Source organism: Hoplias malabaricus, chromosome 3 (assembly GCF_029633855.1).
Source record: "Hoplias malabaricus isolate fHopMal1 chromosome 3, fHopMal1.hap1, whole genome shotgun sequence".
Classification (NCBI taxonomy): domain Eukaryota; kingdom Metazoa; phylum Chordata; class Actinopteri; order Characiformes; family Erythrinidae; genus Hoplias; species Hoplias malabaricus.
Genome location: NC_089802.1, coordinates 11335229 through 11396176, shown reverse-complemented (window position 1 = coordinate 11396176; position 60948 = coordinate 11335229). Strand labels below are relative to the sequence as shown.

At 39.1% G+C, this 60948-nt stretch overlaps 2 protein-coding genes across 4 annotated transcripts in view; both read right to left on the bottom strand.

The window, feature by feature from the left end:
* Positions 1-701: 701 nt before the first annotated feature.
* epc1a (enhancer of polycomb homolog 1 (Drosophila) a) lies at positions 702-29089 on the bottom strand. Of its 3 annotated transcripts, XM_066664607.1 has the most exons (15): positions 28815-29088; positions 22102-22186; positions 11758-11917; positions 8041-8186; positions 7693-7899; positions 6942-7090; positions 6582-6729; positions 6170-6328; positions 5822-5911; positions 5387-5535; positions 4885-5222; positions 3177-3286; positions 2947-3088; positions 2483-2828; positions 702-2319 (listed from the first exon to the last, which is right to left on the bottom strand). In XM_066664607.1, exons 3-15 carry the CDS (start codon positions 11855-11857, stop codon positions 2250-2252), a joined length of 2154 nt encoding a protein of 717 aa, XP_066520704.1. In that variant the 5' UTR covers positions 11858-11917; positions 22102-22186; positions 28815-29088; the 3' UTR covers positions 702-2249. The 3 variants fall into 3 exon arrangements, with proteins under 3 accessions (XP_066520704.1, XP_066520703.1, XP_066520702.1); XM_066664606.1 differs by lacking the exon at positions 22102-22186 and having other exon boundaries at positions 28815-29089; XM_066664605.1 differs by lacking the exons at positions 22102-22186; positions 28815-29088 and adding an exon at positions 20067-20642.
* Positions 29090-49434: 20345 nt separating this feature from the next.
* Positions 49435-60948, bottom strand: part of si:ch211-27e6.1 (serine/threonine-protein kinase H1) — a 14362-nt gene continuing 2848 nt past the window's right edge. The window contains exons 4-5 of the mRNA XM_066663090.1: positions 60805-60948; positions 49435-49755 (exon numbers count right to left, since the gene is read on the bottom strand). The exon at positions 60805-60948 is cut by the window's right edge and continues 62 nt beyond it. Of these exons, the coding sequence (XP_066519187.1) occupies positions 49435-49755; positions 60805-60948 (465 nt within the window). The remainder of the gene's footprint in view (positions 49756-60804) is intronic.

The following is a 60948-nucleotide window of genomic DNA, read 5'->3' as shown; positions in this document are numbered from 1 at the left end:
AATCAGCTGTGGCGTAACAGGTAAAGAAGGGCGCTTGGAATGGGGAAGTCACCAATTTGATCCCCACAATGAGCAGGGAGTTGGGGTTTGGGGACTAAACTTATAGTGGTCTCCTCCCTCGGCATCCACGGCTGTTTGTTTGCACGTTACTGTGGATTTGCACATCACACATTGTCCATTGTGGAGTTCTTTTGTTCTGACTGGATGAATCAACTGCTTTAGATTCTTGTTAGTACACAACTGTGTTGACTTGAGGAAACATACATTTCTATCCAGGTTACTTTCAAAACACATTAAGAGGGAAGCCAACATTTACACTGATGTCAAACTTCGTCTCAGTGCAGATACACTGCCGGAATCAAAAGGTATAAGAATTTGTCACAGTAGAAGGCCATGAAGGGGTCAAAGGCTTATCAGCTAAAAACTGGAACGTAAACAACATAATTAGTTACCTTTAAAACTTCCATTACATTTTCTGGGGGAAAGAAAAAACAAAAAGTTAAAGCAGTTTGACTCTTTGGGGCAGACCTCTAAAGCGTTCTTTAAAATGATTTCCAATACTTCGGAAATTATTTTTTTCCCCTTTTACCCTCAGAGCAATCCTTGAATCTTAGTAAAATAAATAATTCGTTCTCACATTGGCCCAGCCATACATCCCCCTTCACAAAATACAATACTTCATGTGATTTAATAACCTGGGCTTTATTGTCAGATTTCTGTGGGAACAGTCACATTTTCCCCCTCTCATATTCAATAATATTTTCAATTTTTTTTCTTTGTTTTTTTTTTTATATCTCCAATATTTCTTTTTTTTCTGCCACCAGGTTGGACCGGAGCCCTGGAGGGTGTTAAGTTCAGCCAGTGGACTGGGCATTGAGACCTGAGCTCCGGACAAGCCAGGACCGCACTACTGCAGCCTTGCCCGAGAGCCATCCTCTTCATAGAAGAGACGAAGCAGTATATTCCCAAAGGAAGGCACACCTTTTCGCTTGTGGTTTTAGGCCTTGAAATAGTCTGAAGTCTGTCAGATGATGTGGTTAAAGATGGAGATTAAGGAGACTGGAGCTGTGTGGGGACTCCCGCTCCTCCTCTCTTGCGTGTCTTTTATAGCTGAAGTTACGACACGTCACAGCAATAATGGAGTCATCAGCTTTCACTCATCAGTGATCCTCACACTGACAAGCAACCAAAAACCAAGTCTTCCATTACACGAAGCGCAAAGTCGCTTCACCACAAGAACTGAAAAAAAATCTAACAAAAACAAGATACAAAAATAATTGTCTTTTTGTTGTACAAAAACTACAATGGAGGCAAAACATTTCATAGTATGAAAAGGAACTGAAATTATACAAAAGCAGCGATAAACATTACTGAAGTCAACAAAATAAAACAAAAAACAGTTCTTAGTTGAGATGGAAGCCACATGCTTCCGAGTGAAGACTTCATGACTTGTCTGTCACTTATTTTGGGATGATTAGTTAAATGGAAGATTCCTACACACTCCACATTCACCGCTCCCAATGCCTTTGAGTGACCAATAACCACATTTATATAAAAAACAAAAAAAAACCAAAAACACCCCTATCCACACTAAAGAACAAATGATGGTACAGTGTTCATGGGGACAGAACCAAAAGAAAGAAAGAAAAAAAACAACAACATGTAAACACAGCACAATAAATAGGTAAAACAGCAGGTTTCCTCACCATGCACAACGCAATGATTTTTAAACCTTTTCTTCTGCTACATGGCTCATACTCAATCTCTCTGCATTCTTTTTTTCTGCTCTTCTCCTTTTGCTTTTTTTTTTAGTAATTCCCAAGTGCAAAACATCACAAATGAACAAATCTGTTTTCAAGTAACATACATTTTATATATATATATATATATATATATATATATATATATATATATATGTATTACACACACATACATACATACATACATTTCAGAGTGAGTGGGGCAGGGAGGTTTACAAATGGGCAGTTACTGTACACTGAATATTTGCCATATTTATAATTTACATAGGAATTATTTTCTTATTAACAGTAACAAATATATATTAAAAAACAAGGGAGAAAAAGAAAAAAAATATATAATTAAGAGATGAGATGAGCTGTCGAGGCTTGACAGCTGCTGTGGAAACCCGCTGTGTCCCTTTGCATTCCCAAAAGCAATTGATGCACAGCACCAAAACCTGCACTGGGTCGTAGGGGGGGTGGGGGGGGTGGTTGCCCAGGTAAGGGTTACTACGTCACCTCCATAGCTACTGTATTTTCCGCTATACTGAGGGACTGCTTTTCCTGTTCATGATTCTCCCTGCAAAAAAACAGACAGTGAGCCTATTCATCTCGACACAAACAATTATATATATTTTTTCTTTTTCTCATGTCACTGCTGTTTGCTTTGTATGGGAGATATCCTCATGTCTAAAATAATAAATAAACCAATCAACACAAATTAAGAGGATGCATTTACTCACCCAGTGCTAACTTTGGGAAGCTGACAGTTGGAAGCAGCGGCTGCAAGTTTTAAGGCAGCGGGTGGCACGCCGCCGAGACTTCTGGGAAGGTGGCGGGCATTGAGGCTGGCAATTTGGGGCGTCGCCACACTCAGACGCAGATTGTTCCCAATCAGAACCTGAGGGGCCGCGTTGGCAGTATTGTTTCCATGGTTGCTGAGTGGGTTGTGTGCATTGTGGACAGATACTGTGGTAAAGTTACTATTAGAAGTGGGTAAGTTAGGTGAGGCAGAGGTTGTCATTGGGGAGGAGCTTGGGAGGACTGAAGCAGATGGTGCAGCTGAGAGTTGTAAGCCCTTGTAAACTCCTGGAAGAAATAAAAATAAACAAAACCAAGTTGAAAGAACAGGAAATTTTCCATAAATTCTAGTTCACATTTCATACAACAGGGGAGCATTACATAAACAGGTATTCTGACTACTAACCTGAGGCCTGAAGGATTCCATTGACTCCACTTCCTATAACACCATCCTCTTTGACTTTCAGAGTCAATAGCTGGTCAGACGTAACAAGAGCAGAGGCAGCAAACTGAGCACTAGCTGAGTCCAGCGTCTTTGAAACAACAGGCTAAAAATGGGGGAAAATAAAAGTCAGCCTCAAACATATGCACAAAATAACCTTTCAAAATGCATTACAACAGTATTTCTTTCTCTACCTGCATGTTGTTTGAAGCATCACCGGCCTGCTGCTGGATTTGCTCCAATTGATGCTTTTGCATGAGAACCAGCTGTTCCTGATGCTCCTGGTACTGTTCTGCTGTGAAAACTGAAACAAGCACAATATGAAAAAATGATATACAGCAGCATACACCCCTCTCCACTGAAACAAATGCAGTCATTGTATCTGAGGTCTGTTAATCAGGTCACCTGTTACAACTGTCCATCTGTATATGCCAAATCCAATCCAAAAACAAATATTTCATAGCACAAGTTGCAAGTCTGAAAAAACAATGTTTTTGCAAAGAAATATATTTTAATTTGTGCTTATACTTAGTAGTTAGGTTCCTAGTGTCCAGACCAAACAAGAAAATTATACAGCGTTATATTTTAGACAGTTTCCTTAGGGTTCACAATGACAACTTTCTAAAAATTGACATGTATATTTTGCAAGCAGGTAGCCCAAACTGCACACCAAGCTTGGTTGTGTATACCGGGTGGCATTTATACAAAGTGCTAAAAGCACTGCAGAATTTCAGCGAAAGACAGATCCCCACATGCTCAGGTGGTCTTAGTCTGCTTTGTTGGTTAACGTCATAATTAGAAAAAAAGCATTCAAACTTTAAAACAAATCTGATGAGTGTAAACACACACATACTCTACCGAGAAAATGTCTCAGTTTGTCAATATATGGACAGTTGTGCTAGATTAATACAGTTGTGTTAGCTTTATCCTTAAATCACTGAGTTGTGCGCCATCATGCCTGGTTGTCCAAAGATGCCAAACTGGCCTTGAATATGGCTGTTCAACTCCTCTGTTCACCCTGATGCCAACTAACGTCAGCATATATCAGCTGATGTAAAACACTCAGATTTAACTCTCACTTTTGGCATTGCAACAGCAGTATAAGATGAGCATTACAAGTCATTCATGGGGCAGCAGGAGCAGGCCCCATTATCTGAGGCAGCTAACTGATCAAGGTAGTACCACATGTGGTCTGAGTGGAAACAGAAGTAAAGGTCATCCACAATACTCTTGTCAGAGCAGCTGTAACAATGGAACAGCTAAAAAGTGGGCTGCACACAGCAGGTTATATTGTGCTTTCCAGCAGAAGGAGAGGGACAGCTCTGTATATATTCTACGTTATTTCACTAAACAGAATAATCAGTGCCTTATTTTGCCCATAACTAGACTATTACTACACTCTGCACTTGCAAATACTGCAAAGATTGGACATAAAATCTAACTTTGAAATAACCAAAAAAGAAAAGCATTAGCAGAAGTGTACATTCTTGTACAAAGAGAAATCATTTGCAAAACAAAAGGCTTCATATCTATCTATATATGTACATACACACACAGTATCTCTTCGCATGTGTGCAAAGCAAACAAGCCAGCTACAGAGGGGAGTGGGGGGGAGACCACAAATATGACAAAACCAAAACAAGTAGTAGAAAATTAATTTCCACCACCGACACACTTATGAGCATGCTCCAACATTAAATCAGAGGTTGACAATTCCATAAATGCTGAAACAAAGAGTAAGACACTTAAATAAACTTAAAACCAAGTCAAATTTCTGACAAAACAACTGAGCTCTTTCTTGATTTTCTCATTAATACTATAGAAAACGTTTCACATGCTTTGCTGCAATAAATGTGAATGCCTTTTGTGTGTGCATTCACAGTAAAACACTTTTTCACTCACCAGATACAGCCGTTGCAGTAGTAGATCCTGCAGCTGCTGTATTTGAGCATGATCCTGCCATAAATGTGGTGGCCGGGCAGAGGCTCCTGCTGGTTAGTGTCCGTGGTTTAAAGTGTCGCCAGCGGCAGGCCTTTATGTTGTGTAGGATTTCCCTTAGATGCAGGGAAGTGGAGGAACAGGGCAAAGAAGCTGGCAATGAGGTGGCTGGCTTGGGGGAACTGCTGTAAGAGGTGCATTCTGGGCGAAGTGGAGAAGCAGCATATGACAACTCTTCTGCAGTGGAGTCAAGACTATGGAAAACACTGTCTAGATTCGAATGGGCACGGTCCAAGAGAGATCTACACAGGGAAAAACCATTTACAACACAAAGAAACAGTTCACAATTAGCTCCAATGCTGCTTTTTCAGGGGTCAGATATTTCTGGGTGACATACACTCTTACCCACAACACGTTTATAGAAATAAATAATGTATTATTATTATTATAATATGTTTTTAATCACCTGCCCCCACGTCCCATTCGTCGCCGCGCCAACCCTAGGCAGCAGTGTGGTACTGAAAGGCTGGTGAGTGAGTAACGAAACCGTGGGTCACATGATCCACCTTCCGACTTGCTACACCATGGCCAACTACCCCTCTGATCTAAACGGGCCTAAAAGAGAAGGAAAATTAATGACTGATAGAGACAGAAAGAACAAAGATTCTGAACATGAGAATGCAACATTATAAGAAGAGTGTTTGACTGATACTCCCATGTTTTTCATAACAAAACAAGTACTCACTTAACATGTTTATTAAAACACTAACAGGCTTGATTACTAGATCAGAAATGCCTTATTTGCTCTGTACTGCAATCAAGATACTATGGAAAAAAAACTTGAGAATAGAGGAAGCAAGGAGGGTGCAGAGAGCTCAAATGTAGCAGAGACAATACGTACAGCATGGTAAACACAGCCTGCTTTCCTCCTGAAAGCAAATGGCCCATCAGGGTCATTCTCCTCCTCAGCCTCAGATGACCCAGAATGCATCTGGGAATGCAGAATGCATATTACATTAAAAACAAATCAAATAACTAATTTATATTCTCAATAATATTAAAAAGGGGCATATAAATAAATAAATAACGTAAACAAAAATATATTTAGAAATTATTTGATGGACTGTGCTGCAGAAAAGTCGACAGATGTTGGTTTCAAGGAGCAGGTATTCTAGATTGTGGGGTTATCATTCTAATTAATCACCTACATAAATTTTCACTGGCATACCAACTGTAAAAATGCTCATACTTGCGAGAAAGGATCCTCATCAGAGCTGGGAAAGTCATATTGGTTGAGGTCTTTGGGATTGAAGAGGGAGGGGCCAGAATGCTGGGGTGTGGAAAAGGGCTGGATTTTCAGCTTTTTCTCATATTTCCTTTTTGTGCGGACCACCTCTGTTTTCTCCGGCTGAAGGAGAGCAAAAAGAGACAACATAAGCATCAGGACTGTTCAGCAAAGCATTCCCATCACTCTATATTTTTATCTGGGAACATGTATCTAATATATGCAAGGCATCTAAATTTGACATCCTAGCTTACACTGCAAAGAGTATGTACCAACAACCACAACAACAAAAAAGTGATTTATATTTAATAAACCATTTAATGCAGCTTTGGATGGAAACACTGCTACAGAAATTTAGGCTAGTCAAGATGCTCACCTTAATCTTATAGTCTTTGAGCTCAACATGTTCCGTGTGGCGATACTGGTTGCTGCTGGGCATGGGAATGATGGGTATCTTGTAAATGGGCTTGGCCATGGCCAGTGCCTCAGTCATGACATCAACGCCAAAGTCAGGTAGAACATTCCTAAGGACAGAACAGAGGTTTAGCCTAAATTCCTTGTGCAGGTGAAGTTTTTGCATGGGTCATGAGATTGTGTGCTCAGAGCGAGATCGTACAAATCATACCCATTACCACAAAGATTAAATTGTGCATGATTTAATGTAGGTTCAGTCAATTAAAAACACAGGCATCTTGTGGGGGAAATCCAGATTGAGCATGAGCTTTCGTTTTTGTACCTTTTCTCAACTATTTCCAGTGTCAAGTGTAGCAGTTCTCTTTTGCTCTTCTCACGTTTCTTTATCATTTCCAGAATTGTGACAGCCCTGCTCAGATCTCTCCTCAGCTTCAGCATCTTCTCATATGATGCTTCGTCATTCTTGCGGTTCTTTTAAAGAAAATAAACAGGTAATTAATCAATCGTTTCAAGCGGCTCTTTTGGACTGAGAACTAGGAAGACCACAATTTGGTCAATACCTACACACACAAAAACAAGTGCCAGAATTCATAAAGACATTCTTAAAAGTGTTAAGAACCTCAAGATATTTATATATCCTTGATGCATTTCATTTGGGGGATAGGGGCATAACTGTTAAAGTAATGTATTGGCCATTTGTACCGCAATATACACCTTTAACTATGCAATTTGTGTTTCTCAGAAGCATTTGTGGATTTTTCCATCATATTAAAAAACCCAAAAAACTGATTAAAATATATTCACATCATTTGCTATTCTTTTCCATATACAGAAAACTAAATGGCATTTATAAATATTTTCCTGTTTGAATTTACTATAATTAAACTATTAGTGTTCAGAAAGTCAGCCTCTAAGTTTAACGTGAAGCTGTCATTGTCCAAAAATAAATAAATAAAATAAAAAATATATATAAAATGCTGTAGGCTACTAAAGCATCTAATTTGATACAAATATGACACACTAACATTTTGGGCTACTAAATAAAAGCTCGCATTAGTGGCATAGCCGTTTACCTTCCTGGTTTGCATTTTCTCCGTCCTGCGCCTAAAAGCCACGTAGGGGTCATTGGTGCTGGAGCCATCACGCTTCTCCTGCTTGACTACTGGAGAGAGGGAACCACTTTTACATGACTTCCTCTTCCTGCTCCAATACTCAAACACTTCCCTGATCAGCTCATCATCTTCCTTCAGCAAGAGCTTTGCTTCTTGCAGGGTCACGAGCTGAAGAACAGAAATTAAATTATATTTATATCTTAAAGATCTAATCTGTAATGCACAACATGGAATGTTGACAATTAGCCTTGCTCAAATGTCTCCATAATAAGTATTTTTCTCACTGTGAGAGATTATGAACACTGATACCTGCTGGCCGCTGCCTTTCTCCAGCCGGTCAATCATCAGCTCAAACTGTAGCGCCCCCACCTCGATTTTCTTTCTCAGCCTGTTCACAAACGCCTCATCTTCAGAGTCCAGGTCATAGTCTGGCTGCTCTGTATCCAGACTGAAAGCTGTGGAACATGGGTAAATAAATAAAATATTCACCCATTCACATTAAAGCAGACAGGTTTCCATTTTTACTTATTCAATTTCTCTCAACACTGCTAACATTTTTGGCAATTTCACTTTTTCTTTAAATAAAGTTGTGTAGTTTACATTTAATATGTTTTGCATTTCTTCTGGCATTAACCATAGTCACATTAGACAAGACTCATAAGAAAACTAGGCTACTTCAGCACAAGTAGCCCAATTAAAGCAATATTGTTGGAGCTGCCAAGCAAAAAGATTTTTGGGATAACTACAGAAAGTTATAAAATATTTTTACCATTAGGTAAAAATAGAATTTATAAAAACACAGCATTTATACAAATATCTAAAGTTGTAAGTACAACTTACAAAATTATATACAAGGGCATGAGTACACAAGTTAACCAGAGCTTTGTGGAGGTGATCTGGTCTATTTCGAGGTAAAAAGCTGACAAAATGAACTGTAGATTCGCCATGATTCGTTATAAGTAGATTGTTGTAGAGGGTTAGGTATCCCCTTGTAAATCACCAACATTTTGAATTCTCTAAATGTAACTGTAATCACATAACAGTCACATGAAAGCAGTTACTCCCCAACTCTGTATACAGTTTTCAGATGAGTTTGTTAAAACAATATTAAAGGAGATACCCAGGTGACATAACTTTATCCAGGGAGGGGACAGGTGTGTGAGAGGGTGGATAGGGTTGGCGCCCAAAATAAAATTAAAAAAATCAAGAACACACACTGGGATGGATCATTCTCAGGACTACAATTACAGTGGTGGGGGTGCATGTGTTGCACTGGTATGAGTAGATCAGACAGTACTTTTATTTAAACTTCAGTATCACTGCTGGACTGAATAATCCTTCAAAAGCATCATGTGATCACTAAAGGACTACTAATACAAACAGTGTTGTAACAAATCACAAAAATGTAGTCTGCTAATATGCAAGGTGTACCTACAAATTACAGGTGTCTGAGAGTGAAAATTGAGTGTGCAGTGTTTAAAAGCTCCAGCAGGATTACAGTGTGTGATCCACTCCTATCGGTGGAACACACAGTAACAAACCATCACATCTCTGTAATTGTAATGCTGAGAAACGTTCTACCGCCCAAATAACATCTGCCCAGCGGTGGTCCTAAAAGGATGCAAGCTCACAATGTATGCAGAGCAACACATGGATTACAGTCTAACTGTAGAACTACAAAATGCAATTATATGTAAAGATAAGCTCATAGAATGGACAATGACTTTCGGCCAAGCAGGGTATGAAGCTTCAGCCTTTTCACACAGAGTACGATTTTTCAAACATAAAAACTTATGCGATTTTTAAACGCAGTGGAACCTGTGCACCGCGTCAGATGGGCTTTTTGCTTCGGCATTCTGAAATCATTGAAAGATGAAGGAGGGAAGAAGAAAAAAAAAAAAAAAAAAATTTAAAAACACGGATTTAGAGTAGGCATGATGAAGAATTTATCATTTTACTTTAAACAATGCAACTAAATGCCACAGTCAATCCACCCCATTCTCCAGAACACCACAGGGGGTTCAGCAGTGTTTTAGAAGCTCACTGAGGGAGTTTGAGTCCCTGCTTCTGCCTTTGTGTGAAAACCACAGCTAATATACGTGCGTTTGTTTTCAAAACTTCACATACGTAAAAACCAGACGTGGTGTGAAAAGGCCTTTACAGGGGGTCCTCAACTTACGATGTTGATCCGTTCCTACGTCGCGTCGTAAACCGATTTTTGGTGTAAGTCGGAACATACTGTAAATAACATACTGTAAGCACTTATCCTATCCTAACACCTACCTTCCTCGGTCCCGAGCCGCGCAACCGTGTTTTCTACCGCCGCGCACACCAAACACGAAGTTCACATTACAAGGTTTACGACGCAAAACCACTTGAGTCGAAACAAGGCTTTATAAAGTAAATGTGAAATGTGTAGTAACCACGAAACATTATAACTCGGGACTGACGTAACCCGAGGAACTCCTGTATTTATAAGACTTACACACTAAATGGGTTTTCCATCATATATCCTAGGGTGTTTGTGGAGACACTAGATTGATATGATATATTGACAATATATATTGACAACATGTACTTCCATATTTGGTTGGGGAACAAACAAACAAAAACAAACAACAACACGCATTTCTACTGGCAAAATATTGTACCAAGTCACTGGAACAGGGTAATATTAGTCCCAGCTCACTGTGGGTTCCAACCGTGCCAAGTAGGTACTACATGGTGACGTGCAAACCCTCCAGATTGGCCAGAGAGACATATCCATCACCACAAAATGCAGAGCTCGTTCAAATCCAGCACAAAGCGCCTTGTTAAATCTCTTAAAGTTACCGCAGTGTTCATATTTATTTATTTATTTTTACAAATATGACTCACAATTGCAGCTCAAGGTGTTTTGAAGAGGTTTATATGCTCTTTGGGCCGATGGCTGATTAAAATTTCCAGTGAAAGCCAAAAAAGCAACAAGTGAAACTGATCTGTGAGAACTGGGGCATGGAGCTGTGCTCAGTCCAAAATACAAAAACAACACATTAACACACAATGAGTAAAGTGATTCCTGTTTTTCTGATTTCAGAATTTTTGCGACGTCACCTGCCAGTGGAAAAGTGACAAGCTTTAAGGCGTGCCGGGCCAAACCAAGTCATGTAGAGCCGGACCCATGCGGTGGAAAAGCACCACAAGGTAGACCATATCACCATCATTAGAATGCCTACATGCTAGACAACGCAACTGACTTGAGTGGTAGACAAAGATGCATGCAGCGCTGTTCATGTTCATACTTTTCAGTTAGACAGCATTTCTAAAAATCCTTTTTTTGTATTGGCCTTAAATAATATTCTAGTATTCTGAGATACTGAATTTGGGGTTTTCATTAGTTGTCAGATATAATCATCAAATTAAAAGAAGTTAACACTTGAAATATATCAGTCTGTGTGTAATGAATGTGAATAATATACAAGTTTCACTTTTTGAATGAACTACTGAATTAAACTTTGTCATGATATTCTAATTTTATGACCATCACCTGTACATAGCAGGGGCAGAGTTTGTATAGCTTAAAATCCAGCGGGAAACAAGACATATTACAACTGGATCATCATGGAAAAAAAGAGAAGAAGCCTGATAAACTAGAATACACAGACACTGTGCTTGGTAGCCGCACAACAAAGTGAACCTTTATATTCTATCATTCATAAATCTGTCACCACCCACGTCTACCTTATAGAAAACTAAATGACATATGTAGATTAAATCACACATTACAAAAACAGCTTATAACCTTTACAAAGTAGAATATAAAAGCAAGAGGCAAATGACATCCAATCAATACCTGATGTGCGTTTGCAAAACATGAATAGACCACACAGAAACACACAATCCTCTATAAACCCTAGGTCGTCCTTCTATATCTACATTAATGGGCAGTCCTGCTATAGTTGCACTCACTAATGACTGTCCTTCTTAATTAACATCTATGCAAATGCCAGGCGGCCAGACATAATCACACTTGCACTGAAGACTCACGCTGTATGTGAATGAGCTGCTTTGGCATCCTGAAATCCCCTGCGTAGAGGGAGTCATAGTAGGAGATGTTGCTTTCTGCTTCAGGCACGGGAATCACCATGTTATCCCTCTTCTCCCCGTACACCTGCTGTGCTGAGATAGCCCGCTGGAGATGGTGTTCCTATAGAAAACACAGAGATTCAAATTTTATACCTACTCCGAGGCAGAGGAGAGAGAGGTAAAACTGATAAGCATCCCACTGATGTTATTCTTAATACTAACCAAAGGAACCCAGACAGTAGTTTTTCTCCTTAAACATACATTTGTACCTTAAAAGAGGCAACACATCTGAATCTAAACAAACCAGAGAGAACTGCAGTGACCCACAATTGTAGATGTTGCCTTTAAGCCAGCCTATTTGACATTTAAGTGACCAGAGAAACTTATTTGTAACTTGAGAGGATTAGTTTTGCAGCACTTTTGGCATGCACTAATTTTCACTGAAAACTAGTGGTCAGAGATGGTTACTTTCCATCTAAAGTAACATCTGCAACAGTAGATTCAAATCAATATTACTCCTCTATGGAGCAGTAATAGAACATCCCCTTTTCATGCTTTTCAATGTTTAGAGATCTCTCCACTGTCCAAACTTTTCCATGTGTTGCTGGTCAGCCATGTCTAAGCCAGCAACACAGTAAGAATATGCCCGGGCCATTTCGTAAAGAGACGGTTTCTTGCCCTTTTACACAGCGTGGGTTACGTATAAACGCAGAATCTATTTCCAGCTTGCAAACAGACCAGAGAACTAGCAAAATGATGAAGAAACCTTCTCTGGGTTTTATAAAAAATGTACTGGATCAAAATCAACATTGTCATACTCATTAATGAATAGTGTAGAGGTACAACTGAGCTTGGAGCTATATTAATTGAAAGAACAAGCTAAGTTTGGCAAAAATCACCTACAGTCATTTAAAATCGTTCTCCCACTTGCAAAAGCAACATGAAGAGGATTTTTAAAAAGATAAATATAAGTAATCACGTTCAGTACATGTTATTCATTTTATCAAGTGCAAAAATGGTAAAATCAGAAAATGAAGACAACCATTAAACTGGTACAAAAGAAAGAAAAGGCTGGAAAGTGTTGTGCTGCTGAGGCTGGCTATCTGACATTTCCATTCCACCTTGAAACGAGCAACTTCAAAAGCCAGAAATGTGGTTTTATATTTGACTTATCTATTCCTTCTTAAAAAAGGAAAAAAAAAAAAAAAAAAAAAAAAAAAAAAAAAACGGTACAGCAAGCTTTGTGTAAGCTGCATTTTGTCAGACCTTAAATGTTGGTTCTCAGGCCCCAGAGCATATCATCGCTGTCTGATTAAAAACATCATTCTCCAAAAAGCTAACTTTTCAGGAACAGGAAAAGACCATTTCTCTGAGGGTCACAGTAAAAATAAACCACAGATATTTATGATTTATACCCATTACAGCTCAGAAATGTAAAAATAGCCTTACTTGGATGCATGTACAAAAGTTTAATTTGTAAAATGCACTTGCATGTAGACAGCAAATATTACCAAAAGTGGAATCCACTAAAAGAAATCCAATTAGCCACATCCAGCTCCACATAAGCACAGCCTGCAACATATTGTCCTAAAACACTGCCGCTATGAATTCATGTTCTAGCAAAAGCAGAGTCTATCATTACTATACTTGATCATAATCAGATATTTAATACTTATTGTGATTAATTATAGCCACGCTGGTATATTTCATGTTAAGTAAACGTGCTATCAGTTGTAAACTTTAGCATGGCCACTCAAACAGTACGAGGAGAATGGGGGAGGGGGAGATACGTAATTTTGATGGATAGGTCTAGCAGCCAATGGTTTTCAGCTTTTCATTGGTCATTTTGATATTAGGTGCTATGACAGACAGATTAATGCCACATTTAAACATGTGTATTTATATAAACCACACCTACATTTTTTTTATATATAAATCGGACAGCAACAATATCATGGCATGTTTAGAACCTATGTCACAATTCAGGTTTTGGTCTTTTTCCCCCCCAGTTTCAAAATGTTTTTTCATAATTAGATACTTGAATTTTTTTTAGGAATAACCCAGATGACATTTCCACCCAAAATATATTGTGGGTTTGTGATTCACTAGTTCCTGCTTGTGACCCGGGGGTGGTGGACAACAGGGCAATAACCTTGTAACCACCCCCATGCACGCTCCCGTTACTGAAGAAACGAACCAAGTCATCGTTCGGTGATATTTCGTGAATTATGTGCTGTGTGGTGTTTGGACGCTTTGAGGAACTTGCACAACGGATTGAGTGTAGAGTCAACTCATTGAGTATATAGGTTCACAAATTGAAAATTCAAATCACGAATGGCTGCCCATGCTCTGACCTCGTGTACACACAGCCGCAGGAAAACTCAGACAACACAGCTCAGCTTAAACACTGAATTATGCTTCAGAATGCGTGTTTGTGGCTGAAAACTGAGGAAAACACATTAAACGAGTCACAGAAAGTATTTTGGAACTTTGAAGGATCTCATTATTATTGAGTGTTTTCTACAATGGATCGATTCATCACAGATCGCTGGACATAGCAGAAAGCCATGTGCAACACATCGGAAGCCTTGATAAGAAACTGAATTAATTGCACAAAACCAATTGTGGGGGCAGGGGAAGGGGAGTGGACAACATTGTCAAGGTGGCCCCCTTAACTCAAGCACTGCGGGAAACCCTGGTTTCCATATTAGACTTGTGAACTGGAACCAAACTCCATGTTGGTGGGTAAGGCCTATCAGTGTTCTATCGCAGACCTATGACACTTGCCCGAATACCCTAAAAAAAAAAGTACATACGAATGTCATGACAACAGTGTGTAATTCATGAATAAGGGGATCCCACTACTTGGATTAGAGAAGAATATTGTTGACAAATTGATTTTTAAATAATTATTTGTTAAACATAACCTTAATGCTCAAACTTGAGCCCCACATGCACATAATATTAAATCAAAAGTTTAAACAATTTGCCTGCATGGTGGTTCTAACAAGTAAACAAACACATAATTCATGACCGAGATCTGAACACTTTGAAGATCCCCCTTACATAAGGAAGCAATTAACAGGGACCTTGAACAGATATCTTTTGGCATCCTCCTCTGAATAAAACTAAATATATCCAAAACAACTTTGTTCCAAACACTGTCTACTACAACCCTTTTCTGAGCCACTCAACTTCATAATTATGTGTGTGCATTTTTATTTTTTTGGTGGGGGTGGGGTTCAAATCACTTGCACCCTAATGATGCACGCAATACCATGAGCAGCTATGGACTGATTAAATAATTTAATTACACACCGCCATGTTAAATATGTTTAAAATAACTATCATGTCTATTGAATGTATCAGCGGTTAATGTGACTTATCAGCATTGCATTTTATGTTAAGCGCAACAATGCATTGTCATTTTAGATGCTCCAAGTACCCCTTATCTTTGCAGCTTTACCTTCTTCTGTGTGACCTTCACCTGCTCAACTGGCAATAAATGCTGACTAAACCTGCCAAAAATTTAGACTGTCTCTGCATTTTAGCTGGGAACCAGGAGAAAGCAGGTCAAACAAAACTGGATCAACATGTGTCAAACACATATTAATGGCGGCTTTCACACAGACTCAGAAAATAAAGGACTGCGATGCTGTGTCAAATTTTCTATTAGAACCTGTTCTATTTTCTGAGATGAAATCAGCCCAACCAGAGTGCCGCTGTCATGGATGCAGACAAGTGAGTGGCAATAACCACAGAAGAACAGCTTGTTTAGTTTGTAGCAAAGCTCAAAAACCCTGAATGAAACACTGGAACTACCAGTTTTGTTCTGTAAAACAGAAAAAAAAAAAAGCCACACTTGGACTTGGTGTGCAGGTTGCACTGCGTTAAAAATCACATCCCTTTTTCGTGCCGTCGACTGTTTATCCTAGGCTCATCACAGTCACATCAATCGACCAAACATACAATATATGGACAATCAATATCGAACATTGTTTATACTGGCATGTTTGTTTATTGATGGGTGTATTAATTTATAGCATTTGATAGAATTTTTTTGCTAAAAAGGTTTACTACCATTTAAAACGAGTCCAAAAAAGGTTGAAAACCCCTGGTCTATGATTTTATAGCAAAACTGCAAGTATACCTCTAGCATTAGACTGCAGAATACTACAAAACCTTGAAAACTGCTAAATGAAAATGTAGAAATATGATTTACCTACATTGTTACAAAAAGGCAAGTTTTCTAAAGTAGATAATGGTACAATCAAGTTAATTTTGAACTTGAAATTAAGCAACAACAGCCTGAAGGGTAAACTTTCAACCATGTCATGAAAATTCTAGTCAATCCCAATCAACCACTGTTTCAATTCTAGCATTTTCTGGACCAATGACCATATCCTTATAATTAATATGTCAAAAACAATCACATTTACCGAAAGGTTTCTTGACTAATATGTTAATGTTTTGTTGATATCTGCTGGGAACAATTTTAAAAAGGAAAATTAGGTTCACCAGAAGATAATTCACAAATATACATCATAAATCACTTTGTCATTAATTCCTACAATATGTCATTATCTTCAGGAATGTGTGCAGCCATTTACAAGCTAATCACATCAGGTATATGAGCTATTTAGGTGATTTTGCGGTTAATGTATACCACCATCATACATTTATCAAACTAACAAACCTGTCCTATGCTACCTTGCTCATCTTAGAATTAACTTTCCAACAAGCTATGCTATCTTTTGTGTCAAAACTTCCAACGATAGTTGTGTGGAAATGACGAAAATACATTTCACTGGCTGCTCAATTTTCTTCTCATATACCACTGTACTGTAGCACACTAAACTAAATTTACTACACCTAATAAAGGTGTAAAATAAATGTACTACACCTCAAATATATTTTATAAAATATAACAGAAATTATGGAAACTCAGCTTTAAAGACAAATCTATCAGTTTAAAGTTAATTAAAGTTGACTATTTAGTTTTTACATGATTAATTAACCAACATAAATTAGCATGGTTCTGAACATATCACTTTACAACCTATAATGCAGGATTGTGGAGACATTGTTAATGCAATAATCTAAGATAACTTATCATTAGCTTAATCATGAACAGCCTATTAACTGAATGACAGGACCAGCCTCCTGCTAAGTTGTTAATCAGGTATGACTGTGGCTCTTGTAAACAACTTGCATGCATTAATATCAGGTGAAGTGTCAAAATGGAAGGATTTTCCAAGTGATATTCTAATATCTGAAAGAGAACCAAAACTGAAGGGTCTCTAATAACTTCCTGTTTATGAACAGATTACATTAAAATGTTACACAAGTTCGTATTGTAACTTAACGGTCAACTTCCTCATTGCCATTCAAAAAAGTAGCATGCATTTCCCAGGTCAGTGCCAATACACTGGTCCCAACTATTAAGTGCATCCATGTGCTAAAGCATTGTAATATACATGTACATACACTTTGTTCTGCAACTGTAATGCAGAGATTTCCGTTTAAGCAGCAAATGTCATAAATATTCTTTCCATTAACCAGAGTTACTATTATTCAAATGTTGCCAAAATATTTAATCAATATTGGTTGAAAACAAATTTATACTGAGGTTGTTGCGAGCCTTTGGATAATTTATTATTGCATAATACCATAAGATTTTTAGAAAGTGGCAATACTGCATATGTTTTTATTCATGATACATTACATTCCACTTCTATTTGTGTATTTGAGAATGAATCTGACAATCTCCAGCTGTACACTACAACTCAAAGCAGTACTTCAGAACATTTAAGCTTACAGGCAATAAATGGATGAAAGTGCAAAACTGAAAACGTTCTAGCTTTCCCACTGATAGAAGTACTGTTCTAAGCCTTCTAATGGGTTAAGTGCAATACATTTAAAGTTCAGAACTTGGGAGCGTTTTATTTATTTATTTATTTTTAAAATCTTACTCTTTCTGCTTCATAAAAGCTTCAGGTGGCAATGAATGCTTTGATGACATGACATAGATAACACTAATTTTTATGATGAGATGTTACTGTTCCAGTGAAATATTTCCTTGTTGGGGGACAGGGGACCACCACACATTCCACATATGTAGGAATATGCTGGGATAAAAGTATTATAGTTTAGTTGGCTTGCTTCAGTACTACTAGAGGAGTAGGATTTTAGGTTGACTTCAAACCTTTGATCCTGAATGTCCAGCCATGCAGAATTATGCAGCTACACCAAAAGTGTGTTCATTAACCAAGAATTTTACTTTTTGATACAATTCGTCTGGCAAACCCAAGTCATTCTCCAAAAAAAAGGGCTGTGCTTTAAAAGAGACAGTACCACCTTTAAAATAGAACACTTAGGAAAACTATTTAAAAGCAGAGGACCGTGTTAAATACAGAAGTGTGTACTTCAGGCCTGGTTTACAGATTAGCTGCTGTTAAAGACTAGACTGATGACATATGACCATGTCAAATCAGTGCAGCTGATGTCTAGGAAATGTGTAGGAAAATGAAAGACACCACAGATAAGGTGACAGCTTGTAAATGCAATTTGTGAGAGTATCAGCAAAAATGAATTCCTACAACATTCATGAATTGCCACCGTGTGTGCTGTTGGATGAAGGTAACCTATAAGTTTAACTAACTGGGTACTCCTGATCTAGAGCTTTACCTCAAGAAATTTACTATTATTGATATTCAGATGAGATGTGTCAGTGTAAAAATACTAACTACATAATCATTGTGAATTCCAAACTACACCGCATGTAAACATGTGTGCTTTCTGTATATTAAGATGCTTACTGACTGCCAATTCATTCATGCTTGACTTGAATGTGAGATGTAGCAAGAAAACCCAAACATGCAAGGAACATGCCAAACAACCCAGAGACTTCTAAGGCATAAGGTGACATCAGCTTAATCTACATGGTCAAATACAAAACAGAACAATCTAGCTTGCCTAAAGTACCATAAACAAGGTGCAAACCATTATTTTCTGCAACTATTAAATGATTCTGCATCTAGAAAGATAGACTGTACAAAGACGGTCCAAAGAATGCCCAAATACATTGAGAACAAATTACTCCGCTACATGTATAACACCACAACAATTCTAAGTTCACTTCACTTACAATCTGAACTTAGGAGCAAGGCTAGGATTGCTTCAATGTAAAGACTGTGAAATCAATGTTTTTAACCAGTCCTCTGTGCCAAAAATGCTATATGCTGCATTGGGTTAGAAATAACAGTAAAACCGATGTACTGAACACTGCAGAAAAAACAATGAATAACTCACTTTTGGAATAACTAACAGCAAACGTTAAAGTCAACTGAAAACGGCTCAATTAGTAACCACACACATATTAAAACAAGCAATCTGACTAATGTAAGGGTGTGTTTCTGCCTTGTGCAGAGTGACCCCAGGCCCCACTGCGACCCTGTACTGGATAAGCAGTAAAAGAAAAAAATGCATATTGTAAAGCAGGTCAAACTGAAACCTGGTTATTAAACTTAACAGAATAAATACTGCAGTTTTAAAATTTACAGACATATCCAGCCACCCTGCCAACAGACAATAAATGAGCTTGGTGTTGTGTCAAAAAAGGGTTTTAGTTAACAAGAACAGCCCCAAGTTGAGGGCTGCCTAGTAGGTAATTTCCTCAGGGACAGAAAAAATATCCATCTTAGTTTATCCAGTTGACTTGAGCTTAATTTGAGGATTGAGGGGACTGTGCAGCAGAAAGTCCCTCAACTTATCACTGGATTGATGTGACTGGGTTTCAGTTATTGCACAAAATAGAAATCCTGCCCCATAAGGTATCTCTCGTGGATGACAGGACTGAGATGTTTTGACTTCTGTCTGCAAGCGTGTGCGCGCGCGTCCATGTGTTGAGTTGCGCTCCTAGTGTTGTTTCCACAGCGCCCCCCGCAGCCGCTGAGCGCCACTGCAGCGCCGCAGCACGACGAGGAGTGTGAAAACAAAATGTCGGTTCGGCCACAGTCACGTGACCTCCTTTGTGTTTAGCAAAGCTTTTTGCAGCCAAACGGCCGTGTACAACACGGATATTTCACCCAAAATCGCCACACATCACCTTCGCGGCCACGTACGGGTCACGAATTTCGACGCAGCGCGCACAATCTGTGCGTTTGACCGCGGCGAAAAAACCGACTCGGTCGCCATTTTGTGCGGCGCTGCTCACACTAAAAACAATCTTTACAACGCCAGTAAATAGCGTCCCGCGCCTCGAAACGTACCGATTCCTCCTCTTTTTCCATCCCTGTTGGCATCTGCGGCACGGCCCGGTTGATGGACGCATATTCGTGCAGGTCCGGTAAATCCTCGCAGCGGAAGACGGGAAGGGGCTTGGCGGCGTCCAGCGCCCGCGCCCGAAACGACAACTTACTCATTCTGTTTTTATACTGACAGACGAAACATAAATGCACAGGGTCCTTTTAGAGTGACTAATGAAGCTGTTAGAGTTCTCATTGATGGGTCTGTGGCGGAGTGCAGTGTTGCTGGGCGGGTTTGTTTCTCAGTGAGTCGTTCGAGTTCGGCTCCTGCTCTGTCTTTTTCTGTCTCTCCTTCGGTTCCACTCTTTCTCCTGCTCTCTGTCGGTCGCTCTGTGTCCGTGGAGCCGCTCTGGATCTTCTGCTTCAGAACGCCATGGACAACATGGCGGACATTAAAAACTCTTTAAGTGTGGGTTTTCTCGCTGCGGCCCGACCCCCCTCCTCCCCCCGCTCTGTTAACACAACAGCCATTCGCACTAGGGGTAGCGCGCTTGCGCGTCCGCAGGGGCGGAGGAGGTGGGGGATGGTACGCTGCACGGGTTATTTCTCAAATCACGCAGTACTCCCTACTTAGTGCACTACATGGGTCACGAAACCATCCCTTTTGAACACACACACTAAAGGTTAAGGTTGTATATCTTAAAGCACCACCCACCAAAGAAAACTAAGCAACCAAAACCCCTTTATGGATGTCTGTGCCCATGTCCAAACTCATGTATCTTAAAGTGTCTTTGTCCAGATGTGTCCATTTTGCTTGTTTTGTTCAATTATTGCTAACATTTACATACTACAAAGGTAGCAGTGTTCTATTTAAAAAGCTAATCTACTATACTAAAATATAATAAATTGTAGAGAGCTATTTGGGTTGCAGCCACACAGTATTTTTCTGTTTCTCTTGATGAGTGGTCACTCACCTGACCATCTTCTGCCACAGCTGTTAACCTCTGCAAACAAAGTATCCTTATAACACACCACATCCACTGGAAGGAAGTTGTTACCTGGGATGGAACTAAATATGACGCTGTTCTACCAGTTTTATGTGATATTTAATCCAGTATGTTCTCTTAATATCGACCTGATCGCAATACAAATCAACCTACTCCCTCCAGAAGTCACTACAATGTTATTCACCCAGTCTGCACTGTTAAAACCTGTGTTACAAAACTGATCAATTTGAGTGTGTAAAATGGGAGGGGAAAAAGCCTCAACATTAATCATAAACTTGCAGTATTTAGAACAGCATCAAACTATAGAAATGTACATGTGTGTTACGTATATCACTATAAATTCTAACACCAGAAAAATAAATATCGTGAAACATACGATGTACTGAAGGGAAAAAAATTCTTGAAGCATCGTGATGTTTTTTCCCCCCAGTTTATCACCCCCTGCCTGCAATGCATTTAGTAAGGCTATGCCTCGCTAAAGACAGTTCGGTTGTGTTGGGAAACGTCGCCCTCTGTTGTTAACACAAGGAAACAACAATCATAGTAACCAACATAATATAACATTTTTTTAACCCCATGGTGTGGTTTGGAAACTTCACTCCAGAACCTTCAGATCTTGTTGATGAAATTATTTCCTGGAATAATGCATATACCCAGTTTCAATTAATAATGCTATATGTTACACAATCATATTTAAAAAAATATAGAAGCAAATTGCCACCTATTTCCAGTTCTGTGGCTGTATTTGGGGGCATCTATTGAAAACAGTACACACATTATAGCCTGTATCTCATTACTGATACAATACCACATCTTTTGGTTGTCTTCACATAATTCCAGTAGAAAAAGATGTTGCATAAATTATGCTCTTGGTTTACTTTTATATCCCACCCAAAATTAATTACTAGCTCTGAAATCAGTTCACATGTGTAATTTCCTTTGGAGATGCACACAATTTATAAAAAACTTAAGAAGCTGACAGAATCAAGCACTGGGATATCTCAAGGTCAATGAAATTTCCAAGCAAATCCAACAAGGAATGTATAACTCACCTTTGAGCATCTGTGCTATTCTGTGTCCAGATTTGAGTCCATGTAAAATACTATCCAAATAATCCATGACTAGATGATCCAAGACCTACAAATGTGAATGAAATTTTGGAATGAGTGCAGGAATCAAAGAGTAGACTGAAGTCCTGAACAAACCTATCCATGACTGAAATTATTTGCTTTATTCTAGGTCGCTACATGTAAAAGGAACACTAGGTAGTATTTGTAGTTAATTTAAACTTAATGACAGCTTCCAGATCACTGTAATGTCTCACCGAGGCGTAATAAGGAAAGAAAAAACCATCTGTTGTTGATATTATGGGCTCAGCACTGCAGAAACTGCATTATGTAACGTTTGGAGGATGATACCAACAACCAACCCCTCTTCCCTTCATTTCAGGACAGTGCTGTAAAGTGAATTATCCTCTGAAAATAAAAGGCAGCCTAGGAGCAAAAATATTAAAAACTTACCAAGTGCTTTAACAAGGGATGCATAAATACCATTTTTCTTTCCAACCAAGTAAAAGTATGTGTATTTTTGTACTTGCAGATATGAATACATACATAGAATTAAGCAATCAGCAGCATTTTGTACTAGTGTAGTTATTAATTAAAACGTTTAATTAAACTTTATTGTTCATGTCTGAAACGGTCCATTTTTTATTTAGTATTTTCCCACATTATACCAACAAAAACTTGAATTGCCCTCTGGGATCAATAAAGTATCTTTGTCTTTGCTTATACAATAACAGCTGGAAATTTGGTCCTTGGGCTCTAACACATCAAGAAATCCCCGTTTCCTGATAATCGAAAACATGGCCAAAAATGTTATCACTATATACGTTTTTTACGCTACATAGGTTTTTCTATATTTATTGATCTTAATATTTATCACAACATAAACATTTTGGACAATTATACAACATTACATTTTTATTATCCTGACATAACCTATATGTGTACATAGTATGCACTAAAATGCACAAGAAATGATTACATGATTAATGGTAACATTAATGATATCTATATCTTGTGTCCTGAAAACATTTTTGGGGCATTATCACCTCAAGTGTTTAATGAAGCAGACAGAGTACAAAGATGGATTAAGAAGATTTTTTAAAATAAATACTGTGCTGAACTTTGCACTTAACCCATTAGAACAGTGGAAGGCTTGTAACCGTGGGAAAAAACGCTTTCAGTTCCGCACGTCCATTCATTCATTGATTGTCTGTAACCATTATCCAGTTCAGGGTCGCATTTGGGTCCTGAGCCTACCCTGAGTTACTGGGTAGGTGGGAGTTCCGCACTTGGGAGTGTTTATTTATTAAGAGCAGCAGCCTACAGCGTCGGATCCAAATCAAAATTCGAGTGGAGAAATTTATTTTGTTTGAGGAAATTCCACATCAGGCAACAAACAGCGGTCTCGTAAACAGGAAAACAAAAACCCCACCTATTTCGGGGACAGTCCCTGAAAAGAGAAACTAAGCCTAGTTTAGCCGGACTGCCATTAGCCATATAGCCATTTCACTGAGGTTTTTCTGGTATTTTAAAAACAGGAAAGCCTAAAATACATACCCTTGTCACTGAAAGGTCTGGGGATGCTTTGGTACTTCATATCAATTTCTTCATTTATAAGGAACAGGGCATCACTGGGAACTAGATATTTATTACTGACTTACATTTCAATAAGGGTCTGACTGATAAAACAGTGCTTTAACTAATCCACAGCCTCGTATATAATGAGTAACACCTTGCTCTGGTGTTCTGGGTTTAATAATCCGGTGAATTTGTCTATTTTCATGTAAAGTTATACAAAAACCTGTGCAGATGTAATTTACTCGTCAGAAACTCAGTAACGTTGAGATTGTCCTTGTATTCGTGCCGTTAGGGACAAACAATATGTTTTTGTTTGTTAAATATATAGAAGAAAACAAAAGGCCGGGTCACAGAAACATTCTCCAAACAAAGAAGAGACTATAATAAATATTACATCAACAATGTTTAACACATTTCTGTTCGAGGCTCCAGTAAAACACTGAGCTGATCTCTGTGAAATATTGCTGAAAGGTGGTCCAGCAAAAATACACCCACACACTATATAATTCATTACATTTACCATAATAGCATAAGTAGCATGATAGCATTGCTGTGTTAACCAGGAATAGAAACAAAGATTTATTCTTCTTCACACATCGCCACAGCTGATCAACCATGATCCACACCATCGATCTGGCACAGTTTTTATGCTGGATCCCCTTCCTGACGCAACCCTCCCTATTCATCCGGGCTTTGGGACCAGCACTGCAACGCAATGCATTCCAGTGGCTAGATACACAAACTCACATCTATGGACCATCTTCCGAGTCGCCAATCCACCTACGAACAGGTGTTTTTTGGACTGTGGGAGGAAACCCAAACTCCTGACAGACAGTCACCTGGAACGGGGCTCAAACCCACAATTCCAGGTCCCTGGAGCTGTGTGACAGTGACACTACCTGCTGCGCCACCATGCACCAAATGAAGGTTTATTGATCTTACATTTTGAGTTGTCTGCTCATTAGCCCAGCAACGTGCATTAAGCACAAGGTATCGGATGTTGGTATCTTGTTAAGCTTGTTTGCTATTACGAGTAAATGAACATACTCAAAACCAGTATTGGTATTCATGCATCTCTAGTCTTAATTACCATCAGATTTTGTGCTATATTCTCTGCTCACACAAAATGGAGGGCAACATGTTGAGTATTAGTAGTTATAACATTCATTGGCTAAACGTCAATTTCAACAACAATAATGAGACCACAGAAGGGAGAAAAAGTTCTAGAAAAACAGGAATAAGGCAGATTAATAGTTAATTACAGTGAAACAGAAACACATGTTGGAGCTGTGAAGATTTCTACACTAGGGCTGGGCCCTTAGCAAGTTACTAATTAAAGCAATGAGCTGTAAAGCCAGAATAATGTGATGCCAAGAACAGACCATATCATGCGTTAGTCTGCTTAAAATGTTTACTGAAAATAAATATAGGCCTTAATATCTTAATATCTTTAGGTGTGGGGTTATAGGCCTACTGTGATTCACCATGTTACAAAAACTAGTAATTGGCTTTATGTTTAGTTGTAGACTAAACTACTTCCAATTGTCAAATTGTGTTTTTTCCTTCATATTTAAAGTGAACAATTTTAAGCTCATGCAAGTTATATTATATAGTAATATCTCTTTAAATTTCATGTGGTCTTTGTATATGAATTGGTTATATGCTGAATGAGTTACTTCATTATCTTAAACCAGTAAGTTGTAACCTTTTATGCCGGGATGAGACTACAAGAATTTAGTCCAATTTTGTTGTATCTGACAAATTTCCAGTGTTGGAACCGAATATGAGTGTCGGGGGCAAGTAAACGTTGTGTTGATCAGCACTGAGATGACTGCGACTCTCCACGACAAGAAGTCTAACATTTTAGAATTATTTGGATCTTTTCCTAGTCTGGCATAAGCTTCATGTTCCTTGACAATGACCAATAGCAGGACATGGTGCCGTCTCTCCTCAAAAATGTCCAGTACTGCTCTCCTCTCAATGTAGAATGGGCAGTCCTAAAAATAGGTAATGCTTATGTCACTATTAACCTGATCAATCACAAGGCTACCATAGCCACGCCTCCTCTCTGAGTTGAAGAGACTGGTGAGCTTACGAGCCATCTTAGCATGCAAACTAGCTATCCAACTTTTCACCACCTATGGAGAGGGAGTGTTCTTCTTAACAGCTTAGAAATAGAAGAATGTGAATTGAGTTTATAAAAAAAACACAGACTCTCAGCAGTCCAGCCAGGAAGACATCAAGACTGGAACACTATGACTACCACAATCATAAGATCAGCTATCAATGAGCTATGTGTGTATTTAAGTGTATAATTTTTTATTCTGCTGAAGACCCAAGAAGAAGACCTACCAGTCTGTTGCAAACCGTGAGTGCAAGTCATTTGCTCCTGGAACTTCTGAATCATATTATTATTATTATTATATTTATATAGCACTTTTCAACAACTCCAAGACACTGGACCACACCCACACCATTCTCAGAAAGCTCTGAGGAGCATATTTTGGTCATTTTTGATGAGAGATTTATCAAATTTCTGAGATGCATGAAGTATGTCACTGGCAATAATTCCACTGTAAATTTGATGTGATTTATTTTTTGTTAATCAAGAATTTGCAATTTTCTATTAATTTCTGTGTTTTAAATAAATTACAACTGTGTCTGGAAGCAAAAGATGTTTGTTGGAGCAGGGGGCTCAAAATTACTCTCATCTATAAAAGGGGGTCGCCAAAGGAAAGTGTTCTGGAAACCCGGTTCTAATAAACTTACAACAGATTATTACTGAGTTTCAATAATGTTTAAGATGCAATGACCACAGCCATTTTAAACTTGAGCAGATAACATTTTTTTGCTGTTCTAAGGCAAAACCAGCATATTGGTAATCATTTACATTTTTAACATTGAAAAATTAAATAATGTCTAAAACTAAATATACTAAAGTATCTATAAATAAATAACTGAATGTCTGGTCTGCAATCAAATCATAGTACAAAATAGTTTGTACAAATCAAAAAGTAGTGACTCAAAAATTACGATTCAGGAAGTGTTTACTGCGCTAACGATCCTCTAATGTTCCCCTCATAGATGAAGTAATCTGCACGGACTAGTATTCCTTTGAGGCCTGCTAACTGGTCTATAATCGATTATTAAGTGGATATTAATCTATTGTGGATATTTAGTCTATTAAATAACTGAAATAATTAAAAAGCCAGGTCCAGATATAGTTTTGACAACCTTTTAATCCAGGCATACTGGATTACATTTGCTTCACTTTTTACTTGAGGAGCAGCAGTGATTTAACTTCTCCAAGTTAACTGTGCTTACTTCTAGGGTCATCCAACAGGAAAAATAATAATTTGGCTGCTTCACGTGCACTGGATCTCTTTCCCACTTAAACATTTAGGCTCTTTAAAACTACACCCTCCCTCCTGTACATAATGGGGAAAGATGTTACCAAAACTGGCCATTCTATTACTATTTCTTAGAAAAATCCACCCCAAGGGTTTGGAGGCATACATACAACTAAACCTTTGATCTATAACCCCCCCCCCCCCCAAAAAAAAAAACAAAACAAAAAAAAAAAACACTTTTCTCAGCTCATTTTCAACGTGCTAGACTGTTTCACTCCAAGTACAAAAGCGACCCCCACCCACCTTCGCACACTGCGTCGGGGCAAATTAAAAAAAAAGAGCGAAAGAGAAATGCCATTGTCAATACTTCGAGGGCATTTCTCCGTTATTGGAAGTGACGAACAATTGTGATTTATATATATATATATACGCTGACGTAGCGGTGAAAGAGGACACTAGCTGTGAATTAGGTCATCTGGAAGAGCACGAAGTGATCCGGGATTCGCTCAAAGCTACAGCTCAGAGACAAAAACGTCGAACTGATTAACTACATGAAAGACTAGCAACTAGTCCCGCCTCTATGAGCCAACCAGCTACTGTACCAGCTGCAGAGGCACCCACTAACATTTACACAACAGGAAAAGTTTGATTCGTATTTGTCAGTTTCTTAGTGGAATTTTCCGTTCCACCTTAAACAATGCAGCCGTTGCATTTTGACGCCTGTAGAATTGTATGTGAAGCGCCTCGCGCTGCACCGTTAAGGTAGAACTGAAAAGCCTATCAAGCCAAGTTGGCTTCGCACAGGTAGTCACTTTTCGGGTGCTTTTGTCCACAAATAACGAACAAATGTTTATTATTTCTATACAGTCTGCTGCATCTGGCCGTCTGGTTGAAACAAACATTCATGGCGCCCCCGCCTAGTCACGGTTTGATAGCGAGTAGATAATAACCACCGTCGACACGGATTTTCCGCAACGGTTAAAAACGTTTACAAAAGGGCAAATCCAGCTGGGAGGCCCCCCCCCCCCTCCCACAATAGCCAGCTGGACAAATTCGGAATAAAACGAATATAGTGTGTATTTTACATCTTCCGCTGATACTGAGCACCGAGGAAGTTTGATCTGTTAGAAATATACATTACACTACCGGAAACGTAAAAGCAAAGCAAAAGAGATCGAAAACAAAAGAGAGCTCTAACTTTCCAGTGGCACATTTTGGCCTTATAAGGTCTGCGGGTGTCCCGAAATAACTGTCACATAGAGGAAACCACCCCCATCTTAAAAAATAAAATATAACGATCTAGGCGACAATAACGTTCACCTTATCAGCTGCTTATCTATATATCTCGTTTAAACTTAAGCGTGGCTAATGAGTGGTATCAGCGGGGGATTATAAATGTATGTGGATACACGTCTAGAACATACATTAGCTACATTTCCCGTACTAAACCGTAAATCAGTTGATATTAATTTTGTTAGATTTCGTGACACATTTCCAGCTAAATGGTTAGACACTTTTCGCTAGGTCAAATATTTATGAAAAAACCCGAAGGTTAGAGCGACTCTAATTTTACGGCCCGTGCCAACAAATTCCTCTCGGCTTTGGCTTCCTAACATTGAGCTTACGTTTGAAAAAAGGGTAAACGTTGACCTCATTTTCAAACAAAAGAAGAAGATAAACTAAACTGCAAAGCATTACGGCGAGTAAGAGGACTGCAATCATTTAAACAAGGAGTTATTTGTCGTTTTGTTTGTGAAAAGAGCAACTTACCAGTGTAACCACTAGGGTGGACGGGGTGGCGATTGTGTTGAACATGACAGGCTAGCGCTACCTAACCGAGACAAGCCTGCAGAGTTGGAGCTGAAACACAACAAAACCCTTCGCCGAGTGTTTCCTACCGCCCCCATGATCGGTGCTCGACCGTGATCGCCTGTCTGCAAAGACATAAGTCACACCCAGAGTAGATTTCGCCAACTAAACTGTCGACAAAAGTAGCTAGAGGGTTTTTTCTGATCACTACAGCTGACCGACTCATCGTCCGAGATGAGGGTCACGCTCTAATACGCACGTCTGTGTTCTATCTAGTGTTCAGAATCCCAGTGTGCGGCTCGAGTTCTGTGCACTACACAGGCGTCCTACTTAGGAGACGAGTGCGCATACTGGGATGAGACTCAGGGGGTTAACAACTTTGCGCTGGCGATCAGACGCCTCCTGATTGGTGGACGAGTGGCACCAATCACCTGTGGAGAGGGAGCAACAACACACAAGCAGACAAGAGCAAGAAGCCTGTCATACACAGAAAAAGATCACCGTGTTCAACCGCAAAACAGTCTGTAAACAAGGGGGTTCGTTTCGCAGGCGAATAAAACAACAACAGGAAGTAAAACTAATGGAAAATTAAATATTCACCTTTTACGGGCTCCTTCCATCTGCCTAACAGACGTTAAAATAATACATTATATTTATGCCAATATATTTGCAGGCTGTCATATGTCTGTACACACTTCTTACAATAACAGAGGAAATAAAATTAACCCTAAACATTTAGCATATACATATGCCCCAAAGTGTAACTACTAACTCTTAACTGAATTTTCAGTACAATTCACAAGAAAATGAACTAAATGCTAAAATTAAAATTCCTCTCAGTTAGCAGTAGCCTTGATTTGTTTTTTTTTCTTTATTCATTTATTTATTTCTCAGTAGCAAGTCTGTGAAAAATGTCCTATAAAAGGACAGTCTTGAGAAGTCACATTGCACATTGTTGCTAAAGTGAATGAAGTGATGTTCCACATTTTCTTGCTAGAATATCACAATCTGATGCATACTTGGGCAGTTAAAGATAGTGTCAAGCAAGAACACAAGGATGTAAGAATACACAAGAACGCATGTTGAGAAACAGCCTTTGTGTAGGAGTTTTTCAGTATCAGTCTCAGTCCTGTTTCACAAGGTAAAATAGTCAAAAAGTTAGGCATTCCATCTAATTTTAACAAGGTATTCAGTGTATTGGTCTAGGGACCAGACAAAGTTTAGTTCAAGATAAACATATCCACTCTTCTGCAGATTTTATATTAAACAAATACCTAATTTCTTCACTGAAATCCAGTGTAGAATCTGACAAGGGGCTTTTGGTGTCAAGGGTCATTGATGAATGTCCTTTAGCATTGTAATTTCTTATGATGATAACACAGAACTCACTGAATGCACGGACATATGCTACTTATGTGTTGAATTTAACATATTATTATTATTATGTGTATCAATATCACAAAAATAAGAGTGTGTAGAAATGCACTGACAGGCTACATATTAGTAAAGCCTCTGAATAGGGTCTTGATGTGCATTCTGATGCAATGCACAACTGTGTTGTCTGTGCTGTCTACTGTAAGGGATGGTTGCTGTGTTATGCAATGCTCTCTCTGGGGAGACTAGTGCTCTAGCTAGCTTCCTGCTCTCCCCTCCCCCTCTCTTTCTCTATGCTTATCCCTCCCTTATTTGCCACCTCCCTGTCTCTATGATTCAGATTCATATTCTCATAGCTTTATTGGCATGACTCTTATGAGAACATTATTGCTAAAATATTACAAGAAACAATAATAAAAAAATACAAAGAAAAAATAAAAGCAGAAGTAATTACAAAATAAGAGACAACAGTCGTGAATAAAGAGAATAATTAAAATAGACTTTTTGGCAAATCTCCTTCATTTCTTTGCTCTTGCTGGTCTCTCACTTCAATTTATATCACCTCCTCCTCCTATTTCTCCTCCCCAGACGCATCTGTATCTACTCTTACTCACAAAGTGGGCCACATCGAGGCATTTTTAGTTCAATTACACAACACATGAGAGAGAGAGAGAGAGAGAGAGAGAGAGAGAGATGTGACATATGGTCTGTGAGACCTATCAACTTCCTACACTGACTTTAAGTTGACCTATACAGCACCTATACATACATATTGAATACATCTTAAAGTCGTTTTTTTAGAGATCTTATCCTTTAGATAATGAACCAGTTTGTAACTCCATTAATATTAAGCTAAGTAACCAAAAATAGGTCTATTTCCTGCAGCAAAAGAAGATAGTACTGAGTTGTTTAGTCATATGACTGCAGTGCACTATTATCCTTTGTGCACCCCCTAGTGATCGGCAGAGGAAGTGCACGGCTGCAAGTGAAGTATCCATTACTCTATCAAAAGCCAGGCTGCAAACAGGATAGTGATTAGATCTGCATAAGGACAATATAAAATCCACAAGCAAATAACCATAAAGGGATAGAAAACATCCATACACAATGTCTCTAGATATCTAAAGTGATGAGAAATGATACCACAAAACAGAGGCAGCTGCTCAGATGCTGTGGGACCTGTAGGTGGCGGTGCTGCATTCTACTGCATTTGGAAGAGATTCGATATACGTCCACTATTTAAAAAACAAGCTGGGGATACCTCTAATCAGTGAGTTCAGATACTTATATACCCTTTAGCCATTCACTTCAGAAGAAATATTTCAGAAGAAAGATGGCCTTATTTTACAGTATTCTACCATGCAATTTGGATTGACAGTAATTGCTGTAAGATGTTTTTTTCTAAAGGCTTAAGTCCATTGTTCTAGAAGACCAGCAGCTTTTTGAGCTTTTATTGTTCCATTTCCAATTCTCTGGAACTCAAAAAAATAAATAAATAAAAAAAATTGCTGCTTATAGCAGAATAAGAGTTGAGCAGTTGACCCACATGAAAGCATCTCATTGCAGTCTGCAGATGGGGGCTGTCTGGAAAACAGTCAGATTGGCACAGACGGTAACACTGCAGAGGAATTAACACTATACTTTCAATGCTTTATCTTCCACTGAAGGAGTTCTGCAGCACAAGCCTGAGGATATCATCTGAAAATCACCTGTGATCACACATGCAGAGTAACACATTAAAAAAACATCCATGTATAAATAAGTCTATTTGCATTGTGACAAACACATTCAGGTTGCACATTGTCACTTACCATATGTTTGTGGGAGTGAAATATGTTAATGTGTGTGACTTTAAACGACTGTGAATAGGTGATTTAAGATCTAATTACATATACGAGCTGCTCCTCATGTGTTTGAGTGAACACATCTGATTATTCCACCAGTGTCTTTAGTGGCTGTTGGGACCTTTACGGCTTAATAAAAGGTCAGTGCATATCAGGTCATATACTGGAGGAGATGCTGACAGACAGGACAGAGTGATTTACAGAGAGAAAGTTTGAGTTCATACTGATAACCGCTTATCCAGTTCAGGGTCGCAGTGGGTCCAGAGCCTCCTGGAATCATTGGGGGCAAGGCGGGAATACACCCTGGAGGGGGCGCCAGTCCTTCACAGGGCAACACACACTCAGACATTCGGACACCTTTGAGTCGCCAATCCACCTACCAACGTGTGTTTTTGGACTGTGGGAGGAAACCGGAGCACCTGGAGGAAACCCACGCGGACACGGGGAGAACACACTAACTCCTCACAGACCTGGAGCAGGAATCGAACCCACAACCTCCAGGTCCCTGGAGCTGTGTGACTGCAGAAATTTAAAGTGTGGCTGTTTGGGTTTAAAGTGATAATACAGCAATAACAGGTTTAAAGTGGAAGGTGAAAATATGGAGAACATTATCCAGGGAAGAGCTGAGTAAAATCAGGAAGAGAAGAGTCAGACGTGTATAGTCTGGTGGATGTAAAAGCAGCCAACTGAACTGGATAGAATGATAAAAAAGGTGATAAAGTTACAGGAGGGAATGAAACACAAAACATGCCATGGTAACATAACCGAGAAAAAGAGGAACAAAAGCTAAGAAGGAAAGGGGCAGCAATATTTTATGTCCTTACACTGTTAATAATAAAGGTGCTACAAAGGGTACTTTGAGCGATGCCATAGAAGAACCACATTTGGTTCTATAAAGAACCTCGCTTGTTTAAGACATGTATGTGACTGTGAAGAAAATTTTAAAGGTTTAAAAATCCATCACACATTTCTTGGTTCCATCACTAGGGTTCTTGGTTCTTGAACCAAAAAAGATTCTTCTATTGCATCGCTCAAAAAACCCTTTATGAGTGTACACACAGAAACAATAACTGATGGATTTGGAGAGAGAGAGAGTGAGAGAGAGAGAGAGAGAGAGAGAGAGAGAGAGAGAGAGAGAGAGAGAGAGAGAGAGAGACCAGTTTAGAAGATTACTCCTCTAATAAGGTGCATCTATAAGCGTTTAGAAAAAAACTCCTTAGCTGAACTTAGTTCCCAGTCCAGCAAGAATGTAGATAACTATATTTTCGCTTATACAGATGTATGTAATTTTTAGAAATCCCTGAATGAGAAGGTACATTCCTGAACAGCATAAATGGCACAGAAAAATGAATGAACTAGGGAAAAAAAATCTGTAAAGGTTTAAAACCTCAGACTTCATCACACAAGCCCTAATTTGGAAACATTATTGCAAAGTTGAGACTGAACCCAAAGGCACTTTTTGTGTCCAAAAGTGAACCACTTGGTGAACCACGTGTGGCATGTTTTAACAATTACTCTTTGCCATATTCAGAAATGGAGCGTGTCTAACTCATGCAGGTGTAGAACATCTTGAGTTACAGCAAATATGATTTGAATGGTTTTCTAGTGTTCTGCCAGCTGTAACACAGACGGATAGCCTGAGGAACTAAACAAATGATTCACTGTAGGTCTACATTACACCCATGTTTTCTGGCTGTTACCACAGGTTTAATAATGCTCTGAAATTGTGTGACAGATATTTTAGGGGTCAGGTGGAGTGCAGCTGGAGTGATGGCGCTGGTGTGTTAGGAAGGAAAAACGATTAGAAACAACAGAGAGAAAGAGAGAGAGAGTGATTGAAGAGAATGAGAATGATTTCACAGCGTTACTGGGTTATCATGGTGGACCATCTTGAAGGGAATCCAATCATCAGGAGCAGTGTTTCTCCATTTCTCTTCAAACACCGATCCCAAAGCACTGACACCATTACTGAGAAAATACACACCTGCTGTGTGATGGTGACAAACACCAGTCTGTCAGAGTCTATGACCATAATGTCCAGCTGCAAAACGACATGATTTTGAGAAATATTAATAGTATAAATAATAACTTTCAGAAATATTAGTGTGCAAAATCAAGATATTTTAAGATAAGATTTTGCAGGGAAATAGAGTGTTGTAGTGTTTCCAAAGCCAATGGATGACATACAATCAGACGTTGTATTATGAATTTCAGTTAAATAAATGCATAGACAAATAGTTAAATGTAAAATTAATTTGTGAGCATTGAACTCATATGTGACCAAAGGCACATTTAGTTCTGTTTGGGAGCACCTTGTCCTAAAGCCTTAAGAAATGGAAGGAAGGAGCAGTACTTTCTCCTCATGTCTGAATTGCACCTAACCCCCAACTCCAGCTCCATTTGTCTGTATGTTCACTGCCCCTCATCACTAGTGTGTGGGTGTGTGTTTACTGTCAATTTTTAATTGTACTCATACACAATGAAAATTAAAGCACATATCATTTTAATGGAGCTACATACACAGTGCAATACAGACAGACATTTGAGAGATGTAGTGAGGGAAGGTTTATAAAAACCACAAAACAAAACAATATATTAATAGCAATAAATTAAAGTTATTTGCATTATATTAATGTAACGACTATTTTCTCCAGAGGAACATCTGCCCTTCAGATTGAGGAGGAGTGTGAAACAAACAAACAAACAAACAGACAGATAAATAAATAACCCGTAACGTCCCTGCAGCCTAAGTTATCTTGAGAGACAGAGAAAGAGAAACAACAGAGCACAACGCCACGCTTCGTTTGAGCCAAGTGAAAACTGCTCAAAACAATCTGGCAAATATGAAGTAAGGCCAGCTCTGTCTCTTGTTTTCCTTCTCCCTCAACCACTTTTCTCCCCTCCTTCTGCACTTGTCGGGCCCTGTTTCTTCACTGTAGCGTGTTTTATGGCATGTAGCCCTCCCTCAGACAGAGCATCAGGCCTCACTTCATGCAAGTCCCCACCAACTGCCTGAAGAAGCTGTCATTGCTTGTCAGACCCAAAGTGCTGTGCAAGAAATAGGGCAGAGCAGAGGGTGAAAACATCTCCTCACTTGTGCTGATGTAAGAGGTGACTCTCTTCAAAACACCTGCCCCAAACCCTGCCAGACAACAAGGCAGCCCTCTTTTTCATCTGTAGTTTAGGGGAATGGAGGTGCGGCACAGACTGAACACATCCACACACCCCCAAATCGAAGCGAATTATGTCCCCTTGCGTTTGTTCTTTTGATCTTTACCTTCCTTATAAAACAGGAGTCTGGCCACCAGTAATAGCACCTTCTACTCCATGAAGTGTGTGAGTGTAGGATGCATGTTGTCATTATTGTTCTTAAAATAAGAGTTCCTTAAAAAATCTTGAACTCATTAAAAAAAGAGAAAACAGAAATCTGCCCCTACACTTCACATAATATTTAAAAAACATGAAGATGCAACGATTATATCAAGGTAACACAGTTTTGTTAATAATTCATTAATTCATTCATTGGCTGTAACCGCTAATCCAGTTCAGGTTCCTGATTGGTCCGGTGCCTACACAGAATCACTGGGCACAGGAAGACACCCTGGAGGGGGCGACAGAGCGACACACACACATTCACACAAACACTCACACCTACAAACACTTTTGATTAGCCAATCCACCTACAAAAGTGTGTTTTCGGACCCTGCACCTGGAGGAAACCCTCGTGGACAAGGGTAGAACTCACCAAACTCCTCACATACAGGGCTCTAACCCCCAACCTACCTGCTGCGCCACCGTGCTGCCCTTTATTTAATTTCTATAATAGATACCACTAGATACATTGTTGTTTTATCATTTCTTTGATTATTTTTTATTGTGAAGCACTTTGGTTGACACTTGCGTTCTTTTATATAAATAAAGCTGTCTTGCAGGACACCAGTCCATGGCTGGGAATTACACATTCTTCTGGTCACTCACACATATTTCATACAGTCACTTCACATACAAACATGCAGGAAATCCATGCAGACAAAGGGGGAACACACCAAACTCCTTACATTTAGTGACCTGAAGTGAAGATCAAACCCAGGACTCTGGAGCTCTGTGGTACCTATACCCCACGTGTGGTGGCACACCGTTGCCCAGTAATGAAACATTTGATGTCATATCTGTTAAGTACATGGTGTTTCTACTAAAGCAGCTGTTATGGCAGACATCTTAATCCCTACTTTGACATACTTTTGATGAAGTATTCAAAAGATCCTGCAGATCTTCATTATGTAAATCAAGTCTATTTCAGCAAGCTTGGCGCTCTGCTCTGCAGGAGGTTTCTCTCCAGAAATGTGTTAGAATTGCCTTACAGTAACTATTTGTACTGTTGCTCCTCAGTAATGCTTACTTCCACTTTGTTAACTTACTGATGATTACCAAAATTTGTAGAAGAAAACATCATCTCCCACATTAAAATTGAACTGCAGTGCTGTTATAATGTGTCAAATCGTGTTCAAAATTAATATAAAGCAATTACAAACATTGCTAACCAATTGTGCACAGACATCTTGACTATAATGTCCTGATCCTGATTTATTTTCTCCATTACTGTAGTTGCCTTGAGAGCTGATCTAGCAGCACAGCAATACAACAAGAGGAAGCATCAAGGTCATCTGAAAGGAAAAGGGAGAAAAAAATGTGGCCTATCATATAATAGCATGCAAAGTCTCTACCAGATATCTATAATGGACACTGAGCTCAAAAACGATTCATTAAACTCTGATAAGACACGCTGCTTAAACCTCTTTATTAGAAATACATGTGTAAATCCATTATCTCCCTCACAGCTCAGAAACATATGGGCAATTTGAGATATCGTTAGTAACTAAACTAATACGCTTCGTCTTCTGTCTTGTACTGTTTTGAAGCACTGTGGAAATTAAGTGTAATTGTAATTTAACATAGTAAAGGAATCTGGCGTGTGAGTGGAGTAAAACCCTCATTCAGGTCAACAGAGCAAAAGAAAACCTCAAGTACATATTAGAAAGAGAGAAATCAAACTCTGTTTACTGAATGTGCATTTTTTTGCTCTCCTTTAGTTATGATGAACAGTACAGTAACACTGAGTTAGTGGCACTTTGAATAGAAGTGGTGACTGGCATCACATGCCTTAAAGGATGTGCTGTAGCCTTCAAATCCCCAGCATGTAAGCACTGTGTCACTGCAAGAGTTCTAGCTAATGAGTAGAGGTGGCAGTGACTTAAAACTTGGCAAAAAAGAAGATAAAAAGTAAACTGAATTAATGACTCAAGTAGAAGTAGCAGCTTAACAAAACAACCAGGTTACAAGAATCAAACCGTTCACATAATCTGAGTTTTAAACCTCCTTATGGTGTGCTTATACTTGTAGTTTGTTTCCCTTGGTCCAGAGAAATCAAGGAAGTGATACGTTGTTATTTTTCAGTCATGTTTACAAATCTAGCCAAAATAAGTAAAAAATAAAAATAAAAACAGTAAGAAATAGTAAGTATGAGGTATATTTTGGGAGACAGTCATCAGAACAATGCAAGCTTAGCTTAATGTACAGGGTAGGCCATTTATATGGATACACCTTAATTAAACGGGAATGGTTGGTGATATTAACTTCCTGTTTGTGGCACATTAGTATATGGGAGGGGGGAAACTTTCCAAGATGGGTGGTGACCATGGCGGCCATTTTTGAAGTTGGCCATTTTGGATCCAACTTTTGTTTTTTCAATGGGAAGAGGGTCATGTGACATATCAAACTTATTGGGAATTTCACAAGAAAAACAATGGTGTGCTTGGTTTTAACATAACTTTTCTTTCATGAAAAGTTTACAAGTTTCTGAGCACTTATAAAATGTGTTCAAAGTGCTGCCCATTGTGTTGGATTGTCAATGCAACCCTCTTCTCCCACTCTTCACACACTGATAGCAACACAGCAGGAGAAGTGCTAGCACAGGCTTCCAGTAGCCGTAGTTTGGTTACATGTTAACAATACATGTAACAACAGTTGGATCAAAAATGGCAGACTTCAAAATGGCCACCATGGTCACCACCCATCTTGAATGTTTGCCATCACCAAACATTCCCATTTTATTAACGTGTATCCATATAAATGGCCCACCCTGTAGTTATCTGGGTGGTGAATACTTGGTTGTATTTTTACCAATGGGACACACAACAATTAATAATAGTCAAAACAGTGCCAGAAATTTCTATGCTACTCTTTTCAAGGCACAGGCATTCTATCGCAGTGTATCACAAACTGTAACTTCATGTCTTGCATTTAGTTTATTTAGAAGCCTTTGGTTTGTATTGGGTGGCACGGTGGCGCAGCAGGTAGTGTCGCAGTCACACAGCTCCAGGGGCCTGGAGGTTGTGGGTTCGATTCCCGCTCCGGGTGACTGTCTGTGAGGAGTTGATGTGTTCTCCCCGTGTCGGCATGGGTTTCCTCCGGGTGCTCCGGTTTCCTCCCACAGTCCAAAAACACACGTTGCAGGTGGATTGGCGACTCGAAAGTGTCCGTAGGTGTGAGTGAATGTGTGTGTGTCTGTGTTGCCCTGTGAAGGACTGGCGTCCCCTCCAGGGTGTATTCCCACCTTTCGCCCGATGATTCCAGGTAGGCTCTGGACCCCCCGCGACCCTAAATTGGATAAGTGGTTACAGATAATGGATGGATGGATGGTTTGTATTGTTTTCATACTTGAAACAAACCGCACCAGAATTAGTTTAGAAACAAACCGAGTCCCACTTGCTCAGGTGGTCTCTGTCTGCTTGTTTGGTGTGCACTAGTGTTTCAAAGGAAGCATTCAGATTTAGTCTAAAGAACCAGACTAACAGAGTAATCGCAGCATAGTTAGTTTTAATGGAACCAAAGCGGACAGGTTTGAACACACCTTTAGAGCTGCTGTAGGAACAGTCCCTGTTAGTTAACTTCTTTGCAGAGAAGCATGATGAGTAAAGACTCAGGTAAAAAACTACATAAGTACTGAAAAATGTATAGAACGCTTCCTATAATTATCAGCAAACGTATTTAAATTTGATACTGAGTGAAGGACCACATACAATGTATATTCACATGAGCTGAAATACCACTCTCTAAAAGTAAATACATCACCAGTAATTTTACTGTTGTCACATGTATTGTTAACATGTAACCACACAGTTATTAGATTTAATTAATATAAAGTGGGACTTCAATCTCAGCTGCTAAAAATGTGTTTTCTGTTCCTGAATTGTGGGCTCTCGCCCTTCTTTTATAAAGAAAAGAGCAGACTCTGTAGGAGGTCTGTGGTCAATTCCAGCATTTGACGACCCCTGGCCTGACACACAACAAACGTCTTAGATCACTGTTCCCAGGCCTTTATAGCTGTGTATAGAAGGATATATAAGAAAATAGCTGAGCCAAGATAAGAATTCTCACTCTTAGAAGTTATTCAGAACCTCTGCACACTAGCAATTGGAAACTTCTGATGACTGCATTTAGAGAGACAGACATGCCTTCGCTCAAAGTCGTTTTTCTGTTTTCATTTGCACTGCAGGGAGCCTCCAGTAACAGTCTCTAATGCATGCTGAAATAGTGAGAACTGCTGCTTTGTTTGGAGAGCTTACCTGTAACCTTGAAGAGAGAGATTTTCTTACCTCTGGTCATTGCTGTCTTCTTTCCTTCTTCATATTTTCTGTACAAAAAGTGAAAGACAGATTCAGATGTTTGTGGATTATCAACGTGTTGTCAATGCAATGCAAATACCATTATCATAAAAATGCTCATGAATGTTCCTTAATGTTGTATGTCTTTTGTCATCACGTAATAGAATGTGGCCAGGTTTCTTCAAGAAAGGGCCTGGATATGGAGTTATTAAATAAGTAAAGCTACTACCAGGAATTTCTAAAGCTGCTTTTGTAAACTTTACGTTATATTCATATTGATTTTTAAAGCTAGCACTATTTTATAAAGCTAGCACTATTTTATAAAGCTAACACTATCTATATTTCCTTTAGCTGTAACACTTTACTGGCAGTGTTTTGAATAAGCCTTCATAAATTGTATAGTTATATTGCGGATGTTGAAGCCTTATGTTAGAGAGTGCTACCAAGGATTGTAATCCCCTTTTATGAACAATACAAACATTCAGGTTTCCTATGTAATTGATTTTTCACCTGTGTATTATAGGGCTGTTTGTCCATAAGCTCATAAGAGGCACTCCTCCTAATGAGAAAATACAGCCATTTTAATGTGCACTCATTTTGGACACAGCTGTGCCTACACAATTTTACTAATCTTTACTAAGAAAACAATGAAATGAAAAAATGCTCAATAGCGGCTGCATGTGAAGCTGAAGTCACCACATTAATGTCAAACGCTGATTAGATACATATCAATAACTGTTTGAGCTGTGGATCAGTAGAACTGTGTTTTCTAGAGGATGGAGCATTAATATTCCAAAATCAGTACCTGACTTAGGTAATGGTGAATGAATGAATGAATGAATAAAGGGCGGCAGCAGGTAGTGTCACAGTCACACAGCTCCAGGGACCTGGAGGTTGTGGGTTCGATTCCCGCTCCGGGTGACTGTCTGTGAGGAGTTTGGTGTGTTCTCTCTGTATCTGTGTGGGTTTCCTCCGGGTGCTCCGGTTTCCTCCCACAGTCCAAAAACACACGTTAGTAGGTGGATTGGTGACTCAAAAGTGTCCGTAGGTGTGAGTGAGTGATTACCCAATGATTCCAGGTAGGCTCTGGCACCACCGTGACCCTGAACTGGATAAGCGGTTACAGATAATGAATGAATGAATGAATGAATAAATGAATGCTAGTTACACCATGCTTTTCTACACAATCAAAGCACTGTACATTCATGGAGCATTAGGGAGTTGACTCAAACATCAACAAAGTGCATCCAACTGATGATGCAACATCAGTCAATTCCCAGAAGTACCCTCACCACACATCAAGATTTGAGGAGATTGATTAAGCCAATGACTAGAATGATTAGGAGTCCAGAAGTCCAGATATCTGGGTTACAACCTACTTTTTTTTTTTTTTTTGAGGAAATGATCCAGGAGCTTGTGTGACCCCAGAGATACCCTTTTCCTCATCCAATGGACAGTGCCATTGGTTCAGTATAGCAAGGGCATAGAATTAGCATGGGCAAAAGTGATATGTCCCTAACAATATCCAAAGATTATTGAATTGTCCCCACCAGAAATTTGATCCCCTCCCAAAAAATGAACAAAACAAACAAACAAACGAAAAATAAACAAACAAACAAACAAAAAATGATCTGTCTCATTAGCCTAGAGGTGCAGAAAGAATTAAATCATGTTCTCTACTCAAGTCCTACCTCTCCATAGGGGGGACGTGCCTTCCCCTGCTGTCATGTGAGATTCTGTAGTTGTGAGCAGCACCAGAACTGAAAGGAACACTTTCCAGTCATATGCGAGGCTTACTGTGTAACGTGGGAGACACATGGGTGTTTAAAGCGAGTGAGAATGGCAGGAAAAAAGAAGAAGGTGGACATAAGGAGCTACTTTTCAAAGAAACATGTAAGTCAAGTTCACTAATGTAATGAGTCCGTTACGTTAATGGCAATGCTTGGCATTGTCGCACAGCATACCACAGACTAAAATTGTCTGTAACTATGAATAACATTGTTTGGAAATTAACTGCACAACAAACTGCCAGATCTCTTTAACATTAATTTAACATTATTCATTATGTAACCCTTATCCAGTTCAGGGTTGCGGTGGGTCCAGAGCCTACCTGGAATCATTGGGGGCAAGGCGAGAATACACCCTGGAGGGGGCACCAGTCCTTCATAGGGCAACACACACACTCGTACATTGACTCACACCTACGGACACGTTTGAGTCACCAATCCACCTACCAATGTGTGTTTTTGGACTGTGGGAGGAAACCGGAGCACCCGGAGGAAACCCACATAGACACAGAGAGAACACACCAACTCTTCACAGACAGTCACCCGGAGCGGGAATCGAACCCACAACCTCCAGGTCCCTGGAGCTGTGTGACTGCGACACAACCTGCTGCGCCACCGTGCCGCCCTTCTGAATAAGCATGTAGAATATAATATGTAGAAGTATATCATGGTGCATAAAAAAGAAAATAATAAAATGTGTGTATGTGTGTGGGAGGGGTCCCCACCAATGGCAGGAGCAAATCTATGCCTTTGCTGTATAGTGTCCCCATCACTGCACTTGGGCATTGGGATTCACACAGATCAAAACCACTTTCAGTAGTCATTCAAGCTTTCCTTGTGTTTTTCTTATACTGTTTGTTAAGTGCCATGGCTTCTAATATATAATGTGCAGTGATCCAAAATTACATGTAACACTTTCTCAGAGCAGTGGCCTTTAATGTGGAAAAGGAGGACAACATACCTCTCAGTAAATTTAATTTCAGAATATTTGGGAATATGGATGAGCAGCTGTTTAAACACATCTTGTGGAGTCTGATGAATTATCTACTGTGTAGATCAGTGAACAAACCGCATAAACAGCCACTTTCCTATGATTCTACCTTCTTGGAGAAAATAATGAAAGTCTGTTATTTATCAAGGTTAGTATGTGGTATTCAGTATGAGTGGAGGTTCTTCTGTGTTCCATCATGCAATGACTGACCAGAAGGGGGCAATAGAGTCTCATTTTCGTCCAGGAATATCTGACCACCCAGCTGCCAATAAGCTGCCACCTCTTTTCCTGTGGGATGACTATTCTCAAACCACACCATCCTGTAAGGAAATCAAACCAAAATGTATTCCTCTAGCGAAAAGCCAGTAAGGCAGGAATATCATTGATTCTGCTGTTTCAGGCTTGATCTCCCAGAAGTGTTTTAACACAAAAACATTGTAGAATCGGCACTGTTTTGTGCCTTTTTATAAGGTGTTATTTAATTCATATATAAGTGATATATGATTTGCTTTAAATCACAGCCGAGCACAGGTGTATTTGCTGTTGTTCAAAACACAGTGTTGATTCCATAAATAATACGGAACAAATCATTTTTTGCACACATTTTTAAAGGGGGCATTCCAATCTAAAGGGCATTGTTTGTCATGTTATGTAACATTCTGTCACACAACTCCTGGGAATCCCCACAGCTTTCAGTAAATTCTGACAGCAGTTGATATATAAGAACACACAAACAAATTCAGCCAAAATTAGTTCAAAAATGACAAGTGAAAGTGAAAACAGAATAGTCTATAGGTCCAAGAGAAGAGATCCAGGTACAGGCAAGATACAGGTTTGCTGAAGGTGGGGCCGCTGATAGGTGTGACCACTGAAAACAGTTACTAAAAGATGGTGCAAGGATGCTGGGGCTAGTTTCAAAGGTAGCACCCTCTTTGTGTTCTTGATCAAGGTGCTCTTATTTATTCAAGAAATGATTCTGTTGGATATTTAACCCCCTAACCACAACAGAAACAAATTCACAACTCTTCAAAAAGTGAATTAAGGAATATATTTGAACAAGAGGCTACTTCAACCATAATTTGGAGGAAGATTCTTTTTTATAAATATGATTTCTGCAAGTCTGTTAAACCTAGCATTGCTACAGCAACACATTCTGTATAATGTAAAATCTGTTACCAGGAGCTATGACACATTTCCACATTGGGCACAGTGAAATGTATAATATAAATCTTTAATGATCCTGAAACAAGTAGCAGAAAATTGCAGTTATCAGCACTTTCTGCAACCATGCTGCCAATTATGATATGAAAGTTGAAGGTTTTCTTTATTGTTGGATGCACTATGTTTTTATTGCAACCTCATTCAGAGCACAGCTAAAATGGTGTGCACTGATTATTGATTTATTTTATTGCAGTAATAAAACCACAGCTGATTTGCCACTTATATGTTATTCGTGTGTTTTCTGATGCAGAACATGTGTTGTTCTGTGAATGTTCATTGCTATAAGATCTCAGCTCTTTTCAGATCTAATAAATCCAACAACCGCAGGTGATTGAAAGAGCAGATTGAAGGCTGAAATATTAAAGATCCACTAAAGCGACTTCCATAGCATCACTCAGCAGAAATCTTTCACATTTATTTCTAAGACTGTAGGCTAGAAAAGGGTGTGTTAAATCTGCATTTCTCTCTCCTGCTGATTATAATGGGAAACTGTATGTGGGAATATCTGCAGGTGTCTGCAGGGAGAGAAAGGTAGTGTCTTTCATTTTATGCGCCTTGTACTTTATTACTGCGGATGACTCACGAACTTCGCTGTGAAACCATACCACTGGCCAGCCATCAAAGGCCTGGACTCAGCAGCCTACAGCAAGCCTGGTTTCACTGTGAAACAGCTCTAAGTATGAGGAAACAGAACTGTAGATGGTGCAGATGAGGAGGCTTCCCTGCTGGCATAGTAACAGCTTTAGAAGCCAGGACTTGCACCAAGGGAGAGATTTCCATTGTAATCTGCTGACAAATGATATGCCATCTGCCAAAATCAATCCAGAAACTTCGCTCCCCAAGAAAAACTTTCCAACAAAGAAGAAATTATTTAAAGGGATGCTTTAAAAATGTGTAGCTGCAAAATATTACAACATACTCAAGGTTCAAGCATTCTTCTGGAATATGATGCGGACCGAATGTTAGAGGTGGATACTACTAGAACTTCAAGAAATGACTTCACTGTGTAAACACTGGATATTTTTTTGGCTTCATTATTCATACACATTTGTTTCCATTTGCTGAGCTACTTCTTCCTGATCAGTGTAACAATGGCTCAGAAGCCCACATGAATATACTGGGAACATCACAGGAAAACACACACTTGACAGGGCTGGATCACACACTCATCCAGTCAGACAGTGGTCCAAGGATCACATTCAGGGCCCCAAAACATTGGAGCTCAGATTTTGACACTACCTGTACTGGCATCATGACCCCAGTCCAGTTTTTACCTGTTGCCACCATCTGGGCTGCTTGTTTGTGCTACTCAGTTGGAAGGTTTATTTTGAAACACAGGGATTTTTTTAAAAAAAGAGAAACTAGACCAAATACACTGAATGATCACTGGATTAGGAACCTCTATTTTGTATCTACACTCAATATCCATTTTATTACAGCTCACCATACAGGACTCGAGCAGCACTGCTGTATCTGATCCACCAATATTAGCACAACACACACTAACCGACCACCACATCACTGTCTCTGTAGCTCTGAGAATGATCCACCACCCAAATCCTACCTGCTCTGTGGGGTGGGCTCCTGACCATTAAAAACAGTTATAAGAAAATATGCAGAGAAACAAGTTGACTACAGTCTGTATCTGTAAAACTACAAAGTGCTGTTGTAGATACAAGTTAGTTCCTAATCCAGTGATCATTTATTGTATCTGTGCTAGGTCCTCTTTTTAAAATACTTTTAAAATGATACAAAAAAAAACTGTTCAGTGCAAACTTCAAATTCTATGATGACAGATGCTGGTTATACTTAGGAACACCACTGCACTAGGGGACGTGAGGACTTGAGGATAATTTCCCAACCAAGCTGGGAGGGTGAGAAAACTAACACATGCTTCCTCAGAGACATGTGAAGCCAGTCACTGCTTCTTTTAGAACTGCTACTAATGGCGTAGTACCCACTCTGTTTGGCTTTACTTGCTTTCTGGGACATGGTACCTTTTAGGTTTTCCACTACCAAGGCTCCCTCTCAAAAAAAAAGGGTTCGTCTTCAAAAAACAGTGTCTCGAACCAGATCACTGGCTTTAGAATTAAGTGTTGTTTACTCATTTTGCATTTGTGCATTGTTGTTTTTTTGTGGGACTGAACACAGCTTAGCCGTGTAAGAGTTTAGACAGATCAGTGTTTTTTTTTTTGTATTTTCTAGGTGCATTATTCAATTCTTGCTGGAGTCTTTCATCGGCCAAAAATCCAGGGAGGATTTGAACCTCTTCAAAAGACCATGGTGTAATTTTATGAACTGCTGTTGTGAGTTGGTTAGAAACAAATGTGATCTCTGTTGTAGCATGTAGATTTAACACACAGCTAGTTTGTGCTGTTTGTAAATGCTGCCTAGCAGTATGATGAGTGATGTGGAAAGGCCGCCATCCTACTCAACCAGAGCAAGTGAGGCCAATTATGCTCTCTTGGACTCCAAGCCTTGGCTGACTGAGGCATCAGCAGGGTTCAAACAGACAATCTCCAGTAAGTGTATACAGGGCCACATCAGTGTCACTGCCATGCTGAGAATGATTCACCACCAGATAACACCTGCTCAGTGATAGTTCTGTGGGATCCTGACCGCTAATGAACAGACTAAAGAAAGGCTATTTAATCCTTTTTGTTTCTACACTCATTGTCCATTTTATCAGATTCCACTTCCCGTTACCATAAAGGTGCAGTTTGTAGTTCTACTATTACAGACTGTAGTCCATGTGTTGCTCTGCTTGCTTTGTTAGTTTTCTTTCAGCCTGTTTCAGACCCCCTAATGAACCAAGACAGAGCAGGTATTATTTGTGTTGTGGATTCATCGCTGCAGTGAAGCTGAGGTGTTGGTGTTAGTGTGTGTTCTGCTGATTAAAGCGTATCAGACACAGCAGTGCTGCGGGACTGAGAAAAGTCCACTAACCAAACATTTGTGGTGTGTCTTATAGAGTGGAGTGTGGGCACAGTATTAAAAGAATTCCAGCACTGCTGTGATCCACTTGTATCAGTGCTACACACACTCTATAAACCATCATAATGCCAGTGTAATTTCTGTGCTGGAAATGATAAAATGCTCAGTGACTATAGAGATTACAGAGATTATTGTAATGTTCTGGCTGATCAATCTATATGGTAAGTGGGTCTGATGATGGTGGGTTTAGCAAATAAAGTTACCAGTGAGTATATGTTTGTTTATGGGCTGTACACTGATTTGTATTTTGATCATATTCTTTAATCTTGAGTGTAGTGTCCACTCTCAGGTCAGTTTAGTACAGATAAATAAGCTGACTCTGGCATTTTTCAGGAACCACATTAGATTATGATCTTCTGCACCTTATGATTTTTCCAATAGTTCCCACACTGATCAAAAAATAGAGATGCATGCAGCGCCACATTAGTGAGAGTGAAGTTTTATCCACTCATACCATGTCCAGTCTCCCTGACTAGAGGCAATCCTTCTACAGCGTAATCAATAGAGTCAGGATTACAGGAGGCGATCAGACTGGAGGGAACCTCAGCTTAAAGTTATTTCCCTAAACAGTCAGCAGGAGTACCGAACTTTGGTAAAATATGGGAACATACAGAATTATAAAGAAGGAAATAACTTTGATTCAAGTACTGATGAAATCACACCCTGTTAGCAGCTTGACTACTTTCAGCCTATTTGCATTTTAATTTAGTTCAGACACAGAAACTGTTTGAGAAAAAAAAAAGAAAATGTTTTCTCCCTCCTTTGCCAATGCAGCTGCAGAGGCACTAATGAACCGAATTTATGATTTAAAACTTGAACTTTTAACAGACTGCTAACTTCTCTGACTTACTTCCATCCATTTCTGTGCCTCTGATTAACCAGCAATGAATTAGAATTTCATATCAGAGGTGTTTAACATACAGTATGTGTGGGGCTTCATATTCTTTCACATTTTGTGCCTGGTGATGATAATGAATGATAATTAAATATGCCTTTAGCTTTTGACAAGCTCTTAAATGTGCATTATGATGTGAGCTTAATGTTTCAGTTCAGCAGATTCTGAGACTTGTAGAGCCTTGCCATTTAAGTAAGGCTGAAAGTATTTTTTATGGGAAGGCAATCTCGGCACTCTTAATGGGGGGAATTTATGGAAGACCATGAAGTCTCTTTTTTTTTAAAATTCATGGCCCTTGGATGGTGTATAGCCAGATTTTAAAACAAAAGCTTTACTCTTTGCAAATCGAGACAGAATACTTTAATTTTGCTTTACTACACATAGGGACCTGGAGGTTGTGGGTTTGATTCCCGCTCCGGGTGACTGTCTGTGAGGAGTTGGTGTGTTCTCCCTGTGTCCGCGTGGGTTTCCTCTGGGTGCTCCGGTTTCCTCCCATAGTCCAAAAACACACGTTGGTAGGTGGATTGGTGACTCCAAAGTGTCCGTAGGTGTGAGTGTGTGAGTGAATGTGTATGTGTGTGTGTGTGTGTGTCTGTGTTGCCCTATGAATGACTGGCGCCCCCTCCAGGGTGTATTCCCTGCCTTGCGCCCAGTGATTCCAGGTAGGCTCTGGACCCACCGCGACCCTGAATTGGATAAGTGCTTACAGATAATGTATGAATGAATGAATGTACTACACATAATTACACAGTGAATGTACAGTGAATGAAACAGATTCACTGTACAGATAAAAACACACTTTTACATTTTTCCTATTGGTTCTGATGTGAATTGACAAAAAATGCATCAAAAATGCTGTGGTTAGACAAGGTTTAACTGACAATAAACCAACACCATAAACCAAAGCACAATGACAATAAACCACATTGTAGACTACAATGACACAGCTTATATAGGGAACATGTTACGAACAGCTTTGAGCATGTTACATGACATGCTCAGGGTTTACATGTGTAGGGTGTGGCTAAAGGACGCAAGAAGAGATCATACAAGAAAACACAACAAGCCAGAACAGAACAGCTAAAATCCTAACGGAGGGGGGCTACATATAGTTTCACTGTCACACAGCTGCAGGGTCCTGGGTTCCTGGGTTCCTGGGTCTCCTTGTTTGCATGGGTTTCCTCAGGGTGCTCCTGTTTCCTCCAATCATCCAAAAACATATGAAGGTAGTTGTATTGTCAATGTGAGGAACTGTCCATAAGAAAGAGTGTGTGAGTGAGTTGGTAAATGTGTGAAATTGTCCACAACTGTGAGTATGTGAGTGACTGGGTGAGTGTCTTAATGCACTGTGACGGACTGGTGCCCTGTCCAGGATGTGTTCCTGCATTGATCATAGTGCCTAGAGATTCCAGATTGGTTCTGGATTCACTGTAACTCTGATGAGGATGAGGCAGTTATGGATGATGTATAAAATGAATAAAAATCCGTTTATACAGCATCATGTATGTTAAAGCACATACATGATGTTGTATGAAACTTTAACATTACTATAGTGCTGAATAAAACTGTAATGCTGTGCATAGTAATGTCTAATACAACTGAACTAATCTGTGCGTATCACTAAAGTACTACTGTGGTTATTTTAGCTTCTGCATGTTCAGATTTTAATTTAATGTCTACTTGCTGATTAAACAACACCAATGTAACAATAATAGAAAGTTTATTTTCTGCACGTCTGACAGAATTTTTAGCTTGAGCTATTAGTGAGAATTAGGTGAAATAAAATGACATGATGTTCTTGTAGTAAGGGGTTAAGCAGACACCACCACACTGCGCTGCAATCTGTTTCCATCTAATTGGAATGATTCATGGCCTGAGTGAGAGCGGGGGCTCATAGTAGTTCGTGACCCAGTGGTGGAGCCTGATCTGCTGCTGCTGACGGAAGCCCGTGAGGCTCGCTGACGGAGATTTTGGGATATGGGCCGGTGGAGATTTTTGTTGGAGGAGCCAGCTGCCATGGTGACCAGCCAGGGATGCTTAAGAGCTTGCTCTGCAGTCATTCTCTGCTCAGGGTTCTGGCTCAGCAGACGCTCTATGAAGTCTTTAGCCTGGTTAGATACAGAGCTCCATGGCTGGGCCAAGGTAACAGAAAGAGATGAGAGAGAGATAGACAGAGAGAGAGAGGTGTTAATTGGTTCTCACACACCTTACCTGGATTCCATCTCTCCTGTTGTAAAACATCTGACACATAAGCACTTGCAAATCAGCTGATGAGTCAGACAACTTTTGTTAGAGCAGATAAAACAACAGAATGGATCACAGAGGAGTAAACACTTGCATTGTGAGCATTTGTCTCTTTTATGTAGAGGAATTTAGTGAAGAATGGATACATTGACATTTGATTGAGCAATTAATAATAAGCATCATTTGTAAACAAGCTTATCATGTGGTAGAAATGCAACATATACAAAGCATATTTCATTAAGATTTTCTAAAAGTAGCTTTTTCTAACTGCCTTTAAATACTGTATGTTCTATGTCATCAGTTTATTACTAAACTTACAAATACAGTGGTCTGCTTATCTCAGTAAATGACCAGCTGCTTTTGAAAGATTAAACATACAAACCCATCAAAACATGACCATTTACTAACATTTTGAATTCAGACAGTTGCCTGAATATTACCTGATAAATATTCCGTAATTATTCCAGAATTAATTAGTCATGAAAATATATTTTAATAAAACTATTTATTGAACACATAAGGTTATTTACAGCTCAAATTATTATAATTATACACAAATTATTTACTCATTACTAATTTTGCTCACAAATAACATGTTTCTCTTCACTAGGGCAAAATAAATTGTTTGTTAATTAATTCTAATGAAGCAAACCTCAAAAATAAAATGTTATACAAACCGGATTCCAAAAAAGTTGGGACACTAAACAAATTGTGAATAAATACTGAATGCAATGATGTGGAGGTGCCAACATCTAGTATTTAATTCAGAATAGAACACAAATCACAGATCAAAAGTTTAAACTGAGAGAATGTATCATTTTAAGGGAAAAATATGTTGTTTCAAAATTTCCCAATTGGCGCCAACAAATCCCAAAAAAGTTGGGACAAGGCCATTTTTTACCACTGTGTGGCATCCCCCTTCTTCTTACAACACTCAACAGATGTCTGGGGACAGAGGAGACCAGTTTCTCAAGTTTAGAAATAGGAATGCTCTCCCATTCATGTCTAATACAGGCCTCTAACTGTTCAATCGTCTTGGGCCTTCTTTGTCACACCTTCCTCTTTATGATGCGCCAAATGTTCTCTATAGGTGAAAGATCTGGACTGCAGGCTGGCCATTTCAGTACCCAGATCCTTCTCCTACTTAGCCATGATGTTGTGATTGCTGCAGAAAGTGGTCTGGCATTATCTTGTTGAAAAATGCAGGGTCTTCCCTGAAAGAGATGACGTCTAGATGGGAGCATATGTTGTTCTAGAACCTGAACATAGTTCTCTGCAGTAATGGTGCCTTTCCTGACATGCAAGCTGCCCATGCCACAAGCACTCATGCAACCCCATACCATCAGTGATGCAGGCTTCTGAACGGAGCGTTGATAACAACTTGGATTATCCTTGTCCTCTCTGGTCCGGATGACATGGCGTCCCAGTGTTCCATAAAGAACTTCAAATCGTGACTCATCTGACCACAGAACAGTCTTCCAATTTGCCACAGTCCATTTTAAAAGACCCCTGGCCCAGTGCAAACGCCTGAGCTTGTGGAGCTTGCTTAGAAATGGCTTCCTCTTTGCACTGTAGAGTTTCAGCTGGCAACGGCGGATGGCATGGTGGATTGTGTTCACTGACAATGCTTTCTGTAGTATTCCTGAGCCCATTCTGTTATTTCCTTGACAGACTCATTCCTGTTTGAGGTGCAGTGACGTTTAAGGGCCCGTAGATCACGAGCATCCAGTAGAGTTTTACGGCCTTGACTCTTACGCACAGCAATTGTTCCAGATTCTCTGAATCTTTTGATGATGTTATGCACGGTTGATGATGATAACTGAAAAGTCTTTGTTATTTTACGCAGGGTAAGACCATTCTGGTATTGCTGCACTATCTTTCTGCGCAACAATGGTGGAATTGGTGATCCTCTTACCATCTTGGCTTCAGAGAGACACTGACACTCTGAGAAGCTCTTTTTATACCCAATCATGTTGTCAATTGACCTAATTAGTGTTAATTAATCTTCCAGCTGTTCGTTATATGCTCAGTTTCCTTTTTCCAGCCACTTATTGCTACTTGTCCCAACTTTTTTGGGATTTGTTGACACTGTGAAATTTTGAATCAACATATTTTTCCTTTAAAATGTTACATTTACTCAGATTAAACATTTGATCTGTCATCTATGTTCTATTACGAATAAAATATTGACATTTGCCACATCATTGCATTCAGTTTTTATTCACAATTTGTTTAGTGTCCCAACTTTTTTGGAATCCGGTTTGTATAAAAAAAAGAAATTACTTTTTACGTTTTATATCCCAGTGAAGTTTTAACAATTCCACTTTTACCTTGCCTTAACACTGCTATTATTATACACCTATTGCTACCAATTCTAGTTAATGTAAGCAATACCAACAGACAAGAGGAAAAACTAACATTTTAATGTTGAAGATGCCTGTAGCAGAGGTGACGAATAAGGCACTAACAAGGGCTTGGTCTGTGTTTTTGTTACAGATATAATACTGCAACAATACTCTTGAAAAATGATATAAAACTTTATTGGAAATGTATAAATTAGAAGATTTTAAATGGACTAATAGGGCTTTTTTCTCTGTGGTATCTTAGACACACCATTACTGGAACTTTGCGCATCTAGTAAAAGTTAGAATTATTACAGCACAGTTTTTGAACTGAGGTCTAGCGCTGAAATTTATGGTTAGCCATTCAATAGTAGCACTGCTACAACGTGATTCATAAATCACATTTCAAAGCTCTATTTTTTGGTCAGGACAAGCGTGGCTCAGTGTCATATTTCTATTTTTACACAACTTCACTTGCTGTGCTTTTCTTTTGTTGCTGAATTGCTGTTCTGTACACCATCTATCTATCTATCTATCTATCTATCTATCTATCTATCTATCTATCTATCTATCTATCTATCTATCTATCTATCTATCATCAGATAAGTATTACTACATGCATATAAATACTGTTCAAATACTGCATTATACTTTAGAGTTCTTTCTTATCCTATAATGCAATAAACTACTAGAAACATCATCAGTGCAGTTCTCCAGACAGTGTGAACAGTGATAGTGCCACAAGTAGTGTGGACAGTAATAGTGTGAATAGGTAGTGTTAACAACAGTAATGGTAAAAAACAATGTGTTTAGTGAATCTGATCGCTACAGGCAGGTAAACCACAAATAACACTTCAGAAACTCGGAAACTCGGAACCTAAAGGGTTACCAGGTCAAATTAAAATGGTTAAATACTGAACTTCATATAACTAGAAATCACTCATTCACTCTGTTAGCTGGATGTTCAGTCTTTAGCAGTTAGAAGATCCCCCAAGAACACTTTCTTAAATTGCATTGTCCAAAACCTATAGCATATGCTGTATTTTGAACATATGCTGTATTTTGAAACAGAATGCTGGTCAACCAGCTTGACCATGCACCAGACCAACATGATGCAGTACAAACAGTGTAAACCACAAATGATCATGACAATTTTGGCCGAAAAGCAAAGCAGATTGTGTGATATCATGTATTCTACAGATTACACAGTAAATATTTTCTAGTGATTTTCTAGCTGTGATGCAAGAAAAGTATTACATTCTGCATCATCAATTGTCAATAGCACCTTCCAAAGTAAATATGGCCGCATAAACAAAACATGCTCCTGGCTTAATAATAACCTTGAAAAAACAAAACACTGGAGTTGTCCTTGTTTCTGTAAAAAAGTGGAGTTCCTACATGCATTGCCTACCCAAAAGTACTTTGTGTAATAAAATTTGTTAGCCAACTATTTTCTTTATGTCTTTGTGGTTGCTAGCTTTCACAGTTTGTATATGTGTGGAACTATCAATGCCTTTATAAAGTTCTGTTCCCTTTTGGTGGATCACAGATGAGCCTCATAACACTAGTCATACTGTGGTTTTTGGATCCAAATTTATGACACTGTCAGAATTTCTCATCCACTCTTTTTGGTAACAGTGGGACTAAAACTGAATGGCATAGATCAGGGGTGTACAGAGTCTGGCCCCTGGGCCAAATGTGGCCCGCTGTAAGAATTTAATTGACCTGCGGCCTCACTTTTAAGAATACATCATTAGTGGTCCTCTGGCACTTGGCAGTTTTTTCTTTCACCTGCGCTAATGTATAGGATATTGCACCACTGTGTTAATGAACTAAGCTAAAATTAAACACCATTGATTTCTCTGGGCCAGCAAAGTAATTCACACTTGGTGATGGCTGCAGCAAAAAAATAACCCAAAAAACCAAAAACAAACAAATATAAAAAACGCAAAGTTGACAGTGAGAACCGGCAATTTCAAGAGAGAGGGAAGTATCTGCAGTAAAATGTTGGTTTTTGGACTCTTTTGATATCCTGCAGCAGTTAATGCTCTAAAATGAAATTCAGTACTTAATAAGCATGAACTGTTTTGTAAATATGGGTTTTTCATATTTTGAATAAACTGTTATAAATAATATATGAACAATATGTTTGGAAAAAGATGCTGGCCTTTAAGAATTTTGATATGATCCAGTTTGGCCCCCTTTGAAAAAAGTTTGGGCACCTCTGGCATAGATTATGTCATATTATGCTTTGCAAGCCCACATATCACAACTCATAACCAACAGATCTGCCCTGGCTATTGCAGCAAAATCATTATGAGCATAGCACACTGTAAACCAGCCTTTAGTCAATTTCACGATGACAAGTGATCATTTTTTGTAATAAATCTGTTTATGAAAGAGATATTTTTGTATACATCATTTGTTATGAAAAGCTTATGTAGGTGTCATGTAGCTCTATGAACAGTGTCCCACACTACAGTGTTACCATCCTCCTTTTACTGAGCTGCTACACTCACCTATTTTTTTCTTTTAAGAAGAATATATCTTCAGTGCACGCTAGCTAGAGCTGTTTAATCATGACAGATGCATAGAGCGAAAAGCACAATGTAGCAATAAGGAAACTCTGAGAGGACATCCTCTCAGTTTACACTGCTTTCATTCACAATGAAAAACCACCTTTATCTCTCAGTTTACACTGCTTTCATTCAGAAGTCTTCACTGGACAAGATTCCTATTGTGGATTATGTTAGGCACTGGCAATAAGTGCTGTATATTTCGACAAGCTGAAAAAAGTAGCTGACTCTAGACATGTATACATGGTAACAATATACAGGCTCTGAAGCAAAATAATAATAATAAAAAAGCTTAAGACCTGTTTCCCAGGCCATCTGTACCTAACACATGTTCCAAAAAGATGCATCAAGCAGAAAAGGAGGCCTAGTCCTGAATCATAATCCAACCTTATTTTCTGTCTGACTTTTTTCTCTATCTAACACACACACACGCACACACACATTCAGTCACCCTCATGGGCACACATTCTCTCTCTCACATAGTAATGGCAATTAATCATCCATGAAATTGACAATCGCAAGACTGTTGCTGACGAATGGAAAGAGCAGGCCTCACTCAAAGGCACATACACACTGCGCAGTTCTAGAAGAAAAAAAGAGAAAAGGACACAAATCCATAAGTCATTCTATGCCATTTCTCCAGCAAAAGGGAAGAGCTCCTTCTCAATACTTTTATAGAGGCATTGAAAAAAATTCTTACATCAATAAAACATTGAGGGAATGAAACGTCTAACCATGGGCCGCTCTGCCATCATTTATCATTCTCTGTCTTGTTGGGCAGATCTTTATTAATTTGCTTAAATATATAAGTGAGGTAAGGGTCTTTGCTTAATTTGTGCATGTTTGTGAGTGTGTCAACTAATATCTTCTTTATAAGCAATGGCTAAGGTTCTAATAACATACCAAAACATAGCTTTCAAACTCAAACTTGAGCTGAAAACATAAAAGTTGCTCTATAAGAACATGTTTATCTTATTTTCTATTGTTTTGAACTTGTTTGTATACACCGTAAAAATATCTGTGAATTTTACGGTGGGAAAACTGTAAAACCATGACAGTAAATGACTGTAAACTCTAAAAAGGTTGAAAATAAAAAAATACTGTTATCAGCCAAAATACAAATTTTTACATCTCTTTACTGTAAAAATACACTATTTCACTGTTAAACGCACAAACTATTATGGGCGGTACAAGTGTCCAAGTACTGGGAGGAGCTGAGACTCATTAGGGAGCTCCCAGCATGCCTTGAGTTCTCCATATTTTCTGTGATTTTCAGAGTTTCCTTGTTTGTTTCTGTTTTGAGACTTTTTGATTTTGGGTTGCATTGGGGTGATTATTTTGTGTATTGTGTGTGTGTGTTTGTGTTTCTGTGCATGTTGTGACGAGATGTGTGTTGGTCAGGAAAATTCATCATCAGCCTGTTCTGAGTGCTGGAGAGTGGCACCCAGATACTGCACATTCCTTTGGTCCTTTCAGAAAAATCTCTTTTTAAGGGCTGATTATAGGATTTGACTATATCTAAATATGGCTACATCTCAGTCTCCATTCTCTCATTTTTTACACAATTTACATGTTCATTTTATGGAAAAACAATGTTTCTATGTTATTTTTATGTAAATACATTGTTTTTAACGTGTATATTTGTTTTTTTAACAGAAAATTACTGTAAACAAAACAGTTCTTAAATGTTACATTTATGATTGTGAAAAACGTGACCATATATTCACAGCTGCCAGTTTTTCCACTGTAAATTTTACATATTTAACCTATATGTCCAGTCAAAATGTAAATAATAAATTATGATAAAACATATTTGCTGCCGTTGTTTTACTGTTATGTCTGTTGTTTACTATACAGACTAGTCTGATTATGACTCTAAAAGTCATTCAGCTTTATTATTGTCATCACAGATATGTTGAGGGAGAATGAAATATTTCCAAGACACGGTGCTAACATCAGTTCTATCTAAATGCAGAACTGTAAGTTTCCAGTGTTTCTGCACTGCTGCAGAACAGTCCCCATGTAGAAAGGACTGTTAGTCGTTTGCCTGCAGCACTGAATGATGAAAAGGTATCTCTGGCTGCTGATTGGCTTAATAAAAGTAATGACCAATGAGAAGCTCATTCACTGTTTAGGAGCCATGGAGTATCTAAGTGAGAATCCAGCTTAGTGAGAGTAGCCGTAACTCTCCCTGTCTCAAACAAATCATCCGTATTAACAGTCTTACCACAAAAATATAGAACAAAATGCATTCCGTATCTGTTCAATACGAAACAGGTCTTAGGTTTCTGAATACGGGACGATTCTATAGTTTACGGACTGCATAGTTGAACTGCGTTTGTAAGGTCTTCATCAGCAACAGTTAACGATGTCACATTTCTCAGAAGCAATTGAATAAAGAATTAAGTGCTTCTGATTTGATAAATCAGCCCTTAGTAAAGTCCTTGATGTCCATTCATCAGCTTACACATGAATAAATGGTTATACAGATAAAACTGTTGTTTTGTTTATCTCATTTATTCATAGCCCCGTCACTCAGTTAATGTGAGTCGTGTACAATCTCATGTGAATTGAAAGGAAATGTTTTAATCAAATTTTTTCCTATATTTTCATTAAGATATTAATAAAAACATAAACACTGCATATAAATATGATGCGGGCACATTCATAGAGTTCTATATAATCTATAGAAGAAGCTGGCTAACATATAGCTAACATAGAGTTAATTACCAGAAGAGTTTAGTACGCTGAGGGAATTAACCTTCACATTCCTTGAATAATACTAACAGGAATGTGCTGGAAATCATCACTATGCAAAGAAACATAGCTGATGTGTTTAATCTATAAATCATTTGTAGACATCCTCTACCTATTCACAAGTAATGGACCAATAGAATGCCTCAAAAAGATTTGGGGGGAAAATTAAGAGCATTTTTAGGGCTATAATGAAAAGATGTTATTGACTCTAACTTGAGTGGAGTACGTATTTCTGCAAATTAATTCATAAATATTAGCTATATCTATATATCAGTTCAGTTCAGCTTAACCAATAACCTACCCACTGTATACGGTCTTATTGATATTTTGACCACAGCCCCAAGGGTTACATTTGTGTGTGTGTGTGTGTGTGTGTGTGTGCAGACATAATGTGAGAAGAAGGTAATAAAAGCTTTCTGGTACAATCAGAATGTGTCCCTCCAACTGCTTCCTCTATCCTCTCCCTCCTCCTCTTTCTCACCCCCTCACCACCACCCCCACTCAGGTAAACAGCCTCAGGCCAGGCGGGTCACACCTGAGACACTCTGCATCCACCAGCTGTAGGAGGGCTAGTATGTGTGTCAGGAGCCTCCAGGCTGTTTACATGCCTGACCAGACTTCACCTCCCTCACACACACACGCACACACACACACACACACACACACACACACACACACAGTATTTGGCCTCTGGTTGACACTTGGATGTTGCCTGGTCCCCGTTCCAATGCCTGCCTCTTTTTAGCTGTCTTTTACTGACACCCCCGTTAGACCCATGCATACTGTTTCTACACTACTCTGGTTTGTTAAGATTCAGTCCAGGCTCTTTATCCTCTTCAACTACAGTGGTGAGTATTTTATAAACCAGTAAAGACTGGAACACTCACAGCAAGCAATGCCTTAGATTCCTTCTACACTGCTTCGTGGCCAGTACATCACAATCGAAACACTAAAAGGACCCTTTGAAAGGTGCTGACTTTATTTTCTTCTCAAAAACAATAAATCAGATAGAAAGACAAAGATAGTTTTTGCTGTTGGCTGCCACTCCAATATTTCTCCTGAGGAAAAAGAGTCAAGAAGTCTCAGATGTGTCTCTGGAGGTGTAATCATGATCTCACACTGTGTTCAAATTTGCAAACTCTCTTCTCTTCTTTATCTCCACTGTGTCTTGTGTTTTCTTTATATTTAATACTGTTTCTCTTAAGGAATTTTAGGAGAATGATCATTAGGTCTCCTGAGCCATATGGCCAATATATGTTTCCCCAGGTATTTGTGGAATAGCTAGATAACATATAGAAGTTGTTTCATAGTGGGGTGGCACTATGGCGTCAGATCCATGTCAAAAATCATGAGTGTGTAAAACCATTTCTCGTGAGGAAAAATCACTGGTCGCGGGGAAATTATACTTGTATTCGCGCGAAGAGAAGTACATTCTCCCGCGAAGAGGAGCCAAATGAATTTAATTTGGTGCATGAGTCAAGTAGTGATTGATTTTGACAGTCCGGGGGCTGGGTAAGACCGTATCTGTCATGCTACTGTGCAGTTGGCTTAAAAAAGGAACGTCCCTCGATGTTCAAAATAGGTCTAAAAGTAGTCTGTCCATCAAGGACATATTTTAAACGTCAATGGACGTCCAAAATCCATCTTAATAAGCAAATTAAGTGGTGACCAATTGATAACGTCAATGGACGTCCAACATACGTCTAATAGTCGTCTTTTCCACTTTCATTTACAACCTTAAGAAAACGTTGATTAGACGGCAGTCATTACTTTATTTAAACGTCGAAGCAACAGCTAAATGTTTACTGGGTTTCGGTTTGAAGTGGAGAAAATGGAAAACAGGAGACAGTTTACCTATTATCTACTGTCAGATTTGAAAACAGAAAAGAAACTAACAAAGAAATTAAACAGGGCAATGACTGTGTGTTTTCTGGGCTGTGCTCTGACCAATTGAATTCCACTTGAATTACATCCGAATCAGAATTAATTATTCACACATATCATGACAACATAAAGCTTCTCCCCATGTCAAAACCCTCTCGCCTACATTTCCACTTGGTCTCGCACATTTTCACTCGGTTTCGCGTGCAGTTTCGCTCGTAGTTTCAGTCTGCACAACGTTTGTCATAAACGGGCTTCATACAAAAACATGTTGGTAGGAGGATTGGCTACTCACAATGTCCATAGGTGTGAATTAATGCATGAGTGTATGCCACCCTGCGAAGGACTGGTGCCCCCTGCAGGGTGTGTTCCCAAATGTGATTCTGGGTAGGCTCTGCAAGAAACCAGTTTACGGATCAAAAGTTTTCAAAGGAACTATGCTAGTAATTATAGCTCATGCAGAGCCTATATTAAAATGAGGCCTGACTGAGGCACATGGAAACGAGCAGATCTTGACACCTGTGTTTTGCAGATTAACTTGATATCTTCACTTAGAACAGAAGGTCAATTAACTGCTTCATCCTGATCAGGGTCACAGTGTGTACGGAGCCTACCCAGAATCACAAGGCACAAGGCAGGGACACACTGGACAGAGTGTCTGTACATCACAGGGCATCACAAACTCACCACTCGTTCACATCAATTTTTGAGCTTTTTTTTAATCTTTGGACAATATTTGAACCCAGGAATATGACACTTCCTGTTTTGCTACATCATTCGAACATGACTGTTATCCTCTACATAGTATGAAAATTCCATGATGAATGGGTCCAATAGAAATGTTCCAAAATTACTTTTAATGTCTTTTTACACTTACTTCCCTTGAAAGTTAAGAAGGTATGTTTCACTTGTCACTAGTATCTTCAGTTACAGTAGTTAGTGAGTAACTCATAGTAGTTAACCTAAAGATTAAAGATGAATTATAAGTGAAGAGTAAATTACCTGGAGCTATATATGGCTTTTACTCATTTCTATACCTTGAGACTTAAAGCTGTTTAAAGCTTATATTGTTTTCGACATAATTAATAAAATATAAGCCATAAGGCTTAAGAATTAAGGTAGCTGATGTTGATGTATGAATGAAGATATATAAACAATATTTATCCACCCATAATATAATAACTTGCCTAGGCACGTTCATCTACATCAGCACAGACACACAAACACATCCACCCACACCTGACCTTGCTGTCATCTTACACAGATGGTGAAGACCTTGAAAAAGCGCAGTTAAATAGGAAAGAGTGAGACAGAGAGAGACAGAAATAGGGAGAGAGAGAGAGAGAGAGAGAGAGAAAACATCATAGATCATGACACTCACTTGGCCGTGGAAACTGTAGCTGCCCCTGAGGATGGCCTTGAAGAGGCGTGGCCGGCTGTGCTGGTCGAAGGGCATGGATCCACTCAGCAGGATGTAAGAGATGACGCCCAGTGCCCACATGTCTACTGCACTGCCATAGGGTTT

Bases quoted from the DNA above. Each gene is read 5' to 3' on its own strand.
- epc1a (XM_066664605.1), bottom strand. From the start codon at position 20,219: ATGAGTAAGTTGTCGTTTCGGGCGCGGGCGCTGGACGCCGCCAAGCCC. The intron at 7,900-8,040 runs GTATCAGTGTTC...TCTGTTCTTCAG, and splicing joins AGAAAGGCAGCGGCCAGCAG to CTCGTGACCCTGCAAGAAGC. The intron at 3,287-4,884 runs GTGAGTGAAAAA...TGCTTGTTTCAG, and splicing joins TACTGCAACGGCTGTATCTG to TTTTCACAGCAGAACAGTAC.